Below are 60948 nucleotides of genomic sequence, written 5' to 3'. Positions count from 1 at the left end.
ATACCAAGCCTGGCCACTACAGTGGGAACAAAGCTATCCGCTTCCTGCAGAAATCAGCCCAGTGGAGGAATACACCAGCCCAGAGAACAGCTTATTGCTAAGAGTCCTGTACAGATGATCCTTGCCAATCCACTATTGATGACCTATCCTGAGACAACCTGACAACTCCTTTAAAAAGGAGAAGAATCCAAAATAAGCAACCAGAATTTCTTTGGGAAGACCATGGAGCTGAAGTGAGAAATGTAAAACTTTGCCTCTAGCCTGTTCTTTTATGCAAGGGAGAGGGTGGGAGGTTTCATGACAAACGTATGTATGGCAGATGATGTGATCAACCGCACAAGAATATATATACTATATACTCTATCATTGGCACTGTATCTCAGAGGAGGCATCTGTCAGTCTTGTGTTCCAGTACTGTATTAAACTAGTGATTTCTACCCAGAGCAAATAACCCCAGTGATGTGGTGCAAGTAGCCTGTAAGTGTAAGATATGGTGTGCGGTGGGGAGGGGGTGTCTTGTAAACTTCTAAAAGGCGCAGACAACATCCATACTACCATGCTTACATCAGCATTGTGAAGAGGCAAAAAACAGGCCATATACATTGGTCAACGATGCCAATTCCCTTAGGTCTGGCTACAACACTGGTGGTAAGTAAAAGCTTACTTCACTGCTAGATTATGTACCGATTAAGCATGACGCAAATCCATGGCACAAAGAAAGCATGACCATAAACACTGATGAAGAGTGGCCTGAACAATTGCCAACACCGTTAAATTGCTTATGAATGGAAAAAGCCCCGTGTTATTGCAGGACTGTCCTCAAATGATATTAGGGTCCCGGAAAAGAAGACTGCTTGCCGTCACAGAAATCGTAATTTAATACCCACGTAACTTGGCAGGAGGTACAGTACTTAGAAGTCAAGACCAATGGTTGTCTATTTTTGTAATAACCGGCGGTGGATGAAGAACAGGCAATTTTTGGGTGCAAAGCCCATATAAAGGAAGACTGAAAGCTACCCATTCCCCACAGGAAGACAGACAAATCGATCCCCCATTTAGAATCGGGGGTCTCCAGTGCACATGTAGAAATCCTTCCCTGAGTTGATGCTTGACCCAGCATCACGCTATTCCCAAAATATTGCAGAGCTTTGCTCCGCCAGATCCCCTTTGGTAGCCTTGTGATCTCCTAAGTTAGAAAGTCTCCAATGTTGCAGAACATTGCTCTTAATATTCCCCTGCAGAAGATCTGGAGAGCAGATTCATAAATGTTCCTCAGGTGAGGAGGACCAGCAATACTCTCCGCCAGAGTGCAGCCCTGCAGACCCCAGGCTTTCCAGCACTCTGCTTTGTGTCCCTTGGAAGATAAAGCTTTGCATGCAGTGTATTGCCAATCTGTGTCCAGTCAGATATTGCAAACGGTTTGTCTAGTTGGGAAAAGCACTGACTGGAGAGTGCTCCGTCAGTGCAGATTATGCCGTCAAACCGCGTTATGATGTAAGCTGTGCTGAGAGTTCCTTTGGTTCAGGAGGCTGGTTGTTTCATCCACCAAAACCTCGCTGCGCTCTGACAAGCTATTGTCAGGTTTGTGGTTCCCTCCCTCTGGGGACTGCGGACTGCTATCCATGCGAGACGATAACAGGGCACCTTGATACTGCTCTCTGCTGATCTGAAAGACAAAACACAATGGCTACCGTCACTTTTTATTCTTTACGAATCAGAGGTATCAAATAAAACCATCAGTTACCATCTATCCAGAGAAAAGCTCATTGGAGATCCCCTCCCATTCAGGTGTGACATGAGTTAACATCCTTAAAAGGGGTTTTGTCATTAAGAAAAAAAAAAATCTATACTCCCCTAATTCCTTCCCAGGCAGACTCCTTACCGCATCTTCTCCTCGCTGATTTTCTAGACTCCCCCGGGGTGAACCTCACCGCAAGTTGCCGGATTGTTATAAAGCCTGCATTGCTCACATTCTTCCTCCTGCAGGTCAGTGAAGGTTATGTCCCTGTGATGTAGCGTTCACTAGCTAGGAAGGAATGCTGATCTATTGCAGAGAGAGCACACATGTGCAGTCACAGAATAGCAAGGAGTGCCGAGCTATTGCAGAGAACTAGTGATATAGCGTACATTGCCGGGCAGGAAGAAGAATGCCTGTGAATGTACGTAACGTCACAGGAAGCAGGGAAATCAGCCAGCTGGAGGTGAGGTGAGGTGACCCCCCCCCCCCCCCCCAGGACTGCAGGAGACAGGAGAAGATCAGCGAGCAGAAGATCTGGTAAGTAGACCGACGTGGGAGGAATAGGAAAGTATAGATTTTTTTTTTTTTAAATGACAGAACCCCCATCCAAGGCCTCCCTCACACAGACGTTTTTTCTCAGCGTTGAGTGCTGCGCTTTCAGCACAGCGCTAAACGCCGTCAGAGGCCTCCATTGTTTTAATTTAAAATTTAAAAAAAATATAATATATATTATAGATAAATTTATTTTTGTGTCACTATATTCCAGAACCATAGCGGGACGATCTGTAGATTTCATTGGTATAATTATGCGCACATCCACAACATTTTTTTTTCCTTGTTTTAGGGAAGCAAAATGAACAGTAAAAGGAATTTTTAAAAAAAAACCTGAATTTATTGTGCTGCATTAATGTACTCTTATAGTCTGGGGTGTTATGATGCGGCGATACCAATTATGTGCAGCTTTTTTTAAAATTTATTTATCTTTATATTTAAAGCCTTGTCTTAAGGTAAAACAATTTTTTAAAATTTTCGGTAATTTGTGGTCAGGAGTGACTGCAGCATCTGCAGGGTTAAATGGTGTTAAGGAGGGATGAGATGAACAAGTATTCATCTTTGCACTCCTTTTGTGGAAAAAAAATAGACCCCCATATGTGACAATGAGGGTGCAAATATACTCTCTGATTGATGGAGGACATAACATGAAGAAATGTTCAAGTCACCCCTTCACTGGGACAAAGGGAGAGAAAGAATCGCAGATCTCTGCTGCCTGCTCATACCCTCTCCCTCTGCTTTGCACACGGACTGAAAAGGAACAGCTGTAAATTCAAAATTCCCGTCCCCACTTCAGGTGGCTGTAGCTTCACTTCTGTAAAGTGCCCTAGACATGCTTTTGGTGTAATTTTAAATCCACAAATGTGTATTTAAAACACCAGAAACATGTCAATAGCACTAATAGAACCAGAGCAGACACGTGTATTCCAGCTGCACTTAGGTATCTGTAATACAGACGGGTGTCCCGACTTCACCGCATATCTTCCGACCCAAGCTACGTGCATCATAAATTCCTATGCCGCTTGCAGTTCGGGTCAGGATAGCAGTGGTCAGGCTGGGACACCCCTATGTCACTGGCCTAAGATCAATACAAATTGCTCCTGAATGGGATGGTTACATTAATACATGCGTGTCAAGCTCTAATGGAAATAATGTAGCCGCGTGCAAGTTTACTGCGTACTTCTCTCTCTCTGCTGCAAAACCCACAAGACCTATAAAACATTTATGAGGCCATTTTCCAACAGAGTAGCAGCAGTTAGGAAATGCTATATTGACATCAGGTGTAAGCCTGCAGTTCGTCACACCCTCTGGTAACCGTATACAAAGGGCAGCGTACACTAAGGGTAATTACTTTTTTAACACTTGCTACAATGGCAGCAGCAGTGACAGAGACTTCAACACCAAATGCATGTTAGATATATTAGTCCTACTGAGCAAGCATGGAAATCTGAACATACCTGTAACCAAACAGCAATAACTAATGTAGGCAAAGTAGTGCTCAACCAATACCTTACACATGAGTACCTTAATGGGGTCATCCAACGAAAATAGCTGATAAAGGATTTTGGTCGGATAGCCCCTTTAACCCCTTGAGTGGCACGCCCGGAAAATTTCCGGGACGAGCTCCACTGCTCATAGCAACATAGCCCGGAAGATTTCCGGGCTATGTATTACTATGGGAGCTGCAGAGCACAATGCCACAAGCTGTGACAGTGTGCTCTGCCTGCACAGACCCACAGAGAACAAAGCAAGGGCTTTGAAAAACCAGCAGAAGATATTGCCGATATGTCGGCAACCTCCTGCTTTGTTTACAGGTTGCCATAGAGACCATCGGCTTGTCAGAAGCTAGCCGATGGTCTCTGTGGCAGGGAGAGCTTGGTGCTTGGCTGTCAGAGGACAGCTAGGTACCTGCTCTTACAGCAGAGATCAGAGAAAACCTCCGATCTCTGCTGTGTTAACCCTTTACATGCTGCAGTCTATGTGACTGCAGCATGTAAAGGGCTGTCACTGCAGCATGTAAAGGGCTGTCACCATCGGACCCCCGGAATGTGATCAGGGGTCCTGATGGGTCCCTGTGGAAGTCCCCTAAAGGGACAAAAAAAAAAAAAAATTAAAAAGTTAAAAAAATTATAAAAACACTTGTCTCCCTTTACTTTGTAAAAAAATCAAAAATAAAATCACATGTGGTATCCATGCGTCATAATGACCCAGAGAAGGAAGTTAAAGCATTATTTAACCCCTTAATGACATGGCCCCTTTTTTTCTTTTTTCCCCATTTCTTTTTTTCCTCCCCCCTGTTTAAAAAATCACAACTTGTCCCGCAAAAAACAAGCCCTTATATGGCCATTGAAAAATGAAAAAGTTATGGCTCTTTAGACGCAACTGCAAAATTAGTTGAAATTCAATGATTAGACCATTTTAAAAAACCTGCCCTAGTGGGCACGACAGGGTGGTAGGAAACCCGCCACTCAAGGGGTTAAGGTACTCAAGTGTTCAGATTTTCATGCTTGCTCAGTCATTGATGGCTGGGGGGTCTGATCTCTGGGCTTCCCATGTGGTCATGCAAACAGCACACCAAGCGTTCACCCGCCAGATGAAGAGAGCATTGGTGGCCATGCATGATCACTGCTCCAAACCACTGCCAATGGTGTACTAGGCCATCTCCATCAGCCCTATGGAAGTGAATGGAACGTGATCAAGCATGGACACCACCGCTCAGCTCACCTCTTCTCAAGAAATTATACACAGGAGCCATGATCAGCATACTTGGCAGTGGTCAGCAGAAGCCTAGGCAGCCCACAGTCTCCAACGTCAGCATAAACATCAGGGGCGATGAGATTGACTGCTAGATACAGCGCAAACCTACAGGCATGACAACTAGCAGTGCTGGTCACAAATAGCAGCAAGATTTTAAAAAAAATCTTGTTGCCATTTACAAATTCTTGATTGCCACCTGGAGCCATGGATAACCCCTTTAAGATGGTAGTGAGCAGAAGTTTTTAATACAGAGACAATTGGTTATGGGTCAGAAACTGATGTATTCTGAATGGAGTGGCGTCATGTATGCTCGAACAACACTCCATTCAAACTCCTCGCTGTGGTAGTGCAGTAAGAAGGAACGAGAGGCCCATTCTAGTAATCAGTTGAGATCCCAATGATTAGACATATATCATCTTTATGGTGGATAGGTGATAAATGTCAATTATAGGCAAGCCCCTTTAGGGATGGCTACCAAGTCAATAAGGAATTGTCAAAAGGAGGTCATCCCCTTTAACACAGGAGGGGTATAAAATGCTCTGAATTTCCCGATTTGTCATTTCACTAGCTGTTAGTAACTGTTGCACAAGGTCTAGACTCACCTTTACATACTGTAGGTCACTGAGGGCTCGCACACTGAAGTCTGCTGTGTACTGCGCTTGAGTACTGAGCTGTGTGTTGCTGCCACTGATGGTGGAAGAGAGAGAATCCGAGCGTTCATGGCTTAACGATGTAGACCTGTTCAGACTGCCCATATGAGACGGGGAACGAAGCTCTGTCACAAATGGGGAGAGGAGGTAAGAATGTCATACAGAGGACAAAAGACTTGTACTTCACTTTAAGTTGGGTATTAAAACACAAATCATGATTGTACTGTAATATGTGACAGATAGCGAAGAAAACGGTCCCATTTCCAGAATATCATCATTTACGTGATCTACAATAGAAGGCAACTGCTAGAAATTAAGCTTCTCCTGCAAAACTACTTTAAAGTGAGACTGCCACAACGTAGATACAAGCTGGACCATGGTTAAGGTCCATTTACATGGAGCGATGATCGCTCAAAAAAAAAAAAAAAAAAAAATCACTAAAACGCGTTTGAACGATAATCGTTGCACTGCTAGCTGATCGTTAAATTCAGGCCAACCTGAGAATAGTTGTTTGGCCTTATCAGGAGTTCTCCACGGGGAGTGCTGATAGCATTGTTTCCCGTCGGAGAACCAATGAACTGAAAGCAGATAAGAGCCCTCGGGCTATTAACTGCTTTCAGCTAAAGGCTTCATTTGCACACTAAATAGCTATTAGGTAGCTGAGTAGCTACTTAAGAGTTTATGCAAAATGATCGCTCAAAGCTCAACATTTGGAGGAAGTATTAGGAGTCAATTTCTGCCCGTCACTCAGTTGCTTTCATGATTGTTGATGGGATTCAATAGAATTTCAGAATTAAAGTGCAACTAAATGTTCTAAAAACCTTCTAACGTCATAAATTTTTAATGGGAGGAGTTTTAGTGATCAGTTAGGGTCCAGGTGCCAAAACTGACAGTTCACTGTTCTGTTCAAAAGTTTTATTAAATGTTTAGCTACACTTTAAACTTTATTTCTTACATCTGCGGCGAGCTTAAAAGGATCAATTTTTGGTTGGTGCTGTCACAGTGGAGTCATCAGATGGTTATAAAAGTGCTTTTATTTGTGTTACGATCAAGCACTGCGGAATAAGTTGGCGCTATACAAATAAAAATTATTATTAAAAAAAAAAAATGTTTCAGTAGTTGATCAGCAGGGGTCCACTGCTCAGGATCTGCAACGATCAGCTGATCCCCGGGCCCGCTGTCAGTGCAAGAAGCAGATAGTGTGGTCAACATTGAAGCAGCCTGTTTTAGTACTGCAGGCATGGTGCCTATTGAATTCGATGAGAGCTCTGCCTTCAGTATCAAACTGGGCTGCTGCAATACACAGTTCCATCAGCTTCCAGTGCTGTTCACACTTACAAGCTGACCAGCGGGGACCTTGAGCAGTGGACCACCGCTGATCAACTCTTGATGGCAGGTCATTATCAGTCAAAGTCCTACAGAACCCCTATAACAGCGCTATATTTTCTATTGCCATATGCGCCTTCCTATTATGACGCCCTCTTATAAAAAGGCATAAAATAGTTAATGGTAGAGAAAAAAGGGAACACTACATTCAGCACGAATAAAAGCTATACAAACAGGTTTGCCAATATGAAATATTGCAGCCACCAGATTTTACGACCTACTACACAGAATGCGGCAGAGATCATGGGTGGTCCAACTCCCATATCTTTAATTGCAAGCATAATCCACTGATTATTCAAGTATAATGGAGAGAATTTTAAGTAGTGGATTATTTTATAGAATGGTGGGAGGTATATCGGGAAACTGTGGGAATAAGAAATACTCTAGGAATGAGCTCCATACAAAGCAGAACACTGAATCGCTGCGATGCAGGATTCAGTATCAGTCCGGTATCTACAGTACACAGCATGACGTGCTCATACATATTGCGGTCAGTAGTATAATGCAAAGTCCACATCACCATAGTCAAACTACATAATGTACAAGATTTAAAAAAATAAATAAAATTGCCAACAGTGCAGGAATACGCGACTGACATCACTGAATGGCTGCGATTGGCTGGCGCTCGATCCAATCACAGCGCTTACTTACACAGCGCTGATGGCGAGGGAATTCAAAGCCGAGCAAGGAGAAGTCTCAAGCAGCTTGCCACACTGCTGGGGAGACCATCGCGCCGGGGACACAGACGCCGGCTGGGAGGCAAGTATTGCGTTTTTTTTTCCTTTTACCTAGTATATACTCGAGTATAGTTCGGCTTATACTGGAGTCAATAAGTTTTACCAGTTTTTTGTGGTAAAACTTATTGACTCCGCTTATCCTCGGGTCGGCTAATACTCGAGTATATATGGTAATCTCTCCCCTTTCCTTGTATTGCTTGGATTTTACCTACAAAAATATGCATTAAACCCACCATAAGCGAATTCACATGAGCGAGAATTTTGCGCTTTAAAATGCACAAAACCTGCGCAAATATAAACGCCATTCTTTTGAATGGAGTCATACACATGAGTAATGTTTTCACTCACAGCAATGTTGCAAGGTAAACAATAGCTGCAGGTCCCTTTTTTTTTTTGCGTCGCACGGAACGCGTTACCCATTGCTTTCAATGGGACAGTCAAACAGATCGCATGCCGAGTGATGTGTATTGAAATCAATGGGAAACACTTGCATGTGATTCAAGTGCTGGAAGATCGCAATTTCAGAGGATTTTTGTATGAAAAACGCCTCGCATTCACGGGTAAAACACACATCGACAAGCGCGATATACTTGGCTCTACTTCAGGACCTCTTATGCCAAACTCACACCATTGTCTATAATAGTCCGAACATGGATTTCTGCGATTTCCACATCCATTAGCTCGTACACCCTGAGAAGTTGCCTTTTTACCGGAACTTACCAAAGTGTGTAATACAACTTTCCATAAAGAGTAAATAAGCCTTCCGGCACAATCATGTACAGACATCATGCAAGACTCATTTATAATCACCTGAGAGAAATGGGTCAATTAATAGCATGCAGCTAGATAGCGTTAATAGGGTGAATTATAGGGCGCCATTACACTGCAGTCACAGCAGACGCACTCTGTATTAGCTGTGCAGCAAACGGTGGCGGCACGCGCTATACACAACGCATGCAGTCCTTTACCTGCCAACCTTGCAAACAGAGACCCCCTTTTAATGGAACGACGACTAGGAGGAGCTGGGAGACGGATGAAAGAAAAGAGATGGGAACATGAGGCGGGAACAAAAGAGTAAGGTAATGGCCACAAAAGGAGGTGAGGAATGAGCGTTCAGAAGCGGAGAGTGGAAGGTGAAGGGTGGGTTGTACTCACCACTAGCTGACGGAGCACTCAAGGCCATGACACCATAGTAGGAGAAGGCTCCGGACTCAAATTTCATATTCTCCTTCCCAGCCTCAACTTCAACTTTTCCCTGACAGAAAAAGCAATAACAAGTAATTTACTAATGCGCACTGAGGGTCAGCGGAGGGAATGCCATTCTGCAGCATTGGGGTCTTCCATTGGAATCCCAAAAGTCCCACATCTGTGTGGGTTCTGCATGTTCATCTTATTAACCAGCTCCTATACATAAGACAAAATCTTGCTACAAAATCATCGCTATGTTTTGTAGCCTAAAACAACCCATTGGAAACCATGGGCTTCACATAGATGCATTTTTGTAGCCTGTGTGAATAAGGCCTAAAGGTTCAGACTAGAGATGAGCGAGCGTACTCGGAAAAGCACTACTCGCTCGAGTAATTTGCTTTATCCGAGTATCGCTGTGCTCGGGTCTGAAGATTCGGGTGCCGCTGCGGCTGACAGGTGAGAGCGGGCGGGAGAGAGGGAGAGAAAGATCTCCCCTCCGTTCCTCCCCGCTCTCCCCTGCAGCTCCCCGCTCAGTGCCGGCACCCGAATCTTCAGACCCGAGCACAGCGATACTCGGATAAAGCAAATTACTCAAGCGAGTAGTGCTTTTCCAAGTACGCTCGCTCATCTCTAGTTCAGACCCTTTTGGCCGAAAAGGCACATTACACTGCCACACAGAAGTATTGCTAAAAAGTTGCTAGAAATAAAAAAAACTACAGATTGTTTGTTCTCAGTTTATAGTCCATTGTTCAGATATCCAATTAAATTTGTTTGATCTGAGAATCTTGACCCACTGCTTTGTATACACTTTACTGACTGTACTTTACTATTGGTCACTATTCTATAATAAAACCAATAAAACAGTTAAAACATAAAAACCTCACTAAGGGCAAAGATTTTGACACAGAAATTATGAGGATTTTGATGTGGATGTTCCATATAGAAAATCTGGACCATTTTCCGTTACGTGTGAACCTACCCTTAGGCTGGGGCACACTGGACAGAAATCCTGTGAATTGACCACACTGAAAAACCGTGAGATTTCCGCGGGATAAGAACAGCTTCAAAACCCGTGGCCTTTCGCCAGGTTTTGGAGCGGCTTTGCTGTTGGCATTCCGCTGCAGCTTTCTCTCACCATAGAGAAGAGAGAGGCCGCTGCAGAAAAGAATTGACATGCCGCGGTTTTGAATTCTGTGTCGCATGTCTGTTGCCGCGTGGCTTGGCCGCAGAGTGTGAGCGAGATCTCGTCCACTTTGCTGGCTAATCCCGGGAGTGGGAGCTGCGGACGGAATTGCCATGCAGAATTTCTGCATGAAAATTCTGTGGCAATTCCGTCCTGTGTGAACCAAGCCTTCTGGTCTCAGACTACAGCGACATAAAAACTAAAAAGGTTTTGTTGTGCAAAAATAGCAAACCACTAAAAGAAAACCTACATAAAATTTTGCATTGCTGTAATTGTACTGATCTGCAGAATACAGATGGCATGTCTTTTCCCCTGTACCATGAAAATGACCCCCACAAAAAAAGGATATCCTTAAAATTGTGTCATTTAATAAAAAAGCAAAAACAATTCTACCCACAAAAATCAGGCACTGGCATGGCTACATGCCATGAAATAAGTCATGACTCTCGGAACAAAGTGCTGAAAGGCAAAAAAAGAGTCTAGTTAAGGGATACTTTTGTCTCCTTCGGGCAGATATGGTAGAGGGCCCATCTGATGTTCTGCTGCAGCATCATGGAATTAGAAATCAATATGGCACCTAATGTGAAGCAAGCATGATGCTAGCCTGCAAGGATGTACAAAGTACATAGTTAAAGGGGTTGTCCCGCACCGAAACGGGTTTTTTTCTTTTTCAATAGCCCCCCCGTTCGGCGCGAGACAAACCCGATGCAGGGATAAAAAAAAAACAAAAAAAAACGGGTAGTACTTACCCGAATCCCCGCGCTCTGGTGACTTCTTACTTACCTTGTGAAGATGGCCGCCGGGATCTTCACCCTCGGTGGACCGCAGGTCTTCTGTGTGGTCCATTGCCGATTCCAGCCTCCTGATTGGCTGGAATCGGCACACGTGACGGGGCGGAGCTACGAGGAGCCGCTCTCTGGCACGAGCGGCCCCATTCACCAGGGAGAAGACCGGACTGCGCAAGCGCGTCTAATCGGGCGATTAGCCGCTGAAGAATAGACGGCACCATGGAGACGAGGACGCCAGCAACGGAACAGGTAAGTGAATAACTTCTGTATGGCTCATAATTAATGCACAATGTACATTACAAAGTGCATTAATATGGCCATACAGAAGTGTATACCCCACTTTGTTTCGCGGGACAACCCCTTTAAAGGTCTAAGGAGACCTTAGAAATACTTAGGAGGTTTCTCCACAGATCTGCTTATTGTCAAGGGTCCCTTTTTACAATGTAACCTTTGTGCAGGAGAATTTATCTTTTAAAACACCCTACTAGATGTCCCGCTGAACATCCCAGTTGGTTTCATGCACCCACACACCTGTAGTATCAGAATGAAGTAGTCAGCCAACTTGTTGCGCTGATACAAGTAATGCTCAGATGCCTTCTTTTCATCATCGTTGAAATGCAACTCTTGCACCACATCCGGATACTTCAGGAGTCGTAGAAGTGTTTTCTCGGACACCAAGGAAGGTGCAAACAGGTGAACCTCTGAAAAGACAAAATGTGTACTGATGATTAGGCATCCCAAGCCTCTTCACACTAATGTCAGGGCTTCCATTCAATGACAGAAGCGGGTTTTAACTGACCAAAATTTTTTTTTTTTAAAGTTGTCGTCCAGCTTCATGCTCCTTGTACATGGAGCGATCTCGTCACGTCATCCCCAGTTCATTCACGCAGCCCGTTTTATGCAGGCAGATTCATAGTTGACTCATTCAAAAATCATTCCCTTCTAACTCAAGGTTTACATTCCCTATGTGAAACACTGACCGAGAAGTGTTTAAGCGAAAAGACAAGTGAACGAGCCAACAATGATTTTTAGTCCTCCAGAAACGGATGAAAGAGAAGCCAACAATCAGTGACTAACATGTAGAGGTGAGATTTTAAATCTCAGTTCAGGGTCTAGATCTTTAAAAACCGAAAAAAGCCTTCTTGTCTTTAGGAGTTTACACTCAAGAAATGTGTCTAGGCCCTCTTGTACTCTTAGTGAGCTTGTCATCTCCACATCCTCATGCAGAGAGTTCCATAGTCTCACTGCTCTTACAGTAAGAACCCTCTTCAATGTCGGTGTAGAAACCTTCCTCTAGACGTAGAGGGCTCCCCCTTGTTACAGTCACAGTTCTGGGTGTAAATAGATGATAGAGATCTCTGTATTGCCCCCTGATATAGTTATACATAGTTATTAGGTCGCCCCTCTGCTGTCTCTTCTCTAAACTAAATAACCCAAATATTGATAACCTTTCTCGGTATTGTAGTGCGCCCATTCCATTTATTTTAGTTTCCCGCCTTTTGTACCCACTCAACTCCGATATGTCCTTCTGCAGTATCGGTGCCCAAAACTGTCCACAATATTCCATGTGTGGTCTGACCCGTGACTTGTAAAGAGGAAGAACAATGTTCTCGTCATCTGCCCCTAGACCTCTTTTGATGCACCCCATGATCCTATTTGCCTTGGCAGCAGCTGCCTGACACCGGTTGCTCCAGTTAAGCTTACAGTTAACTGAAATCCCCAAATCCTTTGCCATGTCATTGTTTCCCACTTAGTGTATATTGGTGACATGCATTTCCTCTGCCCATGTGCATAACTTTACATTTCTCAATCCTAAACCTCATTTGCCATTTTTCTGCCAAGCGCCCAACTTACCTAAATGTATTTACTGGAGAAACACAGCTCCAATCCCACAGCAGTGGTTCAGAATGTATGGTCATTCAAGAGGAGCTTTGCCTACAATACCAACCCGGGCCACTGCAGTGGGAACAGAGCTGCACGTTTCCACTAACAACATAGCCCAGTACAGTAGGGTACCAGCCTGGCAAACAGCTAATCACTGTAGACCTCAAACTACTAATGATTGCTTTCCCCTGAGGACAGTATAAAGTATATCAATAGTATAAAACTGCAACAACCCCTTTCAAGAAAAATCTGAAAAAAAAAAGTCAGTGAACATTGAAATTAAAAATAAAATAAAAAATGTATATTACATACCCACTCCACCCCATAATACTATGCATGTACTGTATATAAAGTAGAGTATTTACCTGTATATTATATACCCACCCCATAATACTATGCATGTACTGTATATAAAGTAGAGCATTTACCTGTAGATAAAAACCGGTGGGCAGCAAGAAGCAATTGAGGGGAGATTTTAACCCTCAGTTCATGTTCTGGATCTTTGAAAACGGAGAAATCCTTCTTGTCTTGACGACGACCGACGCGTTTCTTACTCCGATTGTCGGCTGGTGGGGAGAGGTGGAAATAGGAGAGAAACATTATACAGCAAAAATAGTTACCAAAAAACCACAACAAAGTATAATAAATATAAACTAAAGAAACTGCTCTGAGGCATCCATCTATTAGAGTCCGCTCACACTTAGGCCTCATGTCCACAGGCAAAAGAAGAATTAAAATCCGCAGCGGATTTTAACTCTTCTCCTGCCCGCGGATCCGCATCCCATAGGGTTGCATTGACCACCCCCGGGTAGATAAATACCCGCGGATGGTCAATAAAAGGGATTTTTTTTTAAATGGAGCATGAAAAAATCTGGACCATGCTCCATTTCGTGCGGGTCTCCCACGGGGACGGCTCCCGCGGACTTCTATTGAAGCCTATGGAAGCCGTCTGGATCCGCGGGAGACGGAAAAAAAAAAAAAAATAAATAAATAAATAATCGGATTTACTCACCCGCTCTGGTTCTTCCCTTCGCCGCGGCGCCATCTTCTCTCTGTCACGGCTGGATCTTTATTCTTCGGGCCGGCGCATGCGCAGGGCACGTCACCGACGTCATCCTGCGCATCTGCCGAGCCGAAGAAAGAAGATCCAGCCGCGACGGAAAGAAGAGGACGCCGCGGCGAAAAGGAGATCCGGAGCGGGTGGGAGGTAAGTTTATTCTTATTTATTCTCATTTTCAGCGCTCATGTCCGCGGGGCAGGAGGGACCCGCTGCCGATTCTCCATGGAGAATCCGAAGCGGGCCTGATTTTCCCCGTGGACATGAGGCCTTAGGATTTAATGCAGAATCAACAAAAGATAAATCAATTTGTGGCAAACTTGCATCAAACTATTTTCCATTCATTTGGATGGCAATCCGTGCCATCATATATAAGGCGAAGATTTTTGCCATGCGTGGATTTGAATGCACCGTTTTTACTGCACAAACACAAAAATAAGATCTAGGAATTGTTTGCTTGCTATGCCCTAATGCTCTACTACCCTCTTGCTTCAGTTTTCATAGCCATCATCCGTAATAAGATATAGACCAATCTGAGAAAAGCTTAAAAAGTTAACCACACATGTTATTCCACATTTGGGAGCGCCTTAATATGCCATTAGGGAATTGTATTACATCTATTACCTAATGGATGTCTAGTATCCGAATAGTTGCCTCCATCAGCAAAGTTCAAACCAGTTAATAGAGGAAAGGCAAGTCCCTATGTCTGCTTGCCCAATGCCACCAGCACGATAAATGCCATTTTGCAGCTGGCAGAGTTTCCACCATTTCTCATGCAGTATTTTCATTTATCCCAATAACAGTGGGAGCAATTTGATAACATGTTAGCTATATACACAGATTTGTTAAGACGACCTGATACACTTTCCTAACATACTGCTGAGGCGCCACCAAAACGACTTGCTTCTTATATACACATCCGATACTGAGAAAGATCAGGCCCTTATTTTTATATGTCATATGGTGTTGAAAGGAGACTATGGAGCTCCATATGCAGTAGGTGCCGATTGTATTACACAACTCTAGCATCCTCTCTAGTGGCTGAAATAAGAAAACTGATCTCAGCGGTTCGGCAGAGGGAAGATGCTTCCTTTGTCCCACAATTGCCCCCCTCCCTCAATAACATGATTGCAGGATGCTGAATGCTTTTCATGGCAACCAGAGGCCTGATGAAGGCCTTCAGATCAGAGTACTACTTTGATGATGCTCAAAGACAGAATTGGCATTGGCAGGGCTTAATATAAAAACATTGAGAGGCACAATAAACTGCAATACAGAAGTATTGCAGTGTATTGTACAAGCAACAATGCCTAAAAGTTCACACCAACATCTCACATTTTCAAAACAATACATTCTAAAGGGTTAATATTTATTTTTTCTGTGGCATAGATTAGGCTTTCTTAAAATGGTACCAAGACAAGACCAGTATTCCTTAATTTCTACGAAGAAAAAGTGGGCAGAAATGGTATAAAATCTTTGCATTTCTTCATTTTTTTTATTTGTATTTCAGTGTAACGAGAAAAAAAAAAAGTCTTCTCACATCCCTGTAGGTGACAATACCAAATATATGTACTCTGATTAACCCATCATCAATAGAATACCTGGTAACAATGGTCTCTTTACTTACTTATTTTTCGGTACCTCCTGCTATTTAGTTGGCAATTTGGCTTATTTTGAGAGCGGAGTTTTTATTGCTGAGAGCTGAGCATTACAACCCGATGTAACCAACAAAGTGCCGTTGCAATCTCTTTACTAGCAGAGCGCTAGACAGGGAGATTAGCCACTAGAGCGGAGGACTTCTATATACACGTCCCATCTGCACGGTGCAACAACAACTAGGACATATACACACAGGGGTTGGACACTAAGGGGTTAAAGAGGTTGTACCAGAACGCGCTTTTATGATTTATCAATAGGATAGGTGAAAAGTCTGATGGTGGGGGTCTCACCGCTGTTAAGACATTCTTAAATACACTTCCCCAACACGCCCACTGATACCAAAAACACTGCCTTAACCGCCCTCTCTTCTCAACAATGCAGCCTCACTGCACCCACTAACATTAACATCAAACTGAGGCTAGCGGTAGTTGCACGTGCGTGGCGCCCCTTCATTCTTTTCAAGGGGCTCACAGAAGAATCCGAGTAGAAGTACTAGGCTATCTGCAGCAGTCCCATGGAGTTGTTTTTTTGGCCTCCCTGCTTAACTTTAAAAAAAACAAAACAAAAAAAACAAAAAAAAACAAAAATCGATTACAAAAAAAGATATTTCAAGAGCCTTAACATTTTTTATTAGCCATGTTAGAGCAATTTTTTATTTTTATTTTGGAAGGACGAGTTGTATTTTATTACACCGTTTTGAATACATATACTGTGTTTGGGGCAGGTGTGGGTGGGCGATTTGACAGTTTCAGTCATTGCTTTTCAGTTTTTGTTTCTACTGCATGCACCATACAAATGACGTTAACTTCAGCCTGTGTGTTAATATGATTTCATGAAAACAAAGGTTTGGTACGTTGTTGGCCCATAGAGAAAAGTGTGTTTCTTCCCAGCAAGAGAAACCAAGTAATCTTGTAGATATGATACCTTCTAATGGCTAACAAAAATACATGATGTTATAGTGAGCTTGTGAACCTCTCCGGCTCTTCGTCACCGTAAAAAAGTGTAAACACTCCATTTAAACCATAAAACATACACAGTGTCGCACAAAAAACAAGCCGCAATACTATGTTTATGTAAAATTAAAAAAATAAAATTGTCACCAACTGTAGGCGAAGATGAAAGAACAGAGCAGAAACAAAAACGTCCGAGATGAGTAGGGATTAAAAATGCTGTTCTGCCCCAAAGCATATAATGATACCGGTCTCTAACACACTGAGAGGAGTGATGATAACTGTACGCAATGCTTGATATCATCTAATACCTCATTGAAAAGCTTTCTGTCCCGTGAATAGTTTGCTTGTTGCAGGCGATTACAGTGTTTATTAACCACCGCGATCAGACCAGATATTTACATAAGAGCTTGTTGTTTCATCATATGTAATTGCTTGCTTTGGCAAAACCGAGCAAACAGAATAAGCCAAGCCGATAGCAAAAAGAACATGGGAGCCAATAAACCGCAGATTCTCAGGTGATCAGTTATTAAATGAAATGCAAGTAAAGAATGACTATGGGAGAGTTGGCAGCAATAGCCGCTGGGCAATCAGCTACCTTCTGTGCATTACTGCAGCCTTCAGCTGGTCAAGGAGCTCCACCAGTAGTGCTTTTGGCCTCCTTTAGTGAAAGGACAGAAAATCTGCCCGTTTCCTGCAGGAGCCAATCACAGTTCAGCTCTCATTTCTTAGACCGCTTAAAAAAAATAAATAAAAATAATGAATGCAGCGCTGTGATTGGCTGCCTGGAAAACAAGGCCAGATTTTCTGTCAGACAGTGCTGATAAACGAGGCCCATTGTATGTGCTAAAGAAAACATAAGAGGCTTGTCCGTCTCACAAGTTTGCCATGTCATGATGAAACTTGACAAAGCAGGCTTATGTTATCATACAGAAAGGGATTGTACTAGTAGGCAGAAAAATGACAAAGTATTTCCTCCCAGGAAGTCCATCATTTGCAACTCACACGCTACCAATTCCATTTCATTTCGTCAATGTTGCGCTTGTAATACACTCCTTATGAACGCAAGTGGCTTAACCCTTTCCAATCCAATTTGTATCCTGGTTTTCCTAGGGGGCTTACTCTTTTTCTGCCGTTATACAACAGCGCTATATGCTGGCTAAAGCCAGTACTGCATGAGGTGATACATTGGATAGGCTCCGACAGCAGAGAGGCTGGCAATATACAGTAAGAGAAACCCAATGGACGTCTTCCAACATCGGAGCTGTACAGCTTTAAATCATAATGTCTTCAGATGTCAGACAGTGGATTGGAAAGGGTTAAAAACAACATTTCTTCCTAGTAGAAAAAAATCCCGTAAAGAACTAGGAGTGTTATGTTGACCTCTTGCCATCTGTTTCTAGAAATTAGTATGAGTACCTCCAGAGCCAACACTCTAGTTACCATCCGGCTTGGAACATTTGCCTAGAGATAGAGGAGTGTTGGCCCTTTCACACGGGACAGTCGGGTAAACGACCGCTGACAGCGCCAATAGCGCCCATGCAGAGAGTTTACACTGACCGACTTCTCCGCTGGATCGCCAGCTTCTCGCTCAGCGCTACACTCCCAATGTGAGGCGCTGAGCGTTTGCACAGAACGACAAGCCCGCGATTGTTTTTATGCTAACTGAAAGTCAGCGATAACGAGTAGTGAATGAATAGTAAACGATGTTTTTGTATTTACACTGGACGATCAAATAAATTTGTTTATTTGAACGAACACTGTCCTGTGCAAATGGCCCATCATTGCATCCAATGTTCGATCATGTGAGTCAGAGCCCTGCGGATCATCAGATTGAAGGGTAAGCGGTGCGGTATGGATAGGGCTGATCTGCCGTACCGGGCAAGGCGCAGCTCTGCCGGGATAAACGTTAACCCGTTAGTGACCTGGCCATATGAGGGCTTGTTTTTTGCATGGCCAACTAGTTTTTATTGGTACCATTTTTTGGGGGGGCACAAATAAGTTATTGCGAAACTTTTATTTATTTTTTTGAAAGGGCAGGGAGAAAAAGCTAAAAAAATTTTTTTTTTTTTTTAAACAGTGCTAAGCCTCATGCACATGGCACGTCCGTATTCCTTAATCATGAATCATAAATGACAATTTTTTTGTGCAGACTTGAATGATTACGACGATACCAAATTTAATTTTTCAGGTTTTTCCACAATAAAAAATGATTTTTTTACATTGTTGCATTTCAAACTCCCGTAACTTTTTTTTTCCATGGACTGAGCTGTGTGAGGGCTTGTTTTTTTTTTTTGCATGATGATATGTAGTTTTCATTGGTACCATTTGGGCTTTTTTATTCATTTCTATTGTGTTTTTTGGGAAGGTGTAATGTACAAAATAAGCAGTTTCTCCCAAACTCCAGTCCTCAGGGACCCCCAACAGGTTGTGTTTTCAGGATACCTTATAGTAAGAACACCCGTGGCAAAGTCTGAGGCACTGAGAATAATTACATCACCTGTGCAATACTGAGGACATCTTGAAAACATGACCTGTGGGGTGTGAGGACTGGAGTTTGGGAAACACTGATTTAGGTCATCAATGTTTTTAGCCCCAAATATCCAGCCTTTAAAAATTGATGGCCTATTCTCCGATGTAAAAACTGAAGGGGCTTCAGCACTCGAATGAGCGCCACTGCCCCTTTAATCAGCTGATCGTCATAGGTCCCGATAGGTGGATCTCCACAGATTAGATATTGATGGCCTAGCCTGAGAATAAGCCATCAGTTTTTAAAGGCTAGATAACCCCTTTATCACACATGCAATTTGAGCCAAGACAGAGGAGTGGATACAAAGGAGAGGAGATGCATCAGTCTTTCAATTATACTTTTTCATCTTTTGGATTCACTCCTGGCTTTGGCTCAAGAGACCGGAATAAAAAAAATAAATAAATAAAATAAAAAAAATTAAAAAAAGTGAGTTTTTCTGCCGAAAAGTCAATTATTTAAAATATTTATTTCCCAATATACTTTTGACCATCAGGTAGGGTCGCACCACTGTCCTGAATAAAGCAGACGATGCACTAGAAGAACTGTCAAAATCTATAATTTTCATAACTCAGATTCTTTGATGGAGTAACCAATTTCTCAATACAAATAGCAGCTTTTCATGATCAGTGATCAGTCTATCAAGCCTTGTCCTTCACATACCATGACATCCAGTTCCCAGGCCCACAAGCTATGTAATCTTTGAACATTTCTGTAAAACTCTTACATATTGACATTATCTATACAAGATAGAGTATTCATCATCACAGGGTTGTGGGGTTCTAATACCCCATTTACACTGACAGATGATCGTTCAAAAGTCGCTCAAACGACAGTTTGAGTGACAGTTTTGAGCGATCATCTTTGCATACTCTATAGTAAGTAGTTACTATACAGCTATGCAGGGACAGACGGACAGGGCCGCTATCTCTCACCGAACAATACAGTTGTTTTGCATAAGCAAAAAGCTGTAGTGTTCTCTGCGCTCCACTGTAAAATTCACAGCAGGACACAGGTAGAGAGAATCTTATCAGCACAGCAGGCTGTGATAACAGCCAGCTGCGCTGATAACAGCTGATCGCTCAATTCAAGAAAACTTGAAGTGAGCGATCAACAACTCGTGCACGAAAACTGCACGATGTCAGTGCATTTAGACGCAACAATTCTTTTGAGCGATTCTTGTTGTGTCTAAATCAGCCTTAAGTTGCCACCTGTAGGACACCTTAATGGGTCTATTACTGGGTTACATCTTACGATTCGTTGTAAAAGTTCACAGATGGTAGGAAGCAACTTACTATAAAGATCGGATTCATCCAGAATCTCTGATTTGATAATTTCTTCTATGACATCTTCAAGGGTAACCAGCCCCATCACTTCATAGAATGGATCTCCCTCGCCTTCACTGTTCACCTTCTGCACAATGGCCAAGTGTGACTTTCCTTCAGAGAACACAAGGAAGGAAAACATAATGAGTAAGTATTCATCAAACAAGCTGATGTAATGGTGACCTCCTAAAATACACATGGACCACCCAAGCCTTACATATGACCGCAGATCACACCACCACCGAGCCCCTCGTCACCAACTGGCACAAACCACTACATACAAGGTATATAGAAATTCTCCCATAAGCATGTAGCAATATCCAGTTATAAAAACTAACTACAGAGATAATTACAATTGTGCAATATTCCCAGCTAGCCACAAGTACAATAGGAGCAGTGTATATGGGATATAAATTATGCTTTCAGTGCCAAGCAGGCAATTACACAATGACGGATAATTACAGGGCTTGAAGATCTCTGCAGTGCCCTTGATTAACGAGATTCAGGCAGATATGACTTTTGGACCAAGAAGAGGGAGCGGGGAGGTGGATTTGTGTACACAAGGTCAATCTTCTGCATCAGACTAAACACAAACATGATTTATTGTTACTACACCCTTCTAGAGGAGATGCCAAAAATCTGTTACTTCTTCCTTTGTGTAAGACTTATACAACCATCGCAGCTGAGAGATGTTGACAAGTCAGTATAAGGGTACGTTCACACGCAGCAGAAAATGGTAGGGACTTCCTGCACAGAAAACGACTATGCTTTCTATAGAAAGCTGCAGAATTCAGGGCCAAATTCCCACTAATAACTTCTGAAACCTCCCTCTGCCATCTTAGAAGTTCTCTATAACTGGAGATATGGTTTAATAAAATAATTAATAAACACCACGTCTCATAAGAGGGAAAGAGAAATTAATCTCTAGGTCATTCCATAAAACACAACTTAAAGGCTATGGGCACCTTTGCATTGATTTTCTTATTCTTTATTTGCTTCCGGAATGCAAAAATCAACTCTTATCACTTTGAGGTTGCAGAGTCTGTGTAACTAATTCACATAGCAAGCTGTACTGCTGACAAAGATACTGCAGCATATTTCTCCTAGCTGTGTCAACTCTCTCTGCTTGGAGCCTTCATTCCCTTAGTATTAGAGATAGCAGGGATGGTGAGGAGGTTGTATGCAACAGAACAAGCTCATAAAGAGGGAGCAAAGGGCCCAGAGTTTACAGAGAAAGATCACACAGGTTGTGTAGTAAGGGAGGAGAACTCACAGCAGAATTTGCAGGGGGAAGGGAAGACATTTTACATCCTGTATAGACACAGAGAACCCATCAAACCCCTCAGCATCATGTCTGTACAGGGTAGAGAAGATCCCTTAGGACACACGTGTCAAACACAAGGCCTGCCGCCTCATTTTATGTGGACCGCCGGCCATGCAACAACCAAATAGGCAGTCCACTCACACAGCCTGCAGCTCCAGTCCAGCAGCGGTGTAGAGTCTGATCGCTGACCTATTCCCTGCTGTTTGCGCGGTCCTGTACCCAGTGTGCATGTGGAGGGGAGAGGCCAGCTGCCGCCGGACCACAGCTACAGGCTGGGTGAGTGGAATGTCTGTAGGAATGCTGGCCGGCCAGGGGCCAATTAATACTCAGGCCAATGTGGGGGTCACTATTACTAGTGGGGCCACTCTGGGGGAACCCATTACTACTGGGGCCACTCTGATTACTGTGGTCACTTACTACCGGGGTCACTGGTACCACTGTGGGGGTCACTATCACTACTGGGTCCACTATGGGAGTCATTGTTATTACTGGGACCACTATGGGAGCCACTATTACTGGAGTCACTTACTACTGGGGCCACTATGGGGGTGCCTATCACTACTGGGGCATCTATGGGATTGCCTATGACTACTGGGGTCATAATTACTACTGCGGCCACTATGGGAGTCACTATTATACTGTCATACAATTTTAATTGGCCCTTTAAAGGCACCCATAAGGCTGATGTCGCCCTCGGTGAAAATGAGTTTGACACTCCTGCCTTAAGAGCTGTATTAGAACGGACAAAGAGGGATCAAGCTGTACTGATACATGGGAGCTAATGAAGGCAGCAGCATCCTGGACACACACAGCAGCATGCATTACTGAAAGGGACTTGTCCACATGAGAATCGTCTGACTCTAGAAGGTTGCAAGCTGAAAATCAAGGTGCTTGAAAATGAATAAAGGAATGAAGATCGCAGTCTAAAACTTGGTGTAACTTCTATTGACTGAGCAGACTCCTCACCCTTCTTGAACTCCTCCAGCACAGCATCCAGCTTGGTGTCACTAAACACGAAGTGCACGGGGTGACTGTAGAAGCGGGTGATGGTGCTCAGAGGGGTGCAGTCGTCAGGATCTACAAAGGCCAAGTCTTTGACGTAGAGGATGTCCACGATGTTGGAGCGCTCGTTCTCATACACGGGGATACGGGTGTAGCCACTCTCCATAATACTGGACATGGTGTTAAAGTCTAAAATGGCATCATTCCGCAGCATAAAGCAGTCCTCCACCTTGGTCATCACAACCTCCACCGTCTTTGTGCGCAGTTCCAGAGCCCCTTGGATGATGTTCATCTCCTCCCGGACCAAACCACTATATGGTTCTGTAACCTGCAACCACATGGAACACATTTGGATTAAAGCAATTTCTTGACATTAAAATTAAATTTTACCTGAGCAGCCAACATATCTGCAATGTTCATCCTGAGCCACCAGGTTCATAAATACTATGGCAGACCTATATTGAAGATGAGCAGATCCATAAGACAGAGGGAGAAGTGGGAGGGGGGGAAAAGTAGCTTTGCATAACGATATGCCTTTCTGAGTTTGGAGAAATATGGGCGATAACCACTGTTCAGGTTGTCAGCGCCCGTAGACAGATGTAAAAAAAAAAAATAAATTAAAGGGGTTGCCCCACTTCTAGCCATTGATTAAGCTAAATCATGAATATCAGGTCTGCGACAGTCCACCGTCTGGGATTCCTCTGAGCTGTTGTCTGTGTGCGGAACACTTGCTACAGGAAGCAGACAGCTCCATACATCGTGCAGTGGCCGATGTTGGCATTGCAGGCCGAGCACTTCACCAGGACTCTATTCAGTGGCTCAGGTTAATAATGCTGGCTGCGTCATAGTGAAGTGAATAGGATTCTGACTGCAATACCAACCTAGGCCACTACAGGAAGTATGGAGCTGTCAGCTTCCTGCTGCAAAACAGCTCCATTCACAAAGACAACGGCTCAGGTGAACAACTGATGACTGGGTTGTCCCGAGTGCTTGACCCCCACCAATCTGCTATTAATTATCTATTTTAAAGGAGATGTCCCGCGCCGAAACGGGTTTTTTTTTTTTTAAACCCCCCCCCCGTTCGGCGCGAGACAACCCCGATGCAGGGGTTAAAAAAACAAACAGCACAGCGCTTACCTGAATCCCGGCGGTCCGGCGTCTTCATACTCACCTGCTGAAGATGGCCGCCGGGATCCTCTGTCTTCATGGACCGCAGGGCTTCTGTGCGGTCCATTGCCGATTCCAGCCTCCTGATTGGCTGGAATCGGCACGTGACGGGGCGGAGCTACACGGAGCTACACGGAGCCCCATAGAGAAGAGGAGAAGACCCGGACTGCGCAAGCGCGGCTAATTTGGCCATCGGAGGGCGAAAATTAGTCGGCACCATGGAGACGAGGACGCCAGCAACGGAGCAGGTAAGTATAAAACGTTTTATAACTTCTGTATGGCTCATAATTAATGCACAATGTACATTACAAAGTGCATTATTATGGCCATACAGAAGTGTATAGACCCACTTGCTGCCTCGGGACATCTCCTTTAAGGAAAGGTCATCAATAGCTAGAAGTGCGACAACCCATTTAAAGTCTCTAAATTAAGCAAGGTAGCGCTCTAAATTTTTAATACTATTCCATTTTATCCTTTGAAGACCTATAGCATAACTACTGCATAAGGTGCATCAGTTATGCCATGCAGCATAAGGCCGACTTCACAATATATGAAATACATTGCATAGCACACGGATACCATTTGCAAGAAGATGTAATGTGCACAGATCCCATACACCGCATGCTCTACCACCATCCGTAAAAAGGAACAAGAATACAACTTGCATGGTTTATTTTTTGAACCATCAGCATGCAATGGGAACACACACACGTGGCCGAAAACACGGATATGTAAATAGGCCCTAAACTGAGCAGAGACAAAACAAATTCCTCCAGTAATACCATCTGCGGATCCGGCCAGGCCCGGCATGTGTACAATGCATTGCTCAGTCATGCTTCACAGGGCTTATCAAAAAGTTTTTTAATAGCAAGTTTTATTTTTATCACGTCTGAACAATCAGTCATCACAACACAAAGGGCACAGCGATTACAGCGCGGCGAACAGATAACGAAGAATCACCGGCCAAGCGGAACCCACTGTCAGCCAATATCCCGAATGCTATAAGCAATAGTACACAATGAAACCTCTCTGGATCATCATCGTATTCAGACCATTTTCTGTATATACAGAACTTCTTGCAGACCACCCGTCTAGAAAAACATTTTTGCAATGCAACTATCAACATGAAATCAAAGTGTGGTAGCCCCCCGTGGACTATCCCCATGGAGTGGATAGCAGGGCGAGCGAGCGCGGCGCGGTTCCGGGATTCTACTGCCAATAGCTGGTGCATTTTCTCAAGAGAAAACTCTACAGTGCGAATATACTCTTAAAGCACCCTTACGCACGTTTCTGCTTTTAACACGGAGCGAGAAATCGTTCGCCCAAACAAATGTCACAGTTTGCTTGTTCGCTCCGGCGGTCAGTTTAAACAGACCGATGTAAAAATTAAAAAAAAAATAAAAACTTGTCTTTTTAGGATCATTCAGTCGTTCCCATTCACTGGTACAGAACTGAACGATCAGTATTTAAATCGAAGAATTAGCGAACAAGCCAGCAAGGATTTTCATGCTAGCATGAAATGAACGATAAGTGAACAAATTAAATTCCGTATACACTGTACCATCGCCACTCAGTGTAAGGGTGCATTTCCACGAACGTATATCGGCTCGGTTTTCACGCCGAGCCGATATACGTTGTCCCCGTGTGCAGGAAGGGGGGGGGGATGGAAGAGCCAGGAGCAGGAACTGAGCTCCCGCCCCCTCTCTGCCTCCTCTCCACGCCTCTGCACTATTTGCAATGAAAGAAGGTGGGGCGGGGCTAAGTTCCAAGAATTAGCCCCACCCCCGCCCCTCCCCATTGCAAATAGTGCAGAGGGGCGGAGAGGAGGAAGAGGGGGCGGGAGCTCAGTTCCTGCTCCTGGCTCTTCCATCCTCCCCCCCCCTGCACACGACGACAACGTATATCGGCTCGGCGTGAAAACCGAGCAGATATACGTTTGTGGAAATGCAGCCTTAAAGTACCTTATGGCCCTTTTAGACGAGGCGATTCATGTTGGTCCCCGCTAGCTCGTTCGCTCTCGTGCAGCCTGTTAGATCATTGGCTTGTTCGAATGAGAATCATTCAGTCCTGCTATAAGTGAATGAGAGGAACTGAACGATTGCAGTTTAAACCAAAGGAGCCAACAATTGTTTTTACGCCTGTATAGAATGAATGAACGAGAAGCAAACGATTCTTGTTTGTTTTCGCTCCTTTAAATGATTTTATAAACGATAATCGTTCCATGTAAAAGCCCGTAAAATAGAGGAAAATGACTGACAGGTTTCTCCTTTCACACAAACAAGGTAAAACCTGTTAAACTAGCCAAACTGGGCAGGAAGAAGCCAGCGAGGAGCGCCCCCCGTGACTCTTAGCCCCGTCACCGGCTACATTCTAAAGTAGATTCTCTCTGAAACGCCAAAACATATAGTAACGCATCCACAATGGGCGCGACTGTCGGCATTTGATGCTGTCCGTCATCTGACAGCAGGGAGCTCCTGGCAGGTTCCCTTTAGTAGGTAGGGAGGTATATTAATTTTGGTAATTTATAATAGAATATACAAAAAGTGAATGATTGCATTTTTTAATAGAACAAGGAAGTGGGAGAGAAATACTTAGCTGCACATTCGGAGAGTTTATGTACTAATTACAACCAATACAACAGTGTAATAGTTTTTTGTATACTACATGGGAAACCACTGGCAGAAGGGACATGAAAAAGGACTTGGGGATTTTAGTTGACTGTAAGCTTTACTGGAGCAACCAGTGTCAGGCAGCTGCTGTCAAGGTAAATAGTATCATGGGGGCTCATGATGAGAACATTGCTCTTCATCTTTACAAGTCACTGGTCAGACCACACATGGAATATTGTGGGCAGTTTTTGGTACCAGAACAAAAGCGGACAACCAAAGTAATGAATGGAATGAGCGGACTACAATACCCAGAGAGGTTATCAAAATTGGGGTTGTCCAGCTTACAAAAAAAAAAAAGACGACTGAGGAGCGACTTGACCGCCATGTATAAATATATCAGGGGGCAATACAGAAATCTCTCCCATCATCTATTTATACCCAGGACTGGGGGGCGCCCTCTACGTCTAGAGGAAAGAAGGTTTCTACACCGACATAGAAGGGGGTTCTTTACTGTAAGAGCAGTGAGACTATGGAACTCTGCATGAGGATGTGGAGATGGTGAACTCGATAAAAGTACAAGAGAGACCTGGACGCCTTTCTTGTGCGATGCAATATTACATGTTATATCACTGATTACTTCAGAAGGGTCGGTGATCCAGGGATTATTCGAGTTGTCAGATTGGAGGAAGGAAGTTTTTTTTCCCTTAAATGGTGAAATTTGCTTCTACTTCATTGGGTTTTCTTTGCCTTCCTCTGGATCAACATTGGTGGGGTAATAGGCTGAACTGGATGGATGTGTCTTTTCGGCCTTACATGCTATATTACTATAGTTTCTATTATACACAAAGGGTTAGAAGAACGTCCCAGAGTATACAGCGCACTAGGAGGTGCAGACATGTCCCACGCTGCACGCAGTAGAGATGCTCAAACTTTTTGAAGCCATCCAAGTGAAATTATCGGTGACCGTTATAGCTGCGAAATGCCAGAAGAACAGGATGTCCGTATACTGAGAAATGTGGAGGATTTATTGGAAAATGCTAGACAGGAGATTACACGCACGGCTCTCTGTCGCCAGATTAACCATGGCGGAAAATTGGATGAGCAGATAAATGAACGAAAGCCTGGTATGAAAACAGAAGAACGCGCAGGAAATATCTCTGGCAGTTATGGCAGGATTTCATTAGAAACAATGGAATACCCAGAGAGGCTCTCAAAATTGGGATTATTTACCCTGGAAAAAAGGCAGCTAAGGGCTGATCAAATAACTATGTTTAATTACATTAGGGGACAATACAAGGATCTCTCCCATGATCTGTTTATACCCAGGACTGCAACGGTAACAAGAGGGCATCCTCTACATCTAGAAGAAAGCAAGTTTCATGACCAATACAGGAAGGGGTTCTTTACTGTAAGAGCAGGAACTGTTTGCCTGAGGATGTGGTGATGGCAAAATCCATAGAGGAGTTTAAGAGGGACTAGATGCCTTCCTAGAGCGCTATGATATTACAGGATATAGACATTAGGTAATCAGCAGGGTTGTTGATCTCAAATGTTGATCCAGGGATTACTCTGGCTGCCATTATGGAGTCAGGAAGGAACTAGATGGACATTGTCTTCATTCAGCCTAACATGCTATGTTACAAGTTATTTCCATAAAAAAAACATCCAACCAAATTTTACGTCCCCTCTTTTTTTCTAAGTGGGAAATCTATCTGTTGCCTGTAGCAACTAATCACATCGCAGCTTTCCTTTCTTATACTGCGGAGGTAAAATGAAAGCTGTGCTGTGATTGGTTGCTACAGGCAACAGATAGATTTTTCTCTTAGACAGCTTTCATAAGAGTGTGGTGCCGGGTTGTTTTCTGTGGCTACTTTGTATATTACGGTACAACCCCTTTAATCGCCCCTATACATAGTGTGTACGTGCCCGAACACAGCGATTTCCCCCAAGTTACATTAAGGGGGAAGGAGGATCAGGTATGATGAGTTTTCATGCCAGATCCTTCCACTTCCCCTGGAGATAAGCCACCGCTAGAGCTGTCTGCTCATAGCCTTCTCCACTAAAGCACATCAACCTTCGGCCAAACCGATCCTTCTTATGTTTGGGGAGCCGGGAGAAATAGCGGTCTGCCAGCAGCTAGTGAATGACTGAGAACGACAAAGTGGTTTTGTGGGCAAATACTATGGATGACCTATCCTCGGGACTGGCCGGGCTCCAGGCTAAGAGAGCCATTGGCTCCTAGACCAAAAAATGTAAAGGGGTTGTAAATGACTGGGGGCCATAATGAGTAGAGTGGCGGGGGTCCATGGCCCAGGACCCCCCATTGAGCTGTTTGAATAGGATAGGGGTTGAGGAGACCATGGATGTCCGTTTTATACTTACCCACCACCCAGTTCTTTCACCGTAAGGGCTCGGTCCATGCCTTTAGACTCACCTCCACCGTCAGCGAATGCTCTCACACTGTTCTCTACAGGCATGTATGCGCACTGACTGCAGAGAAGCCTCCAACGCATAGACCATACCCTGACAGTTACGGAATGCTGAGGCGGGTAAGTATAAAAAGCACCTAGGAGCCCATAAATTTGGATTATGGTGCTCATAAGGTAGTGACATGGTCCCTTCTAGCACACTACGTAGTTATAGCATACCTACGATGTCTGTGCAACCAGTGTAGTGCTGCATATTATGCGTGCAAAAGCTGTTTGCTTAATACACAGTAACGTATGTTTGTGAGACCGGCCTTACTTACAGTGCAGCACTGATGAGCTCCTTCTGGGCAGTGTAAGTGCGGCAGGTCATCTAGCAGGCATGTCTTGCGTCAGACATGTCCGGCTAGATGTAGAGGAAACGTGTTTGTTCAATCACAGCCTAGTCGCAAATGGAGATCAGGCTGAAAAACCTTGTAGCCATTTGCCAAATCTTGGGCACATTGGCAACTATTTTGGTCGCCACATGGAGCCCCCATAAGTCATCAATTGTTGATCAGCCGGAGTCCGCCACTCAGGAACCTGACTGATCAGCTGTTCTTGGGTCAGCTGTCAACGGCAAAAATACAAATGAAAGCAGATCGCTCCGACCCGTGTAGTGGCCGGCGCTGGTAACGGCAGGTGCAGCTCCATTAACGAGGCTAACGGATCCATGCAGAGAAACGCATCAGAAATTCCGCACTCAGATTCTATGAAACCACAAAAAAAGTTAAATATTGCATTGTACGCCACGCTCTCTGCGTACAGGTGATTCTCTTTACACCATCATAACGTGATTTTAATGTGTGCGCAAATCAGATATGCAGCGATGCAATGCTTGCAAAATGCTTCACACCCACATCTGGACTCACACGGAGGATTAGGGTCGCACATGTGACTGCGATGCGTTTTGCGAGAAAACCATATCACCGTACTAGCGATTTTCGCATGCATGAAAAATGCACCTTGTTCTGATAGTAAAAATAGGACTTCGCATCGCACTCACAGGAAAGTCGCGTCGACGTGTGGGGTTAGTTTTTTTGCTTCCTATGGGAAATAAAAAGCGGCGATTCTCCCTTCGTGCGAGTGAAAAACTCCTCAGGTTAAAAAAAAAAAAGAAAAACAAACAATGGATTCTTTTTACGTAGTTTCTGTGCGCCTTGCAACGGACAGCAATCACGTATGAAACTCGCCCGCGTGACTATACTGTAACGGTACGTTCACGCACAGCGGAAATGCTGCGGAACGTCCGCAACGAAAAATTGTGCTGTAAATTCTGCATAAAGAAAAAAAATAAATAAAAAAAAACAGGATCAGGCCGCCTGCACACGGGCGGAAATCCCGCTGCGGGATTTCCACCACTGAAAGTTTGCATAGGAGTGCATTACAATACGCACTCCTATGCAGACGGACGCGGTTTGGCCGCGCGAAATCTCGCACGGCAAACAAACCGCAGCATGTCCTATTTTTGTGCGGGGCTCGCACTCACCCGGCTCCGGTCTGCGCATGCGCCGGCTGCACGGCAGCCGGCACATGAAAGAGCCGGGGCCGCCAGGCGCGGGTGAGTACGCGCTCGTCTCTGCAGGCGCTCCGGTCGGGTCCCGCGGCGAGAATTCTCGCTGCCGGATCCGACCCGCTCGTGTGCAGGCGGCCTCAGACTGCAACATCAGTGCGGATTTAGACCAGGAATCAACTACTCATTCGCTGCTTGCAACACATTGTGCCCCACAGCCTCTAGCTAATGCCGGGGCACTGGTCAGGTGATGGCACTCCTGGGTGAGGTGTAACGGGGTGCGATGTATTGTGGGCGGAGGCGAAGCAGCTGCTAAAATCAGATGTTCTCTTAATGATAATATGCTGCAGACTTTGCAGCAGTTTTCCGCTGTGCAATTTCCGCAACTTTCGCGCTCCGTGTGAACGTACCAGAACCAATGAGATCTGACCAATGGAGACAAGCGCCACACTCAGGGCTCGCACTACCAGACACGCTGCGCTATGGCGATTCTATAAAGGTGCGTTTAGACGGAACCATTTTAGTTTAAATAAAAACAGAAAAAATACTAGATTGTTCGAATTTGCACGAAAATGGTTCAGTGTAAAAGCTGCCAACGATGAATGATCATTCGCTCGCTTATCATTCATTCATTCCGTTCGCTTTAAACGCTGATCGTTCGGTCATTCTCACTTATAACGCGGACTCAGACATCGCTCGCTGGACGGGTAAACGCCCCCCAAGACACTATACGACTCATCATTCTTGCACGGTTAGCAATGGTGCAAGCAAGACCCGGGGAACTATAAAGCTCAGCAAGCCCTCCGCACCGACCTTGAGCATCTCCAGCAGCTTCTCCCGGTTGTACACGGTCCCGATCTCCTGGCCCAGCGCGCAGTCCAGCAGGCGGCTCACCGGGTAGGCCAGCGGGAAGGTGAGCACCATGAAGACGCGGGTGAGCCACAGCGTGTTGGCGCCCACCGCCAGGCCGTGCCGGGAGCAGAGGGCCTGCGGCACGATCTCCCCCAGCACTACGATGCCCAGGGTGGAGGCGGCCACAGCCCAGAGGCCGGAGCCGATCAGGTCGTCCAGCAGGGTGGTGAGGGTGGTGTTGACCAGCACGTTCCCGAGCAGCAGCGAGCACAGCAGGTAGTTCCCCTGCCGCCGCACCGGCTCGATCTTGGCCGCGTACCTCCTCTCCCGCTCGGAGCCGCAGCGCTGCACCACGCGTAGCTCCATGGGGTCCAGAGCCATGAGCCCCAGGTTCAGGCCGCTGAAGATGCCGGACAGTGAGAGCAGCACTGCGATGATGATCGCCTGGAACCACACGGGCAGCAGCGGCTTGTACTCCTCCAGCACCCGCAGCCGCCCGTCCGGACCCGGGTGCAGAGTCCAAGGTAAGCCGGGGCCTCGGCGGGTGCACAGGACGTACAGCCGGGAGCTCTGGCTCTTCCGCAGCGGCAGCACCTCCAGGCGCAGCAGGGCCGCCGTGCCATCGGCCTCGTCGGTGACATTAAACCCTGCCGAGTCCCGCATCAGGTCCCGGGTGTCCTCCAGGCAGCTGCGGTTGTCCTGCAGGCCTACGGACGCCTCGGTGAAGGCGATCAGGTGGTCGCTGTCGGGCCGCAGGTAGAGTCCGTAGAAGCGGAGCTGAAGCCGACTGCCCTCCGTCACTTCCAGCTCCCCTGCCGCTGACAGCTCCGACTCCCGGTCGCTGCCCTCCAGTCGGAAGCCCAGGATGAGAGGCAAGTCTTGCGGCGAGGAAGAGTTCATGTGAACGGCGCCCAGCGCCGGCAGGAAGAGGATCGTCAGCAAGCCGGCTGTACAGACAGCCAGCCCGGCCATATCGTGTATGACTGTCCGGGGACCACAGCCGGGTGTGCGACGTTCTAGCCCCGCCCCGATGGTAGCCAGCATGACACGCCCCTGATCTGCATATTCCACACCAGCTAGCCTTCCGCGGAAGTTTTCGCGTGGACACGCCCCTTATCTGGATATACCACACCCCCTCTCTCTTTATACCCTCCCACTCTCGGCTAGTCTTCCGTGGATATCTTTATAGCAGCCACACCTCTGGGCGTGTCTATAGGGACACGCCCTTTGTTATTTTTGCCGCACACGCCCCGTCATAGCCCCGCCTCTAACATTCAGGTTCCCACCCAGTTCTGCAATCCTGCGCTGTGTTTTCCCAGTGATAGATAGGAGGGGACAGATCAGATAAGCAGCAGCAGGTCAGCGGTGTCACGGCTGCTTTATCATGGATCAGGGTTTTCATTATAGGCTGCAGGATAATTCCCATCATGTAATGTGCTTTGTTGAAGTCAGCAGAGATTGACATTACTGGGGGACTGTTGTCTAATCATCCCGTTGATTTATATGAAAGGAAGCAAGAAAACCTCAGGGTATCCTTTACATGGCATCTTGTTTACAAACTGTGGGATTCCATCCGGGGGTTCCGTTACAGATGCCGAAACCGACATTGTGACGTAAGGCAAATAGACAACACTTTGGTATCCATGTGAGAAGGCTTCCGTTTGTCTGTGCTATACTAGGAGTGCAATTAAATACTTTAGCGGAAATGAACGGAACTGTTGGAGTACTCCTTTAAATTTAGAATCGGCACTAGAATTGCGATCTGAGTTCTCTTTTGTGTCTAAATTAATTAGAGATGATCATTGGAGAAAAACAAGAGACCTCAACTGTGTGAAGTCACTACTGTCCTCTTTCTGAGGAGCCAATTCAATGTTAACTTTATGTATATTCCAAAGTAGAACAAAGAAAGTTATAGTGCTCCAATCATGGGAGACAACACGCTGAAAGTAGCAAATCATGCCAAAAGTTTAGTACTGACTTAAAGGGGTTGTCCCGCGCCGAAACGGGTTCTTTTTTTTTTCAACCCCCCCCCGTTCGGCGCGAGACAACCCCGATGCAGGGACTTAAAAAAAAAACAGCACAGCGCTTACCTGAATCCCCGCGCTCCGGTGACTTCTATACTTACCGGTGAAGATGGCCGCCGGGATCTTCTTCCTCCGTGGACCGCAGCTCTTCTGTGCGGTCCATTGCCGATTCCAGCCTCCTGATTGGCTGGAATCGGCACGTGACGGGGCGGAGCTACACGGAGCCGGCATCCTGCACGAGAGGCTCCATTGAAGAAAGCAGAAGACCCGGACTGCGCAAGCGCGGCTAATTTGGCCATCGGAGGCCGAAAATTAGTTGGCACCATGGAGACGAGGACGCCAGCAACGGAGCAGGTAAGTATAAAACTTTTGATAACTTCTGTATGGCTCATAATTAATGCACAATGTACATTACAAAGTGCATTAATATGGCCATACAGAAGTGTATAGACCCACTTGCTGCCGCGGGACAACCCCTTTAAGGCCCATTTAGACACAATGATTATCGATCAAAAGATGTCGCTCAAGCGACTTTTGAGCGATCATCGTGTCATTTACAGCACAAGATGATCGCTGAAGATGAGCTGAAGATGACCTTGTGCTGTCAGCGGAGGATGCAGAAGACAAGCTGTTCCTCGCTCCAAGCTCCCAGCTGTTATATAGCCAAGCGCTCAGAGCGGAGGATGCAGAAGACAAGCGGGGTGTCCCCACATGTCTTCTGCATCCAGCTGTTCCCCGCTCCGAGCGCCTGGCTGTTATACAGCCGAGCGCTCAGAGTTGGGTATGGAGAACAGAACTGGACCGCTCTGTTCTTCATACCCAGCCTGCCATCAGGGAGCGGGATACAGCTGAAACAATAGTATCAGCTGTATCCCGCTGTGAATTCCTGATAACTGATCGCTGATCTTACAGCACGCTGAAAGACAACGATGAGCGACGGCTTAACGAAAACTGCACGATGTCAGTGCAGTTACACACAACGATTATCGCTCAAAAGACGCCTTTTGAGCAAATTTTGAGCGATAATCGTTGTGTTTAAAAGGGACGTAATAAATACATAATGTGATGTGTGCATACATTAACTACTTTGGGATGGGTCATCAATAAAAAAAACCTCGGAAAACCCCTTTAAGATAACTCTACATGGGGAAGGGACTTGTTATATGTATGGAGCGAACTTATCGTATAGCACTTTAGGTAATCTACGGTATTTATTACTCTCCAGCAAGTTGGGTACTCATTTTACCAAACTCAGAAGGATGGAAGGCTGAATCAACCTTGATTGGCTACTAGAGATGAGCGAACGTACTTGTTTAGGGCGATTTCGCACTCGAGCACCGCTTTTTTCGAGTAACTGACTACTCGGGCGAAAAGATTCGGGGGGCGGCGTGGTGGAGCGGGGGTAGCAGTGGGGAACAGGGGGGAGCTCTCTCTCTCTCTCTCCCCCCCGCCCACCCCCCGGTGAAAGTTGGTGAAGCGTAAGAAATGATAGTCATTTATTTGCTTTTACACACAGTGTTTATTGCTCATTAGTTGTTGGCTGACATATCATTCATAGAGGAGATCTCCTGAAGATAGGTCATCAATACACATAGCCAGGGAAACCCTTTTAAAGAATGAATTGTGGTTTCATATCTTAGGTCTTCTCCACAAAGGAGAGTCCATATACTAGAACTAGACAACAGAAAGACACCAGAAAAAGGAACAATAGTCAAGCACAAATGCAGGAAAGGAGGGTTCCAAACCCATTAGTGTCCATTAGAAGATGGCGAAGTACTTTGGGGGTTAATAACTAACATGTTGGTGGTAGTGAAGAGGTTAACGGTAATATTCACCATGCTCTAAGGTGGTTGGGGGTTAGAGAGCTTTTTGCAATTTTTTAAAAATTTGTCTAGAGTGCAGATAAGTGTACAAAATAAAGGAAAAACACTACTTGTATTTTAAAAGTCCCACCTCTCCATCACTTCTATCCCGCGTGTGAACACATGACCACTGATGCCTGTGATTGGCTGCAGCAGTCACGTGAAAAATGAGCGGCACATGACTGCCGCAAGAGTTTCCAGGACTGTAGCGGTGGTGATGGAGACATTTAAAAGGTAAGAACTGTTTTTTAATTTCTTAATGTTGTACACTTATCTGCTCTGGACCCCTTCAGTTCTTAAAGAGAGTGGGATGGAGATGATAAATTAAGCTACATTCACACACGCAAACTCGATATTGGGCTTGTCAACGTGCGTTTTACCCGCAGATGCAAGGTGTTTTTTATGCAAAAACACCTCGCATCACTCCTTTGAAGTTCTGATTCTCAGGCGCTTGTTTCACGCACATCGGAGGATGGGCAAGTGTTTCCCATTGATCTCAATGGGAAACATCACTTCATACTCACGTGCGCATCACACGGCATACGATGTGTTTGACTGTCCCATTGAAAACAATGGGCAATGCGTTCCTAGGGACGCAAAAAATAGGACATGCAGCAATTTTTTACCTGGCAGCACAGCTGTGAGGGGGAAAAAAAAATCACTAGCGTATGACTGCATTCAAAAGAATGGTGTTCATATTTGCGCAAGTTTTGTGAGCCTTGCGACACAGAAAACTCGTGCTCGTGTGACCGTACCCTGAGGCTAATTCTACACGGGCGATCGTGATTTTGTCTCGAGCAAATCGCGGCAAAATCGGATCTTTGTTCCTGCGATTTTTGGACGTCAGCAATGTTTTTGCACAAAGTCGCCCAATTTTTTATCACAAAAGTCAATGGGACGTTCTAATGTTAAAATTGCATTGCAACGCATATTTGTTGCGTTTTGATGCGATAAAAAGACGCCTCCATAAGGATACATGGAAGATAAAAAGAAATAAATTGTAGAAAGATAGAGCATGCCGCGATTTTTTTATCTCTTAACATCGCATCAGTGAAAACATCGCGAATGGGAAGGAAACCATTGTAAATCGTTGATTTCATAACCTGCTTTTTTTAACTGACTAACGCAGAAGGCGAAAATCTTGCTAAAATCGCGCTATTTTCTTGCCTGTGTCAAACCGCCCATAGAGGTTAAAGTGTTTTATCTTGGACTAGAAAAAAAGGTCTGCTCTTTTTCTAGAAACAGCGCCACCTCTGTCTTTGGGCTGTGTCTGGTATTGCAGCCCATCCACATGCAAGTGATTGCAGCTGAAGTTCAGTGCCAAAGAGAGGCTATGGATAGACGTGGTACTGTTCCTGGAAAATAGCAGACTTTTTTTCTAATCGTTGACAAACCCCTTTCAGCAATGCTTCTGAAGCAAATGCCTCCATACACATGGCATACAAGAGAGCATGCCATTTTTTTTTTTTATGATGGATTTGTACACTAAAAGGCCCCTGCACTTCTATAGGAGCCCTATTAAGGGAAAACAGAACTGTAATGTAGCAGTGTGCATGATATCATATATGCTAAAAACCTGGCTTTCTGCGTGAGCTCACTACATCTGGATTTATACAGCTCCTACTGAACTCTATACTAGTTCTATAATAAATCTGTATGTATGGAGCTCCCTCTAGTGGTGGCTGCATGAAGAAAAATCTCACTCTATGACTGCATCCTGCACATGAGTGTGCCCAATCACCCTTCCGACCGCATAGCAAATGCTATGGTGGCACAACTGTATGTTCGCCCATGCTTCTGTTCAGTGTATGCTGACCCTCACTGAGTCACACACTGTTGGACACAAGTTACTATGCAGAACATTAGCGGCTTCACATTACAACGGACTTCTATGAGCTGAAAAATATAATCATGTGAGACTTGAATTGTATAGATGTCTCTCATCACTCATCTGCTGGTAGTCACACGTCTCCAGTAGTGATTATGGTTTGGGGTAATTCTGCTGTAAGGCTTTGTGGCAGCTCAAAGGGTTAAAAGTAAAGCAAAAGCAAGAGCCTATCTACCATAGTGAAACAAAGTCTTCATTCTTTAGTTAGATAGCTGTGCAATTATGGTGATATGCCATATGGCGCTCTCTTCATCTAGATTGGTGATAACCTCTGGCAGCAGAAATCAGAGTTACATAATCCCACAGTTGGCTGGTGCCTACTTGAAGATAAGAACAAGAGCAGATCACTCAGAAGGAGGATGGGGGAGGGGGTTATTGTTAGTATACAAGTACTTAAAGGGACTTTATCACCAAACACTTTTTTTCATTACATAAAACAGACATCAAAACATTTTCCATTTTTCTATTTAGTTTTTATTTTGTGGTTGTAGAATGACTATGGGGCGGCCATCTTTCCTGAGCTACATTTAACAGCATCTAAAGTATTTAGAAGAGATGCTTTACAGCAGCTTCATGGGCCATTCACACGATGGACAGGATGCTACCCATTGACTTGTATGCAGGGGCGTAGCTAGAGGCTCATGGGCCCGGGTGCAAAAGTTTAGCTTGGGGCCCCCCTACAGACCCCTCCAACCCCCACTCCTTTTCACGGCTACTACTTCTACATCACTTTTAGCTACATTACTGTTTTTTTAAATGACCCATCAATAGATCATTAGTAATCAGGGGTTTTAGCAGAGTTTTAAAACATCCAGAACACAAGCCTCCAGGCATGCTTCGCTTCCTCAGGAAAGAAAATTTATATATATATATACACATACATTGGAGACTGCATAATAACAATACATACAATAGAGACAACATAAGCTAACTTTATATAACATGTTAGGGCTCATGTCCACGGCCAGGTTTTCACCACGTATTATGCGTGCGTTGCGCACACACATGGTGCGCAGTGAACTGAGTCAATGAAAGTCAATGGACTGCGTGTAGATATGCAAGAGAAATAAATCCCAGCATGCTCTCTTTCTTTGTGTACCACGCAACGTGAGCCTTGTACACTTGCATGTGATAAACCGCCCATACGCTATACATTGTTTCCATACGCATTGACACTCTAAACATCACATGGAACACCCCTTGTCGTCGCCCCCCCCCCCCCCACTCCCCATTACACGGAACGCCCCTTGTCTTCCCCCCACACACTCTCCATCACACAGAACGCCTCTCGTTCCCCACCCCCCACTCCCCATCACACAGGATCCCCCTCGTTCTCCCCCCCATCACACAGGGCCCCCCCTCGTTCTCCCCCCATCACACAGGGTGCCCCTCGTTCTCTCCCCCTCCCATCACTCAGGGTCCCCCTCGTTCTCCCCCGCCCCATCACACAGGGTCCCCTTCGTTCACCCCCCATCACACAGGGCCCCCCTCGTTCTCCCCCCCCATCACACAGGGTGCCCCTCGTTCTCTCCCCCCCCCCATCACTCAGGGTCCCCTTCGTTCTCCCCCACCCCATCACACAGGGTCCCCTTCGTTCACCCCCCATCACAGAGGGTCCCCCTCGTGCCCCTCGTGCTCCCCACCCCCATCACACTGGGTCCCCCTTGTTCTCCCCCACCCCATCACACAGGGTCCCGCACACTGACCGCAGTTTCAGCCCCACTTCTGTAGTCTTGAGTACTTCCAGCAACCTCATTGGTTGTTGGGGACACACCTTCCTTTCAGATGTGCCCGAGGATACATTTACACAGAGCTGTGCACGAGAAGCAGGTGCTGACAGGAGTACACTTACATAGATCTGCGGTGTATTCACTGCTTCTCGTGCTTCCACAGCTCTGTGAATACACGGCAGATCTGTGTACTGTACTCCTGTCAGCACCTGCTTCTCGTGCACAGCTCTGTGTAACTGTATCCTCGGGCACATCTGAAAGGAAGGTGTGTCCCCAACAACCAATGAGGTTGCTGGAAGTACTCAAGGCTACAGAAGTGGGGCTGAAAAAAAAACATATGCGCGTGGGCCGGCAGCTTCTCCTGCAGAGGGGAGGAGTCTGAGCGGAGGTCCGGGAGGAAGCGCCGGCGTGCAGGAGAAGCTGCCGGCCGGTGCAGAGACCTTAGTGAAAGTAACTGCGGTCAGTCCGTGTGAAAGAGGGCCCCCGGGGGCTCAGGGGCCGGGTCGCAACCGTGACCCCAGCACCCCCTATATGTACGCCTATGCTTGTATGGGAGATTGGTAGCACTGGCGTAACTATAGGGGTTGCGGTTGCACCCGGGCCCAGGAGCCTTAGTGGGCCCATAAGGTCTCTCTTCTCCATATAGGGAGCCCAGTACTATGAGTAAAGCATTATGTTTGGGGGCCCTGTTATAGGTTTTGCATTGGGGTCCAGGAGCTTCAAGTTACACCTCTGACTGGTAGACATGATCTGTGATCCGTGTAGAGGTCATTGTACAGGTAGGGTGAGTAGAAAGTCACAGCTTGTCACCAATTGTGAATGGTGGATCTTGTGTTATCTACATATAGGTGATTACAGCAATTTAATTGTAAAGGTACCTTTACACAAGGCGATTATTGCCTGAATTCTCACTTGAAACAGCGAACTCGGGCGATAATTGTCTCATGTACATACGGCTGCCAACAGGGCACTGAGTGAAAAATCGCTCACCTGTCGGTGTAGCTTGGTTTTTAGCACAACTAAAGACACAGCGATTCCTGTTTACAGTGAATGGATGCAGGCGGTCGGAATGATCTCCGTCCAACTCTGCCTCCATTTATTGAATGAGTATCACTCCTGTGTAAGGCCGCCTGCACACGGGCGGAAATCCCGCGGCGGGATTTCTCGCGGGATTTACGTTGCTCAAAGCCTGCATAGGAGTGCATTACAATATGCACTCCTATGCAGACGACCGCGGTTTGGCCGCGCAAAATGTCGCGCGGCAAACAAATCGCGGCATGTCCTATTTTTGTGCGGGGGTCGCAGAGCCTCGCACAGATATGTCACTTACCCGGCCGCCGGCACATGAAAGAGGGCCGCCGGGCGCGGGTGAGTACGCACTGCTCTCTGCAGGCGCTCGGGTCGGGTCCCGCGGCAAGAATTCTCGCCGCCGGATCCGACCCGCTCGTCTGCAGGTGGCCTAAAGCATAGGAGCTATAGCCGGGCGGTAGCCTGTGGGACAGCTGTCGGGCGCGTATGCATCTGATAGTCGTGTGAAGGGACCTTTATCCTGCCTCTGATGTAAGTGAGATGACGGCTGCAAAGTTTCCTCTGCAGATCAGGAAGTATCGGACCAGTGTTAGGCTCTGTGGTCAGTGTGAAAAATGCAGAATTTTAGATTGCAGATTGTGTCCAAAGATTAAAAAAAAAAAAATCTGCTCCACAAAATCGACTCGAAATATCCCTCGACCTGTTGGAGATGTTCTAATGCAGAGGGCACTCTCTCACATATTTAGTTCTCTCTGCTCCTGTTCTGAAACGAAGAACTAAAGACCCTAAAATTAATTCTTGGTTTTGAAGTAATACTCACACCCAAGCTGCTGCTAAACATAATCCCCCAGAGGGTACCCAAAAAGAGAAACCCGCTGCTCCCATTCCTCTTAGACGCAGCAAAAATACTAATCCCTAAGTATTGCAAAGACGTAGACCCCCCTAACATCCATGAATTGTTTAATGAGATCTGCATAATAAATAGCTTTGAAAAACTAGATATCTGCAAGAACGAGAGTCAGAAAAATATTTCAAAACTTGTAACAAGTGGATTTCTTGCAGGAACAAATAATCAATCCTCTCTTCATGTATTAGCCAACCAATTTACCCCTCTATTACAACAGATTTTTTTGTATAACTCCCAATTTGGATCTCGAAGCAAAGTTAACCGAAAACTTATGCTGCTTTCCTTTCTTCATTCCCTCTCTCTCCCGTACACCCCTTCCACAATCTTCTCTTCTCCTCATTATTTTCATTATTTGTATTACCATTGCCATTTCTAACTGCATGTCATTTTTGCATTCCCCCTCCCCTTTCCTTTCTGTACCCATGTTAAATTTATAAATAAAGAATTTAAATTTAAGAAAAAACAGCTGTATAATGAATTTGGAATATTTTTTGGTATATATGATGAGAATATTCAGCTTTTTTGCCTTTGCCTCACTCAGGTAAATTGGAGCTGAAAACATATATGTGACTTCCTACTGGTGACAATATGGGGCTGAGATTCTTAGTATCTACAATAGGATCTATGAATGACAGCCTGTCTACTGTGAATGGAGACGATCTCTGCTCCGCTCTGCCTCCAGTCACTGAGCGATGATCGCACCAGTATAGGAGTGGTCATCGCTGGGATGGTCGTCCTGTGTAAAAGGGGTGTTAGAAATTACAGGTCCTGTCCCAAAAAGTTTTGATATTCCGCAGTGACATGGGGGAACCTAGTTGCTGGAACCAGTAACTATCTGATATTAATAAATCATGGTTAATATTTCAGATCCACTAGTCACTAGTGCTGGTCAGTTTTCCTATGATTATTATTTCAGCTCACAAAATTACAGATCTTATTTTTTATCTTTAAGAGAAAAAAGATGAAAAGGGCCATTCCAGTAAAAACACATTTTTCCATCTCTGCCCACTCAGCTGATTGCTTATCACACTCTGGAGGTCTCCTCTTTGTATTGCAGTCACTTCTATGCAGTGCATTCCACATCTAATGCTTATCAGGCACCATCTTCAGAGTGAGAATTTTTTACTTTCACTTTCAAATCTATCCCATGATGCATCAGCACATCATTAGCTAGAGGTTGCACCATATCTGCCTGATGGGTACAGTTTAATTATGATTACCTTCTATATTCACCTAAATAAATATGCAGTCAGGAGGATGAGCTGTGACCTCCTCTATTATAACTGTGTGACATGGACTGTGTTATTATCAGTAACTGTGACAGCTTCTGTAGTAGGATTCAGGCAGCAACATAACACAAACTGAGAAACTGACTAGTTTTAAACAGCATAACTCGAAGTAGATGTGAGCTGGTCAGAACTGAGATTACATAACCATCTGAGGAAAAAGAGACCAGGATTTCAGAGAGAAATAACTAAGCAAGGTAAGATACCTACATAATGAATGAGGGGAAAACAAAATCATTGGAGTGGCCCTTCAAGGAGTTGCATAAATAGCAATTGCAGGGGATAAAGGGAGGATATAGAATGCTTTTCCTATTCTTGAACATAGGCGTATTTGCGCTCCATATTATGCGCATATTTTTTTCACCTGTAATACAGAGAGTTTAAACCCCATTGACTTGTATTGGGGTATTCAGACAAGCGTATTTTACATGCAAGAAAAAAAAAATCACAGTATGTCCTATTTTGTTCTACATTATGGACTATAATTTCCCATTAAAGTCAATGAGATTGTGTAAATATGCAGTGAATATGCATGATGCGTGCTATGGTGCTGCAGTACACAGAATGGCCTGCAGAGGGCTGTAGACAGACATTAAAGGGGTTGTCCCGCGCCAAAACGTTTTTGTTTTTTTTTCAATAGGCCCCCCGTTCGGCGCGAGACAAACCCAATGCATGTGTTAAAAAAAAAAAACGTTTAGTACTTACCCGAATCCCCGCGCTGCGGCGACTTCTTCCTTACCTTACTAAGATGGCCGTCGGGATCTTCACCCACGATGCACCGCGGGTCTTCTCCCATGGTGCACCGTGGGCTCTGTGCGGTCCATTGCCGATTCCAGCCTCCTGATTGGCTGGAATCGGCACACGTGACGGGGCGGAGCTACGAGGACCAGCTCTCCGGCACGAGCGGCCCCATTCACCAGGGAGAAGACCGGACTGCGCAAGCGCGTCTAATTGGGCGATTAGACGCTGAAATTAGACGGCACCATGGCGACGGGGACGCTAGCAACGGAACAGGTAAGTCAATAACTTCTGTATGGCTCATAATTAATGCACGATGTACATTACAAAGTGCATTAATATGGCCATACAGAAGTGCTGAACCCCACTTGCTTTCGCAAGACAACCCCTTTAAGGCTGTAGAGATTAGAGAGAACACCTGTGGGTGTGGCAGGAAGTAACATAAAAGTCTGAGTTTCTGCCTTACTCAGTGGAAAGTTGACAGAGCAGCAGGGCTGAAAGGGCTGCAAGCCTGAGGTTCAGTGTGGACCAATGGAGCCTCAAGTCTAATAGGGAGGACAACTCTAGACTCTCACCCTGGTGGTGTACAGATGGACTTTGGTGATGTAATGAACTTTGCTGTGTATGAAATAAATACTGGCAGGTGCCAAAGTGTTTAAAGGGAATCCAAGTCTCCTGAGTCATTTCTATACATGTGGTGCCCATTCTGGACGGAAAGGACGCCGATCCAGTAGGCGAGTGACCCCCAACTTGCGACACTGAGTATTTGTGCATGAATGCAAGATAAATCAATGGGGCCCCCTTGATTTATTTTAGGTGCACTGAATACGCATGCAAAAAACACATTAAGGTCCAAATATGCTATGAATACACACAGTTTTGGTCTATGAAAATGCATATATCATGGCCCGAAACTACATATGGCTGTATGAATGTGCCCTTAAAAGGGTTATAAAATCATATCGAACCATTTTGAAATTAAGCCATCCCAGCCACAAAGGTTCACTAGCGCCACTCGGGAAATGTAGTAATACATGATGTTTATTAAAATAAATAAGAAACCATGTCATACATGGCTGAGTTGAGTTCTCCAGAGAAGAAATTGCTCACATACACATTAAGAAAAAGTCGTCTGAAACTGCCCGATTTGGTGGGACCAGCTGACTCTGGTATGTGTATCGGGCCTCCTGACTGTCTCCAACAGATGACGTCAGGAGAATGATGTCACAGCTTGCCGGCCCAAGTAATCCACACACTAGCGCATGTTTAGTGTCATTTAAGTGTTGCATGCTGACCCGAACACTTCTCTGCTGGTGTGTGAATGGATTGGTTGGCTGGGAGTTGTGTGTCCTAGCCAGCCAATCAACATCTGTCTGTACACATTTATTCCGGCTCCTCCTCATTGAGGATGCCGGTTATGCATTTAGTCCAAAAGTGTTTATGGTCAAGTTGGTCGCTCTTGTTCTGTTCCACTGTTAAATAAGGATAAAATAGGTCAGCACTTCCCAATCAAAATCTATAGGTGCAACCCGGGAAAGATGGGTACCTACCTATAAGAATGCTCCTCTCCTGGGACTTTATATGGTCTAATAGGAGAGACAGAAGGTACATGGGTAGCAAGCGTGCATGACCAGGTGGAGGCAACCACTACTGTACAAAAAAGGGATAAAATAGGTCAGCACTTCCCAATAGAGATCTATAGGTGCATGTTTAACCAGGGCTGCAACATACAATAGAAGCAGAAACCAAAAAATGGCAACAGCACGCAAAATATATTTACTATCAGAAGTATATATACCTATAATAAATAATCTAACCACATTAAATAATGCAAAGTTCTTGGTATATAATTTGATCAAGACACTGGAAGATGGGCCCATATAATTTGATCAAATTATATACCAAGAACCTTGCATTATTTAATATGGTTAGGGTATAGATTATAGGTGTGTATACCTCTGATAGTAAATATATTTTGCGTGCTGTTGCCACTTTTTGGTTTCTTCTTCCACTGTCAAATAAGTCTGTTTGGTGTTAAGGATATTTGGGCTATTGAAAAATCTCCTGACTAGTTGCCATTTTTGCATTGGTATTTCATCTTGTTTATTGCAGACGTGTTTTACATCTGTACCACATATCTTGCTATTTATTGTAGTAACAGTATCTCAGTTTTCCTACTATGAAAAGTCAGGGTCACTCCAAGATCCTGATGTGGGGTCACCCTCATCAGGGCAAGTGCTCCGCTTTGAGGTAGAGTTTAATTGCAGTCATAGGTTAGGGTTAGATATCCCATTCCCCTATTTCTTGTTTGTGTTATAAATGTTTAGTGTTCTCTGCATTAAAATATTGTGTATATATCTGTCCTTTGAGAAGAACAAATTATGTCAGATCCGAACAAGGTATTTTGCATCTAGCTCGGACGTAACAAATAATTGATTACTTTAAATTGCAATGCCTGATCCTTTTGGCCTCCCAGGATATAATCCATAGCTAGATCTGTCTTACGCCCCTCTGCCCTGGAAAACACATGAACACCTGGCTGAACTGAGCGTCCATGTCTATGGGGAAGATGGGAGAATTGTCGCTTGAATGAGTGCTCAGCTTACCTCCAGGACTTTTCTAGATCAGCACCGATCCTCTGGAACGCTCTACCCCAAAACATTCAGACAATCCCAACGCACTGATCTTCAGACATTCCTTAAAGACGCACCTCTTCAAAGACGCCTACCAAACTTCCTGATCAAGTCCCCCACAATACTGCCCCTGCCCCTCCCTATGGCTTTCCACTTTTGCCTATCATGTACCCTTCCTGCCCCATACTTCCTGTACTCCCCCCACCCTGTTTGTGTCCTAAAAACTGTACATCACGTTATCGCTGCATTGCTGTGTTCCCCTTTGTTCTGACAACTGCCCCTGTACCTTCTGTTATCACCTCCACCCCCTTTGTTTCTAAATAATTGAATACCACATGTAACTTTTGTTATTTCTGTAATTTTTGTATTGTTTGTGTTCCACATGTGCCTCGAAAGCGCTGCAGAATAAGTTGGCGCTATACAAATGAAGATTATTATTATTACCGACAGCTATAATAGATTTATAGGTAACCTTAGCGGCTGTTTGCTCTGGTGCATAGAGGGGGTCCTGAATGGAGAGTCATCTCTATGGTGTCCAGATGCCATAATAAGACATGGAAAGGGGTTGTCTTTATGAGACAACTCCTGTGGGTTTAAAATGAATTGCTCAGTGCAAAACCTAAGTATTATTAATTAGATCGGGTCTGTCTGACTGCAATATACTTAAATCAACCCTCCCAGTTACCAAGATCATTTGTGTCAAAAACACTGTCTAATGGGCCTCTTAGGAGTTACTTGACTTTATGATGAGCTGTAGACACAAATGTGATGCCATGACTTGTGTCCCGCTGCAGAATAAAAGTAAACTGTCCCTGGCACAAGCCATGAACCGCACCCTGGTTATTTCCTATGTTCCAAGTATGACTTCTGCCTGCTCTACCTTTTTGACCCTAGTGATCAAAACTTTATAGTGTAATTATAGGGAGAAAAGGCGGAGACCACCACACCTCAGCAGACAGCAGTTCTAATGCCCAGAGGGTAGGTCCTTACTTTCCACCAATTGCACTTAAACACAATAGGGCAGATTTATGAACACTGTCCTAAATTCAGACAGCATAAAACTACATGAGATAGGTAGAAACTGCACCGAATTTATTACAGTGCTGCACGTTGTATAGTAAATTTGGTGCATCTTGCTAGATATATTTCAGACACTTTTATTTACTGCACCTCCTGTATATCTTACACTGATATTGTGCGCCAATATAATGGTTCATATATTAGAGTTCTCAGGTATGTTGTGGGCTACTGGCAGGATCGGACAAGAGGAAACTACCAAAGGGGGGATACATCCCCTGATATACAGGAGCCTCATTTATTGGGGTCATGCGCTCAGCAGAGGATCGAGGACTCACCGAAGCCGGTGTCAGCACGATGTGCTCTAGTTATTTAGGCGTGCAATACTTGAAAAGAAACCCCACAGCAGCATATAGATGCAGTAAAAAATTGTAAGCCTTTATTCCTCCATTAAAAAATAGTTGCCATACAGATGGTTGCTACTAGAGATGAGCGAACGTACTCGTTTAGGGCGTTTTTGCACTCGAGCACCGCTTTTTCCGAGTAACTGACTACTCGGACGAAAAGATTCGGGGGGCGCCGGGGGGTGGCGTGGTGGGGCTGCGGGTAGCAGTGGGGAACAGTGGAGAGCTTTCTCTCTCTTCCCCCCCCACTCCCCTCTGCAACCCCCCGCTCACCCCTGGCACCCCCCGAATCTATTCGCCCGAGTAGTCGGTTACTCGGAAAAAGCGGTGCTCGAGTGCAAAAACGCCCTAAACGAGTAAGTTCGCTCATCTCTAGTTGCTACGTTTCGACCTTTCAGGCACGTCTTTTTCTTTTTTGAAAACTCCTTTTTATTAAAATTTTTTCATATTTTTTTAAAAAACAATTTAACATCTTACAGGTTTTAAGTACAAAGGATTATAGCATATCCCAGCTGATATACATTCAATACACACATTTTCCCACTGTGATTCAAAATAGCTTCCTGGCCCACACTGCATACCAGCAAGTTTGGCTACATGTAGGTGGACATATGTACTATCTGCTTCATTATAGTCGAGAAGATCATATATATATATATATATATATCGACTTGTATCCGCAAGATAAAAGAATAGCAAAGAAAAAAAAGGCCAAGCCAAAAATGAAAACAGATATACGACGTTTCTTTCTATAGGTGATCATTGTAGTGATATCTTCCTGTACCTTTTCTTAGATTTTTTTCTATTTAAAATTATAGTCGTATCTTACAACACTGCAAAATCTAGTTTTATCACTATCCTTTACATCTACCCAACTCCTGTCCCATGTGTTGAGGGGATATTGATTTACGTTAATCTATCTTAAGTCTCCCCAGGCCGTTGGTATGGATCTAGTACCAAGTTGTATTTTTAAACAGCGTCATACATGTTTTAATCTCGTCTGGATCTAGGAATTTTTCTGTAAAAACCTGCCATTTTGTGAAAAACCTTGTTGCTTGAGATTCTGCACACGTTTCTATTTCCAATCTCTCCTTTTTTAACAGATATTTTAGTTGCTGTATTATATCTAGTAGTGTCGGAGGAGTTGCTTGTAGCCAGTTTGGCAAGAGGCATCTTTTGCTTGTTATGAGGATATGGTGTATTATTTTAGTGCATTTACCATAGTTAGGTAGAGGATGGAACACGTAGGCCTGAGGGGTCAGAGGAATAGATCCTCCCCCTATCTCCTGCACTAACGATTGGACCTGCTCCCAAAACATTTCAATTTTAGAATAGTTCCAAAGACCATGTAGTAAATTGGATTTTGGCTGCAAGCATCTAGGGCCCATCTTTTGAACATTTGGTCATTGTCGAGTAATATCCACTCTTTTCTCAATCGATGGTATAGATCAGATATAAAATATCTCAGTGGAGGGTTCCTTAAGTGAATCTATTGGATTATTTATCGCCTCTTTAGAGATATTAATTAACCGTGAGCACAAAAATCCCCGTATCTGTGCATATGGTAAAAAATATGATACAGGTAGATTATACGCTTCCTGCATTTCCTTGAATGTTCTATATCTAGGCTCCTTCTGATGTAAAAGGTGTTGGATTTTCCAAATACCTCTACTATGCCATACTATAAACATTTTATTTACCCGCCCTTCTCTAAACTCCGGGTGTCCCCACAAATCCATATATTTTGATGCTTTAAATGACAGTTTAAAGGCTTTGCTCATGATTTTCCAGGCTGCAATAGGGTCTCTTGCCATATTTGAGTGTTTGGCATCGGGTGGGAGGTTAGCAAAACCTGTTTGTAAGAGAGCGTTTAAACTCCAGAGATGCAACAATTCCATTTCTAGTTCGTAATTTGAAAAATAGTCAGATCCCTGCGACCAATCTAACGAGTGCCTCACCAGGCTGGTTGCATTATATGTACATATATCTGGGAAGTTTAATCCACCTCTATTTATATCATTCAGAAACATTGGTCCTGGATTGGTAAATGCTGCGATAATGTCGCAGAGCTTACACAACCTCCCATGATTGCGTAAAAGAGGAGCCGCAATCTACGTGTCAGGTTGGTGCGTTCCTTGGTACCTCCAATAGGTGAGTCAGTACAGCGAACTCTACTTCCTGTTAAAAATGGTAACTTTCCCTGTTTAACGTGCTCTTGCTGTAGCAATATGGTTAGAGGCGATCACTTTAGACATCCACGAACGGGGAAGAAGTATTACCTAAAAGGGAGATTTACCTGTACTACCACTATTGTGATTTACCTCATAACATGCCCATGTGGCCTTGGCTACGTGGGAGAGGCGAGCATGGAGGCCCGCACGCACATAGTCAATCACAAGAGCACAATTGGTACAGGGAACATTGATCTGCCTATACCTAAACACTTCATTGAGTTCAAACACTCTATTTGCCAACTAAAGAATAGAATAATAGATTGGGAGGCTCCTTTACCTAGGGAAGGTGACCGTGTGAGACTTCTGAAACGCAAGGTGTTAAGATGGATTCATGAGTTGGGTACCATGGCCCCTGGTGGCATTAACTTAGAATATCCTTGCACACTGTACATATGAGTCAGGATTTTGGCGTTCTGTGTAGGTTTACATACTGCTATGCATAGTATTATTGTATGTTATTCTGTTTTTAATATTTATTTTTTCTACTTTTTTGTAGGATTGTGTATGTAGGATGTATGTAGGATGTATGTAGGATTTGTAGAATGTGCCTTTCATTTGCCGAGGTCCCATTATGTGTCTACTCTACTATATTCATTTTTGATATGTGAAAGATAAAAATAAAAAAGCTTTTTTGTGTGCAATTTATATTGATGTCATTTCTTGATTTGGATACTGTATTTATTGTCTCTTTTTGATATGTTTCTATTTGAACTTTGTGGATACTGTGTATGTGTGTATGTATGTATATATATGTGTGTATGTATATATGTGCGTGTGTGTGTGTGCGTACATATGTGTGTATGTATATATGTGTGTGTATGTATATGTGTGTATATATATATATATATATATATATATATCCAGTTTGGTGTATATGCTGCTTGAGATGTTTTACATGTTTTTTTAATTTTTATTTATTGACATCAGTGGCTTTTTACCCTGCTAATGTATGGGGTGCCTATACTCTTTTATGATCTGACATCAATATATTTTTGGACTAAAATCGTTGCTCATTTGGGATTCTATTAACTCATTGTATTTTACAACCTAAGTGTAGCTTTTTATCTGGTCCCTATGAGGTTTGAATGCCTAATATTGAGATGTGGCCCACTTTACGGATATTGGCCATCTTGCAGTTATGGTGCCGATGCTTATGCGGTGGCCAGGCAACGGGACGCTTATGTGTCCCTGATATTCTGCTTTTTGCACTCCTGTGGACTGCAAATGTGCTGTCTTCTTTTTGAGCACTGGATGACAGTGCCGCACCATATTCTCGCTGGACTCGTCGATTCTCGCGTTTGCGCAGAGGATATTCCATAACGCTGTGGATGGGACCCTTGGCAGAGGGAGGGCACATGTGAGACATGGATTCTATGTCTAATCTATTGATTGCTATTTATTCTTTGTCTGTGAGTTCAGCTGTCTACAATCCTTGTGATTGCTGTAATGTGCTTGTGGAATGCTATATATATATGCTATGCTTGCTGATCGTTCACTATGCTTGAAAAAGACCTGACTGAAAGGTCGAAACATAGCAACCAGCTGTATGGCAACCATTTTTTAATGGAGGAATAAAGGTTTGAAATTTTTACTGTATCTATATGCTGCTGCGGGCTTTCTTTTCATTTGCTGCTGTTTTGGAGCTTCCAGTCTGGGCTCCTATTTTTATGTGGCTCTGCCCTAGTGGATGATTGTGAGTGCTGCTTGTACACTATCTTTCTACATATAGGCTTGCAACACTGTTGGTGGTGATAAAATTGATCACAGGGTTGAAGCACAGCAGACAGTGATTTTCTTACTTTACATAAGAACGGGCTAGCCATTCTTGAGAGCTTTTATTAACGTAACAATAAGGGCCAATGTCCATGGGCGGATCTGATTTGCGTAAGATCCGCACATCAAGCCGCCCATAGGGAAGCATGGGCTTCCGCATATGAATTAAAGCATGCGGATTTGTTTTGCAAACCTTTTGCTCCGGAAAACAAATCGCAGCATGCTACATTTCAATGAAAGCTGTCTGATTCGTTGCCCATCTACAACTGAATTGCGGATGGGCCACGGATTCCACGAGAAAGTAGGAATGTAAAAAAAAAAAAAACTCCACTGAGCATGTGTGGTGGCGCGCTGTCCGGCGCTTCTGCACATATCCACAGTGAAGAAAATAGAAGACCTGGACAGGCACGCAGAAGACCCGGACGGGTAAGCAGTGTCCTTGGCTGTGGGCAGGGTCAGATTCTGCTGCGGGCCTCCGCATGCGGAATCCGATCTCTGCCCGTGGACATTGGGCCTAATGCTGCAGCTATGAGAGCAGAAATTCTTGTTCAAGGAGAAAAAGTTCACACTGAATTTAGTCTATGCCTTATATCCCGGTTCGAGTTCAAGGTATTTCTAGTCAGGCAAAAAATCGCAGTAGTTGCTCCAATCTTGACTGCTTAACAGTTTGCAGTAACTATCAAACCACTTACAACTAAGGCAGTTTGAAGGATGGTGCAAGCTGTACAGTGGAGCAGTAGGCCAAAAATTTTAGTCCCAGAACTTCTTTTTAAACATCCGCCTCGTTTTCTGATAATAATGCCACACTTCCTATGACTTTTGCATTGTCCAGCATGGGCGCCAGGACAAAGTACAGCTTTTATCAACTTACCTTTCAGCGTCTCGGTGAGCACTGATGCCATATGTGGCGAGATGCTTTTTTTTTCTTACCCAGACCCTGCGTAATCCCACCATGCAGCTGTGCCCCTCTGCGTGATCAGTATTAGGCCACCTGCAAACGGGCGGATTTGAATTGCGAAATCTGCGATTGGCATCGGTGCAGACAATCCGCTGTTAAAGTCACCCATAGGAATGAATGAGCATCCACAGTTCCACGCAGACATGCGGACTGGAAATGCGGTATCCACGAGTGGAAAAAAAATTGCAGCATGTTCAATTTTAGCGCGGATTCCACGCAGATGGGCTCCATTGATCTCTATGGAAGCATCTGAATCGCAGTGCATCCGCAATTACATTGTGGACAGTACGTGGTTTTGTAGAAAAACAATCGTCCGCAACCAGTCACAAATTCATTTCCATGTTAAATCGCAGGTTTTCCGCCTTGGAAATCCGCTTGCAGAATCCGGCTCTGCCGTGTGCAGGTGACCTTAACCAATTACAATTGTAGTGCTTAACAAAGGCATACATACTGTACCATCTATAGTGCCTAACTATGGAGGTCCATCAGTTCCTTGTTCATTGCTGATGCATCATGATACCCTGGGCTGTATTCATTTCCTATATGGGTTTGTACTAGAGAGCGGTAAGGCCTTGGTGCACTGTTGTATGGGCTCCCTGCAAACAGCACAGATAGAGGTCAATTATTAGGGCAATGTAATTCACCATCTTAAGCTTGGAGGGTACACTGCATAGGGGTTGAATATGTGTGCAAGTCACATTCAGCATTTTTAAGATTTATTTAAAAAAAAAAATGTACTGAGAGGTAATTGGATTGAACTAAAAAAAAATAACATCCAGAACAATCTGGATGTCATTTGTAACCCTAACAAATCTATTAGCTAAGACTCGAATGCTTTTGTAAAGCAGCGCCAATTGTATCCTTTAATTTTAATTTAAAGGGGTTATCCCGCGCCGAAACTGTTTTTTTTTCTTTCAATAGCCCCCCCGTTCGGCGCTTGACAAACCTGATGCAGGGGTTTAAAAAAAAAAAACGGATAGTACTTACCCGCTCCGGTGACTTCTTACTTACCTTGCGAAGATGGCCGCCGGGATCTTCACCCACGGTGGACCGCAGGTCTTCTCCCATGGTGCACTGTGGGCTCTGTGCGTTCCATTGCCGATTCCAGACTCCTGATTGGCTGGAATCGGCACACATGACGGGGCGGAGCTACGAGGAGCAGCTCTCCGGCACGAGCGGCCCCATTCAGAAGGGAGAAGACCGGACTGCGCAAGCGCGTCTAATCGGGCGATTAGACGCTGAAATTAGACGGCTCCATGGAGACGAGGACGCTAGCAACGGAACAGGTAAGTGAATAACTTCTGTATGGCTCATAATTAATGCACGATGTACATTACAAAGTGCATTAATATGGCCATACAGAAGTGTATAACCCCACTTGCTTTCGCGGGACAACCCCTTTAAGCAATCACAACCTGTCATCTAGAACAGTTTGAATTGGTGCGCATCACCAGCTTTGTGGACTGGCATGGCATGACTTGTTATTTTTAAGGATCAGATTAAAATGTTTGTAATGTATGTAGAGGAGAGAATATCAAACATATGCAAACTGAGAACTCTGTTCTTATGTAATCGCAAAGGAAATTCCATAATCATGTGCCTGTCTGCACATGCAGGGTGAGAGGTTTACTATGGTCTTTTGGTTCCTCTAGTTCCCTCTTGCTGAGGAAGAGGTCCTCTGTACACACTGGTACTGAACGTTCAAACGAAACAAGAAGTCAGTGAAGAGACGATGTTTAGCTAATGTATGTCTCAGCTGCAGGCTGAAGAATCACTTGAGGTGGAAAGAGATCTGAGATGCCATCAAATTCATGACAGAGTTGCCTATTTTATTTTGGATTATTGCTCTAGACTAGTGATCCCCAAAAAGGTTTCCATAGAGCTCTGGGATTCCTTGGAACCTGGTCAGAGGTTCCCATAACTCCCAACTTTTAAATTCCCATTCACGGAACATAATCTATCTGGGAATTGGTACATATTTACATACACCCCACCACTTTTATATCTGATTCGCAACCATTCATCAAAAAACGGAAAGGTTGAGAGGTATTCCTCAGAAGTCACAACTGCTGTGATTTTCGAAATAGAGTGTAGCAATTTAAGGGTCCTTTTATGTTAGTAAATGTCTCCCTTATGACGAGTTTCGATCAACGAGATCGAGGCTCGCCTACCTGACCTTCACATAGGTGTGAGGGAAATAACACTTATGATATGCCTCAGGTAGCCAAATTATTTTAAAAGGGTTTATTCGAGCTTGGAGAAGTCAATGAATAACACGCAGCATAATGTGTGAAACCAAAGGACATCTTCTTTAACCCCTTCCCGCTGCAGGGCGTAAGTTTACGTCCTGGCAGCCTGGTACTTCCCGCAACAGGACGTAAACTTACGTCCTAAAGATAGCGCAGGATCACATATGATCCCGCAGCGGGAGCCGGCTGTCGGTCACAGCCGGCGTCCTGCTGCAGCAGCGGGGGAAGCATCGGAGATGCGCCCCCCGCTGTTAACCCCTTCCCTGCCGCGATCTAAGTGAATCGCGGCAGGGAAAGAGCTCACAGAGGGAGCGGACTCCCTCTGTGTCTCCGGCCGGAACTCGCGATGTCATCGCGAGAGCCCGGCCTGTCACCATGGCAACAGGACACCAGACACTGGCGTCCTGTATTGCCTATGCCTATGATCGCTGTATAAACGATAAGGCATGGCAGAGCAGTAGCTCTGCCATGCCTTATGACAGCGATCATCAGAGCAGTGGTTAAAGTCCCTCAGAGGGACACAAACAGTGTAAAAAAAACAAAGATTAAAAAAAGGAATTAAAAAAATGTAAAAAAAGAGCAAAAAAAACCATTTTTTATGCTTTTTCTCAGATTAGCATGAAAAAAAGTAAAAAAAAAATAAAACCCCACATATTTGATATTGTCGCGTCCGTAAGGACGCGTACAATAAGTAGCACATGCTTTTGACTGTGCACGGAAAAAAACGCTAAAAAAAACGCTAAAAAACTGAGGCAAAACGCTAATTTTTAGCATTTTGCCTCACTAAAAATGCAATAAAAGTGATCAAAAAAGCCGTATGTACCCCAAAATGGTATCAATAAAAACTACAGCTCATCTTGCAAAAAATAAGCCCTCATAGAGCGCCGTACATCGAAAAATAAAAAAGTTACAGGACTTTGAATGCAGCAATTTAGAATAGAAAAAAGATTTCCAAAAAAAGGGTTTTTATTGCAGAAAAGTGGGAAAACCTAAAAAAAATGTAAGAATTTTGGTATCGTTGTAACCGTACCGTCCCGCAGAAAAAATGGAATGTCTCATTTATGCTGCATGATTAACGCTGTAAAAAAAAAAAAAAAAAAATCTAAAAAAGTTATGACTTTTGATAAACGCAGAAGAAAATCTGCCAAAAATTGTTGCGTCCTTAAAGGGGTTGTCTCGCGGCAGCAAGTGGGGTTAAGCACTTCTGTATGGCCATATTAATGCACTTTGTAATATACATCGTGCATTAAATATGAGCCATACAGAAGTTATTCACTTACCTTCCCTGCGCTGGCGTCCCCGTCTCCATGGCTCCGTCTAACTTCAGAGTCTAATCTCCCGATTAGACGCGCTTGCGCAGAAGGGTCTTCTGCCTTCGGCTCTGTCTGGCACGAGCGCCGTTCTGGCTCCGCCCCATTGTACGCGTCATCGTGTAGCTCCGCCCCGTCACGTGTGCCGATTCAAGCCAATCAAGTCAATCGAGTGACTTAAAGGCCTCCTGCACACAGGTGGAAATTACACGCCGGGATTTACAGCAGAATGTCCGCCCGTGCCCTCTGCCATAGAATTGCATTATATAATGCAATCATATGCAGACAGCCACGATTTGACTGCGTGAAAACTCGCACGGTAAACAAATGGCGGCATGACTTACTTCTGTGCGAGCCTCGCAAAGGCCCGCACAAAGAAACGTTGTGGCTGACGCGCCGGCTTTGCACATGTGCCGGCTGGGCGACGGCAGAGCAAATGAGCCGCAGTGGTCACTGAAGGGGCACAGCTCGCATCTCACTGCGATAATTCTCGTAGCGGGATCCGACCCGATTAAATGCACAAAAACACAAGAATGTGAAAATATAAACATTAAAATTATCACATGATAATCAAAACAGAGGTGAATTCCGTCCCAAGTAGATGAATGGTTGGACATTCTATTCAAGATTTAGTCCTAATGGGGCCAGAGCATCTGTTTCATAGATACCCTTCAATTCTCCCCTTTTTAAGGCTTTGACCCTCTCCCTACCTCTGATCAATCACACTAAACCGTAACTGGTTAATAGCATGTCCTTTATCGGTAAAATGCTTGGCCACAGTGCATTTAACCGCTTCCCTGGATGTCAGGGTGGGGTTTGTGCTGCTGATTACATATTTTATATCAGCTTACTGAAAGTCGGCGACAGCAACTTGCAAACGAATAGTGAGTGTGTTTTTTCTTACATTTGTACTGCACGATTATCGCTCATATTCCTTCGTTTGAACTAATTTTGAGCGATAATCGTCCCATGTAAATGGCCCATAAGACTGAAATACAAAACCCATCTCGTATATAAAATGCAAAAGCTGTTCGTTTGTGTTGTATACAAATCCACAGTTCTGGTCCAATTTGAGTGACATTTTGCATGAGCGTTCTTCAGCACCTGGTGAAGAATAATAGCGTAATTCAAAATCGAAAACTCAGTGACTTCCCCTGTAATGTTTGTTGCCAATAGCAACCAATCACAGCTCAGCTTTTATTTCTTATACCGCCGAGGTAAAATGAAAGCTGCACAGTGATTGGTTGCTATTTCTTAGGTCGGACAAAGCCAACTGCTGTCTACAATATACGATCTACGATATACTACCAAAACAGACTTTGCGAACAGTGTCCGCTGGTGGTACTTATGTAGCTACTAATGACATTAATAAGCATTTGAGGTAAAAGAAAAATTACTGAAGACGATTGTGCATAAGGTTGATGTGCCAATTGCGCAGCGCTTATAATCAAATTTTTGATGAACGAATGATTTGGGACCATTGCAAAATGGCGTAGTAACATCAGTTATTATGTAGAAGAAGGAAATAACTTTGAAAGCTGAATTTTCAATAACCAATCCCTGTGCTTATAGTGCCGTGTAACGCATGAGTATATCACCTCCTCACACTTATTCATTTAAGGTTTATATAGCTGAATATATGAAAATATACATACAAAATAAAGAACTTTTCTATTATCCCCCGCACGGGCCAATTAAGAATGTATGAGGGACGAACGATCATAGATATTATCATTCATTCCCCCTGCACCTTTATCATTGTTGGCAGCACACCTCCCACTCACACAGGCAGGTGTGCTGCCGGCAATGAAGATTTTTTTATCGGCTGCACAAAAAGATGTCATCAGCTGAAGAACATGCATAGGCATATTAAAGAAATGCTTTACCCTTCCCTACACCAAGCTTCTTTGAGGTACAAATGTGTTTCCCCAAAAAGTGAAAACATTTTGTAGAACTTCCCTCACGCTAATAAGGTTGGGAGTCACTGCTCTAGACTTTTGGATGCATTCATTTTGTGTGTATATCTAGTTAAAAAATCAAAGATCTTATCACCATTTTTGACTAAACTGGGCGGACAACTTGGCAGCTTTCTGCGCTGACACTCGGGAAACAAGATAAGTATGTATAACGCTTACATCCCTGGTCTCATAAAAGTTCACTAATCTAGTGACATCAAACTACTAACAACCACTTGTCTGTGAGTATGTGTGTGTGTGATTCTTATGCTTCACCCCTGGTGATATCATCGCTCCACCACCTAGTGACATCATTGAAAGTCCTACAACATATATAAAACACAGAGTCTGACCAACCGAAGAACAACATAGTTAGGGCTCTTGAAAATGGGAGGACAAAAATAACAAAATGAGAATACAACTAAACAGCTATTATGTCAGGCACAACTCAGCAGTCCTGACAGAACACACTGACCTACCTCCGCCCCACAGATGATGGGCTGAAAGACCTGTGGTGATGTCACTGCTGTGGGAGGAGCCAAGCTGTGTTTGTCTTGTGTGGTAATCAAGCTGCTGTGTGTGTGATGTGTGGGGATCACAATGCATGTACCATGTAGCGGAGCTGTGTGGCGCATTGCGCCACCAGAAACACTGGTACTATAATTTCCTACACAACTCAGCAGTCCTAACAGAACAAGCTGACCTACCACCACCACAGAGATCCGGTGGGCTGAAGAACATGTGGTGATGTCACTGCTGTGGGAGGAGCCAAGCTGTGTTTGTCTTGTGTGGTAATCAAGCTGCTGTGTGTGTGATGTGTGGAGATCACAATGCATGTACCATGTAGCGGAGCTGTGTGGCGCATTGCGCCACCAGAAGCACTGGTACTATAATTTCCTACACAACTCGGCAGTCCTAACATAACACACTGACCTACCACCACCACAGAGATCCAGTGGGCTGAAGAACATGTGGTGATGTCACTGCTGTGGGAGGAGTCAAGCTGTGTTTGTCTTGTGTGATAATCAAGCTGTTGTGTGTGTGATGTGCCACCAGAAACACTTCTACTATAATTTCCTAATCACTTAATATTTACCTCTTGAAAAGTAAAAGTTATTAACTAATAATAGAATTGATGTAAATGTTTTTTGTTCTTGGTAATAGGGCATTTTGAACTTAATGACTCTAGTCAAGTGAAGATTTATAGAGATGATTCAGATTTGGAACTTGAATGGTTGGTATAATTTTGGGAGTGATCATTTAATAGGAACAATAGAGTTTACTCCCTATAGGATGGAAATATTATGGCATGATTCCAGAAATGAAGGCTTGAAAACCTGCTAAGCCTGGCAGTAAATCATAAAATCAAAGTGCTTGAGGATAGTTTGCTGCCTCTGTTTTCTTCCACTGTGCATGCGGTGTGTTACCTTTTATGAAAGAGGCAAAATAAGGACTCCAACTAATAATGTTAGTTCATGTCACCACAAGCTATGCCTGCGCATAGGATCTTGGTGTTTTTGCCATGCCCCTTCCCATTCCTTGTAAGAGAGGATGGTAGAAATGGTGCAAGAATAGTGGTTAGAATACCTCCCTCTAGTCCACAAGGACCACAAGTACACCACTGATAAAATGTGTCTAGAAAAACAACATCAAACAGAGGATAGTATCTGTTGCTGAGGCTGTAAAAAGCTTAAAGGGGTTGTCCCGCGAAAGCAAGTGGGTCTATACACTTCTGTATGGCCATATTAATGCACTTTGTAATGTACATTGTACATTAATTATGAGCCATACAGAAGTTATTAGAAGTTATTCACTTACCTGTTCCGTTGCTGGCGTCCTCGTCTCCATGCTGCTGTCTAATTTTCAGCGTCTAATCGCCAGATTAGACGCGCTTGCGCAGTCCGGGTCTTCTTCTTTTCTGAATGGGGCCGCTCGTGCCGGAGAGCGGCTCCGTGTAGCTCCGCCCGTCACATGCCAATTCCAGCCAATCAGGAGGCTGGAATCGGCAATGGACCGCACAGAAGAGCTGCGGTCCACCGAGGGAGAAGATCCCGGCGGCCATCTTCAACCGGTAAGTAAGAAGTCACCGGAACGCGGGGATTCAGGTAAGCGCTGTGCGGATTTTTTTTTAGGTCCCTGCATCGGGTTTGTCTCGCGCCGAACGGGGGGGCTGTTGAAAAAAAAAAAAAAACGTTTCGGCGCGGGACAACCCCTTTAAAGCTACATTTTGGACAGGAAAACTCTGCATAACTTTTTGTTTTAATGTATGTCATTAACCCAGGGGTGTCAAAATAATTTTCACCGAGGGCTACATCAGCATTATGCTGCTACAGCACCAAGCACAGCTGATTGGAGCTGGGAGACGGAAGTGACGTCAGGAAGGGGCAGGAAGCAAGGGATGCATCAGAGCCCCTGGAGGATCCATCCAGTGGGGAGAAAGGAGCAGAGAGAAGAGGAGCGGCAGTTGGCCAGTGAGAGCGGACACCGGTAAGAGAGGAGGGAGCAGGTCCAGACACTGAAGCTGCAACTGGCGTGTGACGTCATCGGCAGCCTGACCAGGCTGGAGAGGAGCAGTGAAGAAGACTGCTGCTTAAGTGAGAACATATGAACAAGTGGTGTGTGAATGTGTAAGTGAGTGTGAATGAGCAGTGAGTGTCAACGAATGGTGGGCTTGCGAATCAGTGTGACTGACAGCAAGCAGGTAGGAGGAGCGTGAGTGTGATATTGAGAAAAAAAAGCGCCAACAGGCAGAGGCAAGTAAGGAAGCGCAAATGGGCGGAGGCACATGAGAAAGAGTGAACTGGTGGAGGCACGTGAGGAGTGTGATCTAGTTGATTTTAGATCCCCACTAGAATGTGCTCCATGGTTGGCAATGCCATCCAGTGCGCAATTTGTGCCATGTATGCAGTCCTTGACCAGCCGGTAGAGAGTGCATATTGCTGTGCGAGACATGATCATGACATGCATTTTGAAGCCCAGATCCTGGATCTAAATGAGCGACTTACAATACTAAGATCCATTGACAATATGGAAAGGAGTTTGCTGCTCACTGAGCAGGCACTCGCTGGGAGAGATGCAGGGGTGTAGGGTAGTTTAAGAAAGAAGAATGAGCAGGCAGCTAGCTGGCTGATGGTTAGAAGGAGGAGTAAAAGTAAGAGATCCAGACAGGCAAGTTTTGAAGTGGCACACCCCAATAAGTTTGCAAAGTTGGCAGATGAGGGGATGCCATTACAGGGTTAGCACTAAAATGAAAAAAGTTTAGTACCGTGTTAGCCAGTAGAGCAAAGTGTGATCGTTTTCAGTAGGAGAAACCAAGTAATCTTTTAGATATGATACCTTTTAATGATGTAATAGTGAGCTTTTAAACCTCACAGGGCCCTTCCTCAGGCTTAATGGAACAAATCTAAAGACGTATTTATATTAAAACATATAAACATGATCACATGAGAGGGCATAGGCATGGTGAACTTAATTTGTACTTAGATAAATACCAGAGACAGGAAATGAGGGTACAGATGTTTTGTGATTAATAGCACTTAGATACGTACCAGGGAGGGATGAGCATAACAGCAAATAATTAGTCCAGTGACAAGGTATGTGAAAGTTTATAGTCTCTAAATTGATGTTAGTAGGTTAGC

General features: G+C 44.6%; 1 protein-coding gene across 1 annotated transcript; it reads right to left on the bottom strand.

The window, feature by feature from the left end:
- Positions 1 to 860: 860 nt before the first annotated feature.
- Positions 861 to 32303, bottom strand: CNNM4 (cyclin and CBS domain divalent metal cation transport mediator 4). The gene is made up of 8 exons (XM_066593098.1): positions 31275 to 32303; positions 22672 to 23035; positions 20352 to 20495; positions 13292 to 13429; positions 11511 to 11680; positions 8976 to 9075; positions 5650 to 5822; positions 861 to 1666 (listed from the first exon to the last, which is right to left on the bottom strand). The coding sequence occupies exons 1-8, from the start codon at positions 32283 to 32285 to the stop codon at positions 1478 to 1480; spliced, it is 2289 nt and encodes a 762-aa protein (XP_066449195.1). The 5' UTR covers positions 32286 to 32303; the 3' UTR covers positions 861 to 1477.
- Between the last annotated feature and the right edge of the window lie 28645 nt (positions 32304 to 60948).

This window comes from Eleutherodactylus coqui, chromosome 2 (assembly GCF_035609145.1).
Source record: "Eleutherodactylus coqui strain aEleCoq1 chromosome 2, aEleCoq1.hap1, whole genome shotgun sequence".
Lineage (NCBI taxonomy): Eukaryota > Metazoa > Chordata > Amphibia > Anura > Eleutherodactylidae > Eleutherodactylus > Eleutherodactylus coqui.
Note: the sequence above shows the minus strand (reverse complement) of the source record. Positions and strands in the feature narration are given on the sequence as shown.

What these genes read in the sequence shown, in the direction of transcription:
- CNNM4 (XM_066593098.1), bottom strand. Translation starts at nt 32,285, where the DNA reads ATGGCCGGGCTGGCTGTCTGTACAGCCGGCTTGCTGACGATCCTCTTC. An exon ending in GAGTGCTCCGTCAGCTAGTG is followed by an intron (nt 5,823 to 8,975) that starts GTGAGTACAACC and finishes CATTTGTGACAG; the next exon opens with AGCTTCGTTCCCCGTCTCAT. An exon ending in GTGACCTACAGTATGTAAAG is followed by an intron (nt 1,667 to 5,649) that starts GTGAGTCTAGAC and finishes TTTGTCTTTCAG; the next exon opens with ATCAGCAGAGAGCAGTATCA.